Source organism: Watersipora subatra, chromosome 6 (genome assembly GCF_963576615.1).
Source record: "Watersipora subatra chromosome 6, tzWatSuba1.1, whole genome shotgun sequence".
NCBI lineage: Eukaryota > Metazoa > Bryozoa > Gymnolaemata > Cheilostomatida > Watersiporidae > Watersipora > Watersipora subatra.
In genome coordinates this window covers 7,246,200-7,318,288 of record NC_088713.1, presented here as the reverse complement: position 1 = coordinate 7,318,288, position 72,089 = coordinate 7,246,200, and the positions used below count along the sequence as shown (strand labels likewise).

At 35.7% G+C, this 72,089-nt stretch overlaps 2 protein-coding genes across 3 annotated transcripts; one reads left to right on the top strand and one right to left on the bottom strand.

Moving 5' to 3' along the window:
• Window positions 1–13,950: 13,950 nt before the first annotated feature.
• Window positions 13,951–19,908, bottom strand: LOC137398730 (uncharacterized). 2 transcript variants are annotated; one of them, XM_068084920.1, is made up of 12 exons: window positions 19,833–19,908; window positions 19,410–19,524; window positions 19,146–19,229; window positions 17,397–17,483; window positions 16,557–16,905; window positions 16,167–16,258; window positions 15,893–16,007; window positions 15,304–15,381; window positions 15,041–15,205; window positions 14,805–14,921; window positions 14,519–14,610; window positions 13,951–14,304 (listed from the first exon to the last, which is right to left on the bottom strand). In XM_068084920.1, the coding sequence occupies exons 5-10, from the start codon at window positions 16,567–16,569 to the stop codon at window positions 14,863–14,865; spliced, it is 522 nt and encodes a 173-aa protein (XP_067941021.1). In that variant the 5' UTR covers window positions 16,570–16,905; window positions 17,397–17,483; window positions 19,146–19,229; window positions 19,410–19,524; window positions 19,833–19,908; the 3' UTR covers window positions 13,951–14,304; window positions 14,519–14,610; window positions 14,805–14,862. The 2 variants fall into 2 exon arrangements, with proteins under 2 accessions (XP_067941021.1, XP_067941022.1); XM_068084921.1 differs by having other exon boundaries at window positions 14,805–14,904.
• A 16,501-nt stretch (window positions 19,909–36,409) lies between these two features.
• LOC137398000 (uncharacterized) lies at window positions 36,410–37,240 on the top strand. The gene has a single exon (XM_068084100.1). It carries the CDS (start codon window positions 36,410–36,412, stop codon window positions 37,238–37,240), a length of 831 nt encoding a protein of 276 aa, XP_067940201.1.
• Window positions 37,241–72,089: the final 34,849 nt, after the last annotated feature.

Below are 72,089 nucleotides of genomic sequence, written 5' to 3'. Positions count from 1 at the left end.
GCCATTTTTAGGTGCCACAACTACCCTTTCTTTCAGCCACTGGTGCTGAAAATAGTTTTTGTGAATATTTGGGTACACCTTTTGTAGTAAATTGTCTTCTGTGTCTACAATAAATTCGCAATTATCAGGAAGAAAGATTAGCCCATTGTTAACTGGTAGCTTTCCTTCACCGATATTTAAAAGTTCTGCAAAAAACTCCCCCAATGCGTCATCCCCTCCCAGATGCACTCTCATATTTGTCGTTAGTTTACAAACTTCTACACAGTGCCACATATAAGAATCCTTTAAGCAAGCTTTGAGTTCATCAGCTGGAGTTCCTTAAGGTAAGACCGGGTAGGGTTTGACGAAAATCGTCAGCAAGAAGTACACATACTCCACCCATAACTTTGTCACTGTTATAAAGGTTTTTAAGTGTGCCATCCAAAGCTTCCAATGTTGCTTTATGCGCCATTGTGCATTCATCCCAAACAAGTAATTTTGTGTTCGGTAACAATTGAGCCAATCCAGCACCTTTACGGATGTTGCAAATAGGAGTCTCCAGGTGTCCTATATCTAATGGCAGTTTAAACATAGAATGAGACGTTCTTTCACCTTCTAGCAATGTAGCGGCTATACCTGAACATGCGCCTACCAGCGTGACTTTTCGGTTAGATTTGATTTTACCAAGCAAAAGATTGAGTGAGAAAGTTCTACCAGCTGCACCGGGAGGGTCCAAGAAAACGATCGCTTCACACTCATCATCCACAGCTTTTAATTTTTTTAATAATCTCAATTCTGATCAAATTTAAGGTTTGGTTGTGTGCTGACAACAAATCTATCTAAGTTTGTCATATCATAGTTGGTTTCTCGTAGCAATTCTGTCTGTGGAAGCAGGTCTAAATCTTTGCATGGTGATGTGAATCCGAGTTGCTCTGGTTCTTTTACCGGAAGTGTTAATGACTTTGACTTCTAACAAAATCAAAGCTTTGTTGAAAATTTCGGCTGCAAAATCTAAAGAGATCTGTGGTTGAAGTTGATTCAATTGTCTGCGTACATCATCACTCATGCTTTCTCTATGGTCTAGCCATAATTGTTCAGGGTCAGACAAATTGCAGCTAATAATAAAAACAGCAAACAGATTAAGCAACCGAGAAGGTGAATCTAAAACTGAAGCCTACCGAAGAGTGTTGTCCCGCTATCTGTCATCTTTTAGTAATCCTCATTTGAGACATGCCTCCTTAAATGTTGAGCAAACGATTCCATCAACAGTTCAAAGTTGTTGAAACGAAGTAGGTCCCGTAACTTTGTGTTTGTAAAATGCGCAAATGAAAACATTTAATGTTAGTTTGATGAACGGTATGTACTCTTCCCAGCGCATCTGATGCACGTATATGTGAGGCCAGTTTTCAACCACTTTTCCTTGTTTTCTAGATTGCCACTTTTTCTGTGCTGTCCATGTGTAGTAAGTAGGCATTTGATGATATAGTAAAGTTTGAGCAATTTCATCGTTTTTGCATGCTTTAAAAATTCTGTTAAAGTAGACCTTGGTGGTTCCTGTGAACGTTGTTCGATGTTCTCCTCATTGAAGTATACTCGCTGGATGTATCTGCTAAACTGGCGAACCTAAAATCTTCCAAACAGCTCATTGCTAGAAATATATCTACCAGTTTGAAAAGTAGTAACGTTATCCCTGTTATTTTCTAAGCTTCTGACTTTGCAAATACATTTGCAAATACATTCCCAAACCTTTGTGAATATATTTGCAAATGTATTTTATGGATTTAACTGAAAGACAATATTCCACATTGAGATGGGTGTTGAAAATCTTCGATAGAAGAGGGCAGTATAGCACAATCCATCCGTTGTCAATTTATATTTCTGTACCACCGCGTTGAATTATTGAAAAATGTCCTCCCATCCCTGGAATTCGGGTTCTATACTGTGAATATCCATCATCAGCAGTCAGGCTGTCATGAAATAGTGCTCGTGGGTATTGTTTGGTGCATTTTCAGTCTTTCATGCAGGGAGAAAGATGATTGAGGTTGCCACATGGTCCATGTATCATTTGCTTGATAACGATGATGTACAAAGTTGGGTCCTCCTTTTTATCTGGAATTTCAGCAGATATTATTGAGTCGACTTGAAATGAGCGTTTTTTTTCTACTAGCCATAGAAGAAGATGACAATGAGGCAGATCTCGTTTTAGGTGTTCAACTGAATAAAGGAAACATTGAGCATCACCAAAAAAATTTCCTTTTGTTAGCAAGTTGAGCGGTAGTTTCACTGTTAGCCCAAACGCTCTAGCTACAATGTTATGTATGTCATGAACTGCTTGTGTATCTAGAAGAGATTGTTTGATATTCAATCATTTTGGATTGCACGTTAATGTCGTAAATAGATCTGACCTTCCATGTTGTCTGACATAGGTCATAGCATCTTGGACATACTCATGCATGTATCGAGGGCTTTCAATAAAGGAAGAAAGAAGAATGACTAATTGGCCGATGTTCTGTGCATCATCGTTTAGCATAGCGTCTCTTAGGTGAATGCAACTGTCAGTTCTAAGTCTTCTTCGGTTATGTCTAATATAGGCCAATCTTTCACTTTCAATTTTTGCGTACATGTCTGTCAGAAACTGATGGAGCAGGTATTTGCATCTGAGTAAGTGGTTTAATCCTGCATTTTGTATCATTTTCCAAAAAGCATGAAAATCTATGGCAGATACTGTCTTCCTTTGTGCTTCATCACCTGCGTTTGGGTCCACATGCCTAATTGTAGGATTATATTCATCTTGTCCTTGTCAAATATTCTAAATAATGCTATATATTTTTCACGTGTTGAATTTAAGGTCGATAAATCATATGCATGAAATTAGTTTAAATACACATTTTATACAACGATTTGACGGATTTTGCCATGGCTGAAACCAGATGCAATAAAACTGTAAGAAAACTGCATTGATATAACCAGCTTTTACTAGAATTTTGGCTAACAAGATGTAAAGTATTACAAAAAACGTAGAGTTGAATGGCCAATATTTTTCCTAAAAGCAATTCAGAAGACAAATCTTAAAAACCATTCAAACAAAGAAGTTCCACGAATTTGGAAATAGTTTTTGGCCATCTTGGAAACTTCATGTACACAAGTGGTTTACAATCTTATCAACATGCATATATATTTATATATATAAATGTATATATTAACCCTTTTGCAGATGAGTTTTTGAGCCTATTTCAGATCGTCTTTGGTGAATTAATTTTTCAAAAATATGAAAATTTTGAAATTTTATTGAAATGATATTTTTTTGCTACACTATGGTTGCATGATAGGTTTTTATCATATAACAAGGCATTGTACAAACAGTTTTACACCCTTTGTGACTATTTGAGCTATTTAAACCACCCTTACACATGTAAACTTTTAAGAAAATTTAAAAATTTGATTGTTGTCGTGATAATGTTATATTGTTGAATAAAACATATTCTGTATTTATGTTACAAATAAAGCATTTTACAAGTAGAACCACACTTTGTAATGCATATTAGCCACTGTTTAGACTTAGTCCATAGCACATATCCATAGTCCATACAGTCTATTTGTGGTCTATAGTCCATATTGTCTAATTGTGATAAGTGATAACAGAAGCAACATCATCACTAGACTCATCACTTTTATCAAAGTCCATTAGATTGACATCAGAAAAAAATTGAGTCATTGTCTGAGTCATCAACTATAGAATCTGCCAAAACAAACTGGGCCTTTCGAGTTGATCTAGCAGGTCGTTGGGAAGATGAAGCCATGATTATAAAATGTTTTTTGGTGTTCTCAAAAAATTAATGCTTGGATCCCACTAAGTAAAAAAGGCACAAAGAAAAGGAATCGACAGCGATCGTAAAGCATAAAAATCATTTCGGAGAAAAAGGCTTAGTATCTTACTGAGTAAAAAAACATATCGATATTGATAACGATCGTCCAAAACGAGTTGAAATGAAAAGATACATGTCTAAAATGTAGTTATTCAAGTCCTCACATGTGTTTTTTTACTTTAATAGTAATTAATTTGATAGAAAAATAAACACAGACCAGTAGTAAGTCTTAATATGTAGTGCGTATGATATCGACATTAATGTCGCACCACCCACTAGGATCGATATCGCAAAACGAAATTAATGTCGCACCACCTGCAAAAGGGTTAAAATATATACATATATATATATACATGATATATATACATATATATATAAAAATATTTATAAGCTGACGTAGGTCTCAGCGACACTTCTGAGACCTACGTCAGACTTTGTGAAATCGACTTTAAAACAAAATACCGTAACCATAAAAGCAGTATAAATAACGGCTCAAAAAGAAATGCTACAGAAATGAGCAAACACATATGGGCACTAAAAGACCGAGACCTTAACTTCAAACTTGACTGGAGTATTCTTAAACACGATACATTTTAGAGTAACTTAGGTAAAAAGTGCAATTTATGTATTTCTGAAAAAATATTACATTATTAAAAAACCTGACATGTCAACACTTAATAAAGAACAGAAATTGCCTCATCCTGTCCTCGCTTTAAGAGTTATCTTCTTTACAATTTTAGTAACAAGTTAATCAGAGCACGAAAAAATCCACCAATCATGTGAAAGAGTGGGATGTTTGAAAAGTCACCATCTTGTGCCAGTTGAAGTCAACAGCCTGATGATTGCACTAGCAAGAAACTGTCAGTAGTTGAAAAAAAGATAACTAACTGTTCAATTTTCTAATTTACATGTAGATATATATATTTATACATGTATGATCAGTGTATATTGCATGAAATACTACTCTACTGGTAGTAAAAATATTACGGAATCGTTAGTATGACCTCACGATATACTACCTATGCAGTGATTATCCAAGTGCGAATACTACTGATAACGTAGTAAGCCTCAATCTATCAGAACGCATATACAACAATGATCTCTCAGGTATTAGTGCAGTTAGTCACTACGTAAACATTGGAGTACAGTGTTATAGACTTGTGTATGGGCTGTATTAAAATAGGAAAGAAATTAAATTGGTCATGGATTTGAGTCTAATACGAAGGTAGTTTTGGGGTCACGTTTCATGCTCATACTTATCATCTTAGAGTTGCAAGGTTCTAACAAATTACAAAAATGAAAACTAAAAAACTTACTGTGAACTACACTACAACAGAAAGTGTGTATTCCGAGACAAGATATGATTGATAAATTGTTAAGTAAATAATCAATGTAGGTACAAGTTTGATAAGAACAGTAGGCAATTGCTAGATTTTAATGAATAAAACGTAGGAATTTAAACAGTACATCCCTCGCCTGTACGACTATACTAGTCGATAGAGTTGTGGGCGCGGGTCGGCGTATGTGGTCGTGGTGAAAGGCTACGTGTATACGACTGATATCGTCGACAATACAACCTGCTTATAATACTGCTGTGCATTCTTCACCTGCACGACTATATTAGTCGATAGAGTGGTGGGCGTGTCCATCTAAGCTGACCCGTAAATTTTTTGTTAGGTGCTCTTTTGTACTCGGACACCACACTTTTTCCGGAGATATAATTTACTAGTCTTTCGTTGGACAATTCTTTAGCGCTAATAACTTGAACATAACGCTACGCTAGATAACTAGACTACTAAGCACCATAGATTTTGGCTTATTGAGACGCTAAAAGAACTTGTGCAGTTTGGTCGTGTCATGAGAAGCAGAATGAGAAAATGTCCGAACTGTGCTGTACCATTTGTTATATTTGTTACATTTAAAATATTTTTTTATTGTATTAACCTTTATAGTATTGACAGTGTTGTCCGAAGATTTATCCATACAATTAGCCTCAAATAACGAAGTAGTTTTAATTTTTTGTTTGTGAATTTCCAACATAAAAACGAACATTTTTGTGTAAGTTTTGTTAAGTACCGCGCAAGCCAGAAAACAGGTAATTACTTATGTTGATGACATCATAGCCAATTAAGATTCAGCTTTTCGTCATGACACAAATAATTAAAATAGCATCATTGACTCTGATGATGGTGAACGTAATAGTTTTGTGAAAGTAAGGAACATTTTAGAGGATCGTTTTAGCTTCGAAGCGATTGTAGCTTCACATAGATTTAGCAATGCACAAATCGTGGATACATTGAATTTTTTTGCATAGTACTATTGATTAACATGTTAGCAAAATAAAATATATAACAAAAGTGTTCTAGATAAGTTTGAAGTTGAAGAAATAATTGTATACATATCATGAAGCAAAATCGGCAATTTTCGGTAAAAGGCTGACAGTAGGCCGATAGCTAAATTTGTACATGGGCAGCAGTTAAAGGGCAGCTCACAGCAAACACAATTTACAGAGTTTAAGGCCGTGAAAACTATCTAGCAACCTCATTAGTCTTACACACAGCCAAGGTTTCAAACCCTGTTGATTAAAAACCATCCAAACACAATTCAGTTGTAATGCATTTCTGAAATTACACACCTTCTAAAGACCCAGCATAGGTACCCATAAGTATAGCAAAATAAAGAGAATTGATTGGGTGCAGGCTTAAATAACCCTATCCATAAACTGATTTGGCTAGGTGGCTGTACCATTGAATAACGATTCAGGACATACATGTATGTGTTTAATATCTTTGCTGAAGGTCATGCGTAGTTGAAAATTCATAATCACTACCTACTACGGCTGTACTGGTAATCTAAAATTCTGAACTTAGCCATACCTTAACTTTACAACGAGAGTGATCCGAGTGACTCAAGTGTTGATTTCTTTGCTTAGACGGTACGTCAATTGGTACATATTTAACATTACAACTTTTCGACTTCATCTTGAGGCTGGAGACCAGGTTTCTAGGCTGGGCATGTACTATATGAAGCGGCGCTCAGTTTATTCAAAGAAAACAAAAGTTATTATCATGAATCACCAGTGAATCACGCACAGAAATCTAATACAGTGAAACTCGGCTAGCTCGACCTTCACGGGACCGAGAGAAAGTGTTCGAGTTATCAGAGCGTTCAAGTTATGAGAACACTGTCACAAGTGCATGTGTTATTGTATTTATCAGTACATATACAAACTATATATAAATCAAAAGCAGTGATTGCTTGTTTCAAGTTAAGGGACCTCCCATGTAATGTTTTAACAATTTTTATCAGAAAGTATAAATATTTTCCTTTTATTACTTGAGATTCGTTTGTTTATTTTAGGTGATGTGACTGCCAGGACGTTTTCAGATTAAAATAGGCAAAACCTGATCACGTTTGAAACTCTTAGAAAAAAAAGACATATTTTTCTTTTGAGCATTTTACCAAAAACCAGTTTTGCCGATTTTTCTTTAGGTATATCTGAAGGTTACCTCGCTTCTCCTTGCTCGCGGAGGGCTATTCCCAAGCGGATGTTTGGTAAAATTTGATTTTTGAAAACCTTTAGAAAAGTCGTTAACAAAAATATTTTGCCGGTAGTGGTAATAATGGCGCCTAAGAACTACTAAAAGTTGTTGTTTATCTCTATGGCTTGGAATAAAGTGATATTGTAAAGCGATAACAACCGTCTCGGTAGCTGTTGGGCAAAAAAGCTGTTTGAGTTAACGAAGTTAAGGTCGAGTTATCTTAAGCAATTTATCTTTGCGTGGGAACGGACCAAACAAATCCGTTCGAGTTAACCATGTGTTCGAACTATCCAAGGGCGAGTTATCCGAGTTTCACTGTATATGGCTTATAAGCAATAAAGTCTCTACAATATGTCTTCATTTTATTGTTTGTTTTATGAACTTATCTAACAGCTCATTTTATATGCGGGAAACGGTCAGACTGTTGGGGCGTCTCCTTGTTATGACTTATTTTACTGGTATCACGCTACCACCACCTCATATTTTATTGTCTAATGTTCTTTTGTCTGTGTTTTAGCTTGCAGCATTATGGAAAGAAGTTGTAGCGTTTGCGGTAGCACAGGAAATGTATCTAAAAATAAATGTAATGCATGTGGTAAGTTTGTCTATTTTTTTTAAACAGTGAGCTCGCTGTCCTTTTAATTCTGCAATATTTATAATAATTTCTTATGATTCACAGGCAAAGCACCCAGTCACATCAAAATAAAAGTAAGCTGTTCTTGAATTTTCCTTTTTGCATTTATTTTTAGTTGTCAAGATGAAGTGCCAGTGTGGGGCCATTAATGCCATCAATGCCACAAAGTGTAGTGCATGTCGTAAGTCTGAAACAATCATCATTTAAAAGCTTCTGTGTTAATAATATTAGTCGTGATTGCTTTGCATGGTCTTTTAGCATTGAACTCTTTTCTTGTTTTGCCTAAATCTCACTGTTCTCAATAACAGCTTTAGATCATCAGAACTCCACTCCATGTGGAAATGCGATGTTGGTTTAGCATGCTTTGTAGTGCCAGGTTATCCATCAAAGTCAAAATGTCAAAGTTTTACTCTGTATTCGATAGTTTTATCTGTACGCATTTATTGTTTTCACGTCTATCATCTTCCGTGATTTGAAGGCACAGACAAGGATGTCTACAATTAAGAAAAGGCGGGAGGAGGGCTGGGCTGGGCTGGGAAGAAGACCACAAAAGACTATGTGGATGCACTGGAGCGTGCTGTGAGTGTAGTAAAATATATTTTGCTTTACGTCAAGTTATAAGACCGACATGCCAAATTGTGTAAATAGAAAGTTTTAAATACGCTAAGGCTCAATTTTAAGACAACTTACTTTTGTGGCTGCAATTCAGGTTTTGTTTTCATTGAAAATGTCAGAAAATATGCAGATATCAAAGTATAGTTAGATTCAGATACAAACTTGGTTAATGTGAAAAATCAGTTGTAATATTGGTTTTGAAGACTTGTGATGGCGGTGACTACAACACTGATTGATTGGTCCCCTGAAGCTTAACATGCCAGTAATAGTTGCACAAGCCCAACTGAGTATATGACAGCTTTCCTTAGTAGATGAAATGAATAAGACAACAACCCGCGCAAAAGAGTTATTTTAGGAATACCTAGCATCCAAATAACTGAGAAACTAGTGCAAATTCTCCAAGCTCAACAAATCTGAACCAGCTCACGTCTAGTGCAATGGTATATTGTCAGCTAGCAGAAGAATTGCTTTTCATGTTGTTGTTGTAATTCATGGTATGAACGAATGTATCGTACACTCTTATAATATTGTTTATGTTCATTTTTACAGGCTACCCACGCCCACGGTGCAGGTTTATTTGTTTTATGCCTGGTATTCAAACCTTCAGGCAAAGGTACCTTGTCTACTATTATCGAGGAAGGATGCCACCAGACTGAAATTGTGTCAGTCATCAAAGAAGCATTTAATGATAGGACAAGATGTAGTAAGTTCCCTTGGTCTTTTCAATGTACAGCAGAACATAATTTAATTGCCTGTTTTATATTACATCCTACTCCCCTATCTGATTGTTTTGTTGCAGAAGACTATGTGCAAAGGACCTATGAACCTTATAACCCCACATCTGCTTCCACATCAGCTACTACATTAACTTACACATTTGCTACTTCTACATCTGCTCCTATATCATCTTCTACATCTGCTCCCACATTAACTTCTACATCTGCTCCCATATTACCTTCTACATCTGCTCCCATATTAGCTTCTACATCTGCTCCCACATTATATTCTACATCTGCTCCCATATTACCTGCATCTGCTCCCACATTAACTTCTACATCTGCTCCCACATTACCTTCTACATCTGCTCCCATATTATCTTCATCATCTGCTCCCACATTACCTTCAACATCTGCTCCCACATTCCCTTCTACATCTGCTCCCATATTACCTTCTACATCTGCTCCCACATTAACATCTACATCTGCTCCCACATTAACTTCTATATCTGCTCCCATATTAGCTTCTACATCTGCTCCCACATTATCTTCTACCTCTGCTCCCAGATCAGCTACTACTACTACTTCTTCCTCAACCACACCAACACCTACAAAGACTGTAAGTATAGTATTCATAATATTTTGTCCCAAAAGAAACTAAAATTTTAAATAATGTGAGATCATTAGAGAAACAACGCATATGATTTGCTTCCCATTGTTTGGTCATCTTTCTTCATACAAATTAAGACATACAAGATAGACAAACAGTTCAGAAAAACTAATACAGACCCAGCAATGAAATGTTCAATATCGTTTGTTGTAGAAAGGGTGTGCTGACAAAGCATGGCACACACAGGCACACATAGTAAGTAAAGCCATAGCTCATTCCTCACTGTCTAATTTTGTTGAACCTCAGTCAAGCAATTTCATTGTTGATATGTTTGTCTACGCCACGAGATATTTACTTTGCAATTGACCTTTGCTTAAATGTAAAGTACATGTAATTTCTGAATGCCATTGACCTTAGTACTGTTATTTTCTAGAGCAAGCAGAGAAAAAGTCTGAATAAGCAGCGCTCCAGTAAGTAGAAAATGCTGTTTAATTTTTCATTGTCGTTGTGTTGAATCTCTTATGATTTGTCCAGTAATGCGCTATGACCATGATGAAGTTGACTATTTTACTATTTGATTTTCTCTTAGGAAGGATGGCTGCTATGCAGGTAAATTTTTTCTCCTGTGTGGTGCATAGGCAGCAAAAACTCTTGTTATTCTCTTCTTTCCTTCCCTCGCCATTCTTCTTGCAAGGAGAGGTGGGAGGGGAAGGAAAGAAAAGAATAAAAAGAGCTTTTGCTGCCCATGGGTGGTGTCTTTTTTTGCCTATAGTGGATTTCACAAAACAACCCTGCAATACTATTGGTTATAACAACCTGGTGTCGTGATTTTGTTACCATTTTGTTTAACATGTCATAATCTGACATGTTTGTACATTAATTGACAGCCAAATAACCACAACACAGCTTGCGTTTGCCTCACTCACTAGCAGCTTTGTCATAATCATGACATGCCAACAGCTCACAGGGTGGCAGTCAATGATCAAATAATTTGCTTTCTTCAGGTAACCATGGTTGATTTCAGGTGTGATTCAAGATAGGCTTTTCGCTGTACAAATTACTTGTTGCGCTAACATGCTATGGTATGCACTGGTTGCTAGCAGCTCAATCATTGCGTCTTTTTTCATTAAAGATATGGTTTTTCTTTGTTGTATAGGAAATACTACTCCAGCAGAATATATAGACCCAAACAATTCTGACTCAGATGCAGAAGAGATATTGAGTGAAAAGTTGGTAAGTTGATGAACAATCAAAGGCACTTTTCCAGTGTTTTAGAGTACACATTGAAGTATACCAAGGTCCAAATCATGGTAATTTGTTGTCTTCTCATGCCAATAAACATCCTTTGGCAAAAAAATGCCTAAAAGGAGTAAATTGGTTAATTAACTGGGTATGATCATTACAAATACCTGAAATGGTGTATTCGGTAATCTATGTTCTTAAATGACCTTCAATATCTTATGGCACTGTTTTTTTTAGATAGGTGCAAATTTGATCAATTTTTTGTGTCAGCAATGGGTGATGTTACTGTCGAGAAAAGACAACTTGAGACATATTTGGAATGCAAATTGATATTTTGGGTTCAAAAAGTTTCAACCTCTGGTCATGCGTGGACTACATTCACTACCACGTGTTACAGAATGTTTGACATAGGTTTTCTGCCTCTCCCATCCTCTCTCTTTCACTTTTCGATTCTCATAATTTTTTTCTGAATCTTTTTTCAGGACAAGAATGGTAGAACATTGTACCTGGTGAAGCGGAAACATTATTCATCACAGTAAGTTGCGTCAGCCGAATGTCTATTAGGGGCCAGTATTCACGGGCTGATTCATGACTAGAATCCATGCTTTTACTCATGACTCAGCTTCAGCCAGTCAATACGAAGGATATAACAATTTAGCAGAGTGTACACAAATCAGGATCATCAACAATAGAAGAATTGATGCTGTATTGAGTTGCCATTTATTCATTTGGTCATTGCTGCAACAAAGCACAATGACCTTATGTTAAGAGCGAAACCATGTAGCATCTTAAAACCCACAAGCTGATCAGATTAATAATCATCTCAACTTTATTTCGTTGCAGAAGTAACACCTGGGAGCCCTGTGGAAATCTTAAACAAACTTTGGCACTGCTAAACTATAAGGTGAGTTTAGCCAGCTACACAAGCAAAAAGTGCTTTGCAGAAAGTCTTATTGTTTACCTAATCATTGATAAAGATCGCCACAATCATGGAGTTAAATGCGCTATAGGTCATTTATGGCTATAGGTCGCCTGATTTTTGTCACGCAATGCATTCATATCATACATACATATATGCATTCATATCATACAAGTTAGTTGCAAGGACATTAGCCGAAAAAAGTATCGCCTCTCCAGCTGAATCATCATATAGCCATGTGTTTTACTGGGTAACTAATGCACATCTTGTTTTGTCACTTCAGACAGCATTTCTTTACAGTTTTTCCTTCTTTTGCAGGAACATGTCCAGTCAACATGAACAGCAACTCCTATCTGCCACCAGCAACCATCCACATACACAGACTTTCTTTACTTTTTTTACCACAAAGTTGTATAGTATAAAAATATGTAATATAATAGTAATATAATATAACAAATAATAATCAACAGAAAATCACACTTTGTTGCAATAATCAATTCATCAGATCAAACTACCCAGCTTGCATTATTCTATTTGAGGATGGGTAACAATGGGAAGAAGAAATAGAATAGAACGGAATCTTGCTCACTCTTGAGTGGAGTTCCCTACACAGCTTTGCTGTGATCCTTGAATCTTATAATTATGTTCAATAAAAGTGATCACAGAGACCCCCTACACATAACCACAACATTCTAACACAATTCTAACCTGTTGTCCAAACAGGTTGATTTATGCAACTTGCTATCCTGCTTAGTCCATACAAATCATCATAAAGTTTTTGAAGCCTTAGGATGTGCACTGATGTGGTCCAGAACAGTTTTGTAAATCACTGCCTTTTTTGGAAAGGCAGTGATGGCTGAAGGTGTCATGGCTGTCTCACTGGTGCGGACACTTATAGGTATGGATAGACAACTCCAAAGTAGATAGATAATAATTATTTATCTATTAATAACGAATTTCTACAATTCTTGTCCCACATGTCTAAAAACTTGGTATTTATACTGCTGAGCCATGTTAATACTGAATATTACTTCAATATTGCTACAATTGCCTTAGTTCTTATGTAGACAGTAAAATATATTTATGATTTATCTCCACCTTGTGTTGCCTGTCATAGTTGAATATTTTAATAATTCGACTCAGCAGATACAGGAGGCTTATTGAAATGTATTTTAGTCATTTTCACCTGTATCCTGAGATATCGAAATGGTTAAAACTAGGTGCCGGACTTGCTTCTCCATACAAATCACAATACTTGTGGAAACCTATTATTTTATTTACTCATGTTGCCCTGAACAGTTTTGTGAGAATGAATTTTTACTATTTTTAGGCCACGTGTATAAAAACTTGGTATTTATACTGCTGAGCCATGTTAACACTGAATATTACTTCAATATTGCTACAATTGCCTTAGTTCTTATGTAAACAGTAAAAGATATTTAGGATTTATCTCCACCTTGTGTTGCCTGTCATAGTAGAATATTTTATATAATGGATACAGGAGGCTCATTGCAATGCATTTTTTGTCATTCTCACCTATATCCAAAAGTATCAAATCAGTTAAAACTAGGTTCCTGACTAGCTTGTTATGACATTCTCACCTATTGTCGCATGGCCTAGACTCGCCTGAGAGAGGTTGTCCAATTTATTCTGGCTGACCACATAACATATACTGAAGGTTGTACAAAAGATTTCTTTTATTGTTGAAAAATAAATTAATATACTTTGTTATAATATTGTTTTGTGAGGATCAGCATGGAAAGTAATACAGAAAGTAGATCAGCATACATGAAGACCTCAATGGAAGAACGATCAATGTCACATTTTTTCAAAATTCTAGATTTATGTTCTCTTAATAGTTCTGGCCACAAAGTTGTGCCACCCCAAACTATGTCTACCGCCTCTTTGTTGATCACATTTCCAGGTAACATCCTTATTAACCAATAGCTAAAAAGTTTCTATGATATAAGTTGTAATTCTTTCTAAAAAAAGTTTGTAAACTTTAAAATGGCTATATCTCAATTTTGAGCAATTGTGACATTGATCATTCTTCCGTTGAGGTCTTCAAATGTAAATCATGGCATTTTATTCCCCACAAAGACTTCCGTCAGAGTCATCGTCGTCCTCGTCATCATCAGATACATCTAAGTCCTGGCATAGTGACACGGCTAGCTGCATATCCTAACAATAAAATAATTCAATGAATGAAATAGACAGGTTGAGTTTTCTCGATCCAGCCAGGTAAATCATCATTCATGGCATCAAATAATACTGGACGTTTCTTGAATCTACCATTTTCTGCAATATGAAATGTTGTTGCTGACTGGCAAACAGTGATTGGCAAAAGCTTGATCACTATTGCGATACTGTTCTTCCTCAATTTAATAGTACGTACCTCAACTTCCTCAGAGAAGAAAACAGAGGATTTTTCGACCATGTTTTGAAAAAATATGGCCTCTTCTCCCTTGCATGTATCAAGTTGCTGGACTGAAAATGAAGAGAACCAAATTAGCCAGAAATCTGAACTCAGAATTCAACTAAATACTTAAAAAGTATCTTATGTTTAAACGTGATGTTGTAGACAATTTGTTATAGAATGGACCTGCTAAAAACCACTAAGACATCACTATTGATACTATATCATGCATATTAAGCATCTACAAACACGATAAGAAACTCACCTATTGTTCTTATCATCGTATGCATTTCCTGCTCTAGAATAGGGATTTCTTCTAGAGTTCACTGCCACAATTGATAGCTCTCCACTGCCTTAAGAACATCCTGTGAGAAGGTTATATCTGAAACATTAAAATGTGACATCAGCATGGCCTGTTAATATAGGGTTTTCATGTGTAAAAATTGAACAAGGAATGTCTAGATTTGTTGCGGGTACTTGATATTTCATGAAAAAACTTACCTCCACGGACAACTGCCGATGGGAATAACCCTGACTTCAAACAGCTTTGCAGCTCATCTGTTGTTGTTTCTGGATGGAGGTTGCTGTACTCTAAAGACTTTTTCTTATAGCTGCAATGGTTTGCACGCAGGCACGATCTTAATTTCTGTGCAAATTTTCCACTCTCTGTTAATATAAACAGCAATTACATTTTCGATAACACAATACATAGAAAACATTTCAACTTTGATAGTTTTTTCAGAGAGATCACCTGACAAACCTACCTGATTTCTTAAGAACATCTTCTTTCCGCAGGATATTGACTCTTAGGTCTTCTAAGACACCTTGTATGTCATCTGGTTCTGAAAAATAACACAATGTATCAATCACAACATTCTAATCATATATCTATATGCATATTTCTCAAAGTATGCATGTGTGTCATTCCGGCTATAGCAATTATTATAACTGCCATTATTAAAATAGCTACAGCTGGAAAATGCTGACGCAACATCATGGCATACCGTCATTAGAAGCCTAGCGCTTATTAGAAGGCTTTATTGAATTTTCCAGTGGCAGTGTGCCAGGCTAATAGCAAAGTGGCAGGCAACTCTCATCACTCCTCATTGTTTATAAGCTGATTTTTAATACCCGGGCAACGCCAGGGGCACAGCTAGTTGTTACTATAAACTAATATGAGCATCTTTTACTATAAAACGTAAATCTCGACATTTCATCTTTGCATCAGGGCCTCATTATACTCATATTATTATGATCATTATCATGAAATACAAATCATGCACTGCTAATTGACACAGAAAAGCAATCATTTATTCTCTAAGCATGCGGAAATAGTATAAGTAAAAAACTCACTTGGTGGCGGCTTGGCAACAAGGATTGCTCTGGCCTCAAGTTCAGCTAAAGTTAACCCAAATGAGTGGCAGTGTGCATCCACTTGTGCCTCTAGAATGGGTAGTTGTTTCTTGGTCTAAAACGAGACGTACTCGGCACTATAATTCTTCACTTGTTGTATAACTGCAATGAAGCCAATTATTTATTGAGAAAACTTGGCTTTTTGTCAATAGTTAAAACAAATTGAACCTAGGGAACAGTACGATTTCATCCTCTGATTGCTGTTTCTACATACTTTGGAAAGAGATGTAAATATCTGTTTGGGCAGATTGACAAACTTTCGAAGATTCCAAAAAGCTGCCCCTTGCTCCAAGCGTCTCCGTCTACCTTGAAACAAGAGAGTAAATTGGGAAGTCATACCATTGACAAGTTGGCACTTGTGAGATTATATAACTTTCATTGTCATGACTTAGATAGGCGCCAAAGTCACCAATGTATATTGTCATTAACCAAGTTATAAAACATATCACAGTGGTACACTACATTTAACATTGTCAAATGCAAAGCTAATAACTTACCAGATAGGTCTTAACTATCGGGTAAGTTATTAGCTTACCCGATAGTTAAGGCCTAAAAAATACCTCCCTTGACAATATATAAAATAGTGCTCACTGAATAAACTCACCATCTGATGTCATGTGTCTTGTTAATTTTCCCAATCGAAACACGTAGCTATTAACAAGTTCTGCAGTCTCCCCAGATCAGATGTAATACCTCGCCATCTAAGGATGAGATAAAACTGACGGAATCTAACAGACTTTTGAGGCTTAGAGATGGTGAGAAGTGCTGCAAGAGTGAAGCATTTGATTCCGTCAGTTTTTATTGAAGCACTCAGAAGAAAACTAAAGTTGAAGTAAGCTCTTCCCTCAACGTCAACAGGCCAAAATCCATACTGGACCAGCTGTTGAGGCTCCCGCCAACAAGACCACGAACATGCTTCACAGACCATAACGTCTATTTTTGACTGATCATCCCTGAAAAATTAGTTCATTTTTACAAACACAAAAAAACATTAGCCTATACTAGTACATCTAACCTAGAGTAGCCTATGTTAGTACAGGTAACCTAGGGTAGCCTATACTAATATAGGTAGCCTAGAATAGCCTATGTTAGTACAGGTAATCTAGAGTAACCTATGTTAGTACAAGTAACCTAGGGTAGCCTATACTAGTACATCTAACCTAGAGTAGCCTATGTTAGTACAAGTAACCTAGGGTAGCCTATACTAATATAGGTAACCTAGTGTAGCCTATGTTAGTACAGATAACCTAGAGTAGCCTATGTTAGTACAGATAACCTAGGGCAGCCTATGTTAGTACAAGTAAGCCAGGGTAGCCTATGTTAGTACAGATAACCTAGAGTAGCCTATGTTAGTACAGCTAGCCTAGGGTACTAACATTGTACTAACTAGCTAATTTTCCTTAAAACTCAAACATTTTGATATAAAATTTACCACAATGATTACCTGACAGATACTTGTCCACCTCACTTTCAAACTGCCCTTTGACTTTGGTCAACATGTCCCTGTGTCTCTTTCTGGTCTTGGAAGAGTCTGGAACAATAACAATATCTATAGCTTAAGTGGAGAGTAAAAACAGTTTTTCAACGCAGCCATTGGAGTTGTCTGTAGATCCAGCAGAAGCTTTGACCGGGGAAGCCAAGGTTATTTTTCAGCTCCTCATGATAATAATCGTTAGTAATCGTTGTTCCAGGCTTTAAAGTAGATGTTTGGGCCGGAAATATTTTTTTGTAGATTCACTGCTGCACATGACGGAGGTCTAGTCCTTTGAGAAAGTGGAGTTATTGGCTAACTTTTTGAACTAAACATGGCTTGAGACCTACCCTCACAGTCAAGGGTAGGCAGCTCAACATACCGTAAAACCTCTAATAGAACGGCATGGCGCTCTATTTTCCAACTATTTTTTTAAAGTGGCAGTCAATTGGAGGCGGCGTTCAAATATAGGCTGGCAGTGTATTTTCGAATGGCTCGTCAAAATTCTCGGAAGGCAAATTTAGCACTAGTATGGGCGAAACAAATGTCGCCTATATTTTGCTCTCTTTTTCCAGTGTAGCTATATTAAACCTTTTGGATGCAATAAATCTGCTAACTTGCCTCTAATTTGTCAAAGATCGCTTAATAAATGTACTTCGAGAACATACAAAACTAACTTTTTATATGCAATAGAAGTGGAGTTACGAGCATCGATCTATCGTAAGCCGTGTTAAGATAGCTGCAAGGACGCTATCAATTAAATAACATGCTATAGACCTGCATATTAATAAATTATTCAATAAAAATCTATCAAACGATACAAATATTTATGAACAAGTGACATAAACGAATTATACTTATATTACATGCAGAAACAAAAATTAACGTTTTTAACACAAAAATATTTCCATCGTTTGCTCGGATAGCTGCGTTCTGATTGTTGCTTTTGATGGAACGAACATATTTTAGTTGTCCAATACCTTCTACAATATCTTCTGACCTCAACTCTTCTTTTGCACTGCTGAACTAGTCGATACTAACATCCCAACAACTTTTTATCATATTTTTAACGCGCTGCATTAAGCACGAACACAACGCGTAAAATTTGCTTAGTAAACGTAATCTTAGATCGAAATAGCTCGACCGCATCAAACAAGGAACAACTATTAGCTTGAGACTGTAATTATTTATATAGCGTTGCATTGAAAGTTCATCTACTATTGTAAATTTAAGCCGTTTTTATATGTAGGCTTCTTCGAAGTAGAAAAAACTCGTTACACAGATAACTACTTCTAGCCTGAGATCGTTATTGATTATTTCTATGGTGTCGTGTTCAAAGTTTTAACGAAAAAATTCACGAAAAGCTTTGAAATTGAATAACGAGAGAATTAATTATTATTGATACAAACGATTCATTATTAATACCTTTTTGTGGACACTTTTCTACTGATCAGTTAATATTATGGCTCGTGAAGATCAAATGAGGTCAAAGTGGCGGTCAAATGGAGGTGGCGTTCAATTGGAGAGTGGCGGTCTATTTTTCAATCTTTTTCTCAGGGTGACGGTCAATTGGAGATGGCGTTCAAATATAGGTGGCGTTCAAATAGAGGCAGCGTTGAATTAGATGTTTTACGGCAACTTATGAAAAATGTTGAATATCAGTTTGCATGTGTACCACTGATTTCGATGGATTAAAACTTCTGTCAAAAAGTACATTATTACCTGGGTCACTCAATATACTTGATGCTAATCTTTTCTAGCGACAGGCAAGCTCCTCCATCTTCCGCTCCTGTGGTGTTATATCGCCTAGAAAAGAATACCAAAAATAAACTAATTTACATTTCCACTGATACGAAAACTACAAAAAAGCAAAATAATTATTTTTGCTGTACTGGGACTGGACACTAGATTTTTTGGTTTTCTGTAATGTGAACCCTGAACGAATGCAACCAATTGAACCGTATTGCAAATGCCAACATAGCCAACCTTCTCCAATCTTGGAATATTCCTCTCCTAGCTGTTAAATCTGAGCCTCACTCTTCTTCAAGTCTCCACACATCACCACAAACTGCTCCTCCATTTCCTTAATTTCTCTCTTCATCTACAAAATACAAGTATTGGTTGAACCTTCCCATTGGTTAGCCTGATTGAGTTATGAGTCCAGATGCAAGCTTCTGCCGATCATGCCTGGCATCAAGGTAATTAGTTCTGTTTCCCCCGGATGAAGATATGGTTCACAGCAATTATTTCAATCAGTAACAAATTCAGATACGGAACTTCTTCCACTTATCATTTTCTAGACATGAAATAGAAGTGTTAGTAACCAATACTCTTCTTTAGAAGCAAAGCTCATACCACAAAATTCTGTTTACCAAATCACTAAGTCTCAAATGAAATACACCTTGTTACCTTGCTCAACTGTGCTGCAATCCACACTGGAAGTTCCAAAAGCCTGCGGCTATTCCAGAACTTAGCACTCCGAGTTATCCTCTCCCTACGCACTATTGCAGACAATGAAAAGATAGGTATCCAAACATACACCACAGCATCATAACAACAGAAATGGGTCTCAGTTTGCATGTATTGAGAGGTCAAGCAGTTCATTGTCTAATTACTTTGTCTATTGAGAGAAGTTGCTGGCCTCCATCCCCCCATTCCAGTCTCACCCGCAGTCAATGTTATACATCAGTGTAGGTCAAAATTGGTAATCACGAAAGTCCCAGACACCTGACCAGACACAATTCATAGACACATGAGAATCTGCTATCGAAATGGCATGATGCTTACTCTCACATCGGTAAGATTCAGGTCAACTATCATCCACAATTAACCATAATCTTATGCCAAAACAACACCCACCTCACTTTGAGTCAGCCAAAATGGCATTTCTCAAATGTGTGACAGAGAAAAGGTGAACACCTCTGGTGCTTAGGGCAGTAATTGTCAGTTTGACATTTGAGTTGCCTGAATTTGTCACTTATATTATGGGTCGAGTTAGACAATATGAAGTCCCTTGCCTGATAATATAGCTTGTCTGGGAATGTTGAGTGGGTGAATGGTTGGTGAAACCCATGTCGGACAATGGTCAGTGCTAGCAATGCCAAGTGTTTAAATAACTTATGCGGAATTCATCAAATGGTCAGTCATGGGATGCTACAAAACACACCTGCAGAATGAGAGTTTCGAGTGACAGGACCTAAACGTGAAAGGTAACTGTTAGCTTGTTCAGAGGTTTCTCCAGTTGAGCGACCAGCTCCCTTTACCACCTTACCACTCCATTTCATCTGAAAATACAATTGTTATAAAAATGTGATTCACTAACTGACATCGCTAAGGCCTGAGCCAACCACTGTGGGGGGATGGGAGAGAGTCTGGTGGCATTGTAACATTTGTTGAAGTGAAAGTGGTTTTCCGCTTTGCCTGTGCCAAAATCTTACATCAGTAGTTTATTTATGACTAAGCAAGAAAATAACTGTTTTCATGCAGGTTTTTGGAAGCACTGTACAAATGTCTGAATATTTTTTCTAAGTTATCTACTAAATTTAGAAATCAGGATTTCCTACTTGAGGTTAAACTTAAAATTATGCCAACAAGGGCTTTGGCAAAACTTGATGAATTATTGCTATATTATACCGTATAACAACAATAATCACCTGACATGACCACTTGTGTGATTTAGCATGCATTACGGATAACATTGGAGTTTGCTTTTTGGCTGTTTCCCCATCAAACTTCTGGAGCCAGGGGTAATACCTACATGCAACATCATAGGCAAAAAACTGTGCTGTTGGAAACTGTTTCTAGAGAACAAAGTAAAAACAATGAATTGCACCATGAACCATAAGATATTTCATGTTTAAAGCAAAAGGTTAGGAAAATGACAGTTCCTTCAATTTGCTTGGATTTCACAACAAAAATGTGTTTTTTTATGATCATGGCATGTTAAACTTTTGATTTGCAGCGTTAGGGGAGAGTTCTTTTTACATATAGATGAAATACAAACTGATACCTGAAGTATCTATGGATACTGGAATATCTCTCCTCTCTTCATGTCCAGTCCTTTCAAGATAAACATGTGTCGACATGTTGCTAGCATGAGACCGGTCTCATCTTTAGAAGAATGGGCCTTTGCCCCGACTTGAGCATTTATCAACTTTGTGTCCCCACATGAATCGTCAACAACCTTTCAAGAAAAACGTGATTGATGTGCTTATTTACAGTAGGAGGCCTGGAAGGAACACACCGATTATTAAAAATTGTGGTATCTGAAAATGATTGTATCAAAATTAGAAATAACTGTGTGCTCTTTCACAATCTATTACCAATTTTAGATCAAATCCCAATGTCTTGTGTTGTACCTTCATATGAAAGATACAATCAACTCAAATTTCAATATGCAATTTGCATCTTCAGTGGTGCTAAGAAATTGCAGGCAAGCTCATTCATCCGTAGCCTTGCTGAAACATCCGGCAATGGCGTCCAGTAATATAATACATTGTTAAAGTTCAATTGAAACACGCCATACCAGTAGAGCTTTAACTTATCTTGGGAGGGAGATTCAAAACTCAACAAGTTATTGCTGTAAATATTGGGTATGCTGCTAGCAGTTTATGCATAACATCTATACCAATGCAACACCACAGGTCTTCTGCTATTTAATCCAACTAACAGCTAAATATTTGTGCAACCAAATAGTCTAACACATCTAAGATGTGATTTGACTGTTGCAATTGGGATGAACTATCTTTTATGGTACTCATGAAACAGAAAGTTAGTGCTAAGTGTGAACCAAATGGAGCCATCAAATTTTAATTCACCTCTTGAACAGCTGTGCCTGATTTACTGCCTCTGAGTTTATCAACCTCTTTGTCAACATCAGTAGAGTCTAATATGAGCTCAGACTTATAATCAATCTCAGTCACCCTAAAAATTATAAATAACACTGCTTATAGGTGCTACTTGAAAGACAATCACAAGCGCCATACATCAATATTCTTTGGAAATTCGAGCAGTATAGGAGTACTTACCCTCCTGCTTTATTATAGCGGTATAGCTTAGAGTTACCATCAACGTTAATGGTGTGTGGATTTGTGCTACAGGCTGGACACTGTAGAAGATTATGTTCCTCACTCATTGCTAGTTCCTCCAACCTCTTCCACTCCCTCATGACACAATCGATAACTTCAGGCCTTACGTTGTACATCTGTAAATAAATATGAAGTGCAAAATACATTGTGATCATCACCAATGTTAATATTAGTTTGAAGCTCGAAGACTACCCCAAATAGCTCAGAAATTGCCAGAAGTGTAATAATAGCATAGTTTAGGTAGTATTTAGGTGAGTTATACATCTTTTGCTTTGCATCATTTATTAAAAATCAGAAGCTGTGAGATAAACTCCTCATCTGATATTTTGGAAAAAACTGTACACGTTATTGAGGGTTCATATTAGCTTGTGTGCCAAATGTGAAAATGCTTCCCTTCCCAATTGAAAGCGTTTTGGGGTACACCCTTTGCAAATACTGGCATCATGCACTTGGTTAGAGATTTGTAACTGATAAGTAAACGGACATTCATTTTCAAAACTATACACACTTAGAGAATGAAGGGGTGAGGTTGTTTGTGATCATGAGTTTAATTAGCGTGTGAAGTTTACTACACACCTACACACAAGAAAGATCCATGAACCAGCAAATTACTCACATACCTGAAAACTCTTCTTCATGTTGAAGTTAACTGCGCTGGCTATAGTTGCATAACTCACTAAAGCATTGAAGTTAGTCATAGCAGACAACAAATTCAATACTTCAAATGAGAAAACAAATTTATCTGGAGATAAAGGAAACAATTCGAGGTGCATTAACTGTATTGGGTCTTCCCTGATTCCGCATGTCAGACAAACATAACAGGACCGATGCCTGAAACCTAAAATCAGAATGTATTGCTTATTTTTAGAAGGAAGACTTTGATATTATTTGGTTGGTCACAATTATACACATGAACTGTCATTCAATTGATAAAAAAGAGAGATGAAAGGAACAAAAACTGTGTGGTAAAACATGACACGACTAAACCAACATCATACTTTGAGCCTTGTGACTCTCGGAGCATCAAAAACTCTGGTATGTGGATTGACTGAGCCGTTAACCACAATCAAAAGACACCTGGCAATATACTATGTATCCACAAGAGGCTCTGGCACGGAGGGGAGTCCAACCCTCACCATCATGAATGTTTATGCCTTTCGGCCGGCAAGATAATAGAGCCCTGATGGTCCATACTTCAAACCACACACTTTACAAGGATGTTTGTTAACACATTCGATTATGCAGTTTGGGTTTTGTCACGCCGCAGCCAACTGCAACAAGCCATTGTCCTGCATCACCAGTATAAACTCAACTAACCCTGATTAATTATGTATATCTCTTGTTCATATGATTCACTCTCTGCCCCTAGACAATCCCGGCACTCGGTGCTTGAATAATATGCTGATCTTTGACCTAAGATCTTAAGAGAAGCAATTATTAAGTAAATTAAAGCACAATAAATACAATGTCAATCGTTGGCGAACTATCCTAATGGCTTGAGCTCTTGATCTTAAGCCGCCAAATGTTGTGTTAAGAAGTCATAGGAGCGACAATTTCAAGCATCCAAATCAATGTTCTGGCAAGTTCTGACAAATAACAAAAAAGCTACCTAAATCATGTACTGCAGTTAATATAGCCATTCCGTCTTAAAACAAACTGAACAATCTATCTCTGACCAAGCCCTATTCCTCCTCACTGATTTCTATAAATGTCCTTCTTGTCCTTCTTGGCTCAGATTCTATATTCTCTGAAAAGGAAAACAATTTCACATTGAACTCAAAAAAGTCAAAATACCGTTGAGGTACATATCATATTATCACGAAAACTCATTTGGCTATGGTGGTAGCTAAGGTGCTTTAGTAGCCGGGCAAGGCTCAGGCAATAATCATGCTGCTGATGAATTCAGGAAAATACAACATTGGCTGTTTGATACAAGAAACAGGATTTCAATCATAAAGAGTTTCACTTGCTGATTGCTGTGTAGCTTCAATGTGAGTGAGGGTATATCATTGCCATCAGTCAACTACAGTTCTTTACTATCCTGGTAAGCAAACATATCTCATAACTTGTTGTTAACTGGTCTTGCAGTTTAATAACTCTGTTTATAAAGAGCTTAGCTAGTTAATCACCACCTATATTATAATAATGCACATCTAGGCCTTTGAGGAAGTTGCCATATAATGAATTTTACAAGTAGGTTTTGGATTCTTAGCCAGAGAGGGTGGCTAGGAAAATAAGCCTATCCACCTTAAGTCATTCAGTAAATTTCATGATCGTATTGAAATTAACAAAAGGTCTTTGCTTTGGGCAATGGTGACTATTTATGCCATGCTGATGGCTTCCAATGGGTTGAGTGAAGACATTGCTGTTCAAGCCATGATTCATGGAAGTCATTTCATTGTAATGAACATGAAAGTTGCAAGCACCTTACTCAGTATGTGCATGACACAATAGTTACTGTTGTGTGCAGTTATATTTTTCTTGCGGGGTTGGGTGTTATAAAGTGAATGCCAGGATATACCTATGCCTACCAATCACACTATTTACATCTGATAGAGTTAACAACATGCATGCCTTTAACCATGCTACTAATACTAACCAGACACAAAGCTGACGTATTGTGAGTAGTCTACACGTACTTCCGAAGATACTTGTCTGCCTGCTGGTCTGTGAAAGTATTCTAAAATATGGTCACAGAGTGGTATGATTGCACCAGTGCATGGTTAGTTACATAGAATTGCCTCATATACTGCACAATTTATAAGGAAAGCGGAGCAACTCATTCAATACCCTGAGTCAAGAGTCACATTTAGTTATGAATATCAGAGCATAGCAATGAGACATTATAAATTGTGAATGCGGCGATGCTGCATTTTTTATTGTTACCGAGTTGCACTAAAAAGGTTTCCAATCCCCCAACTTTTCCGATGTCTGAATTGCTTGAATGAAAACAATGATAACTGAGTATGACTTAATTATTGAGTTTACCACAAGGATCTTGCTTGTTGCTCAAGGAGTGCGAAGAGCTAAGAGCTTCCTGGGTGGCATTAATATCGATACACGTGTTCTTTTGGCTCGTGGCACTCTTTATATTGACACCATCCATATGTGCTGAAACATGAAACAAGTGGGTAAAAAGAGAAAACATTGCGGTAAGTGAAAAGCCGAACATCGCCATTGAAAATCTTGCACTTCACCTAAAGCATCTTAGAACTCTATCCGGCTGATTTACACTTTTATGAACTAAAACAGCACTAACCATTTTTAGTTTTTTTGCCTAGTTCTTGCTGTACTGTCGCCAGATAATCAGAATATCCTGTATTATCTTTGCTGCGCTTTGAATCTTGCTCAGCGATGCATGTTTTCAAATAGCCCTGATAGTCTTCAGCTCGACGTTTAGTCGCCTGCTCTTTAAGACAGGCATCAAGATACTGATCATAGTTAGCCAAGCTAAAACAATCAAAATACACATGATAAATACACAAATCGTGCCTTCACCCCCATTGACTACCCAACACAGGCCAGCTGTATGATGACCCTTTGGCTCATTTTGGAGTTGGAAAGTGGGCACCATCAACTCCACACGTTTTAAGTCTGAGGCTTAGACTACACAAATATACATGTATGAACTTCAAATAAATAAATTTTCTGGTTGAAGGATATCAACTACATATAGTGTAGAACATGTAAGCACTCCTTTAGAAACTAACACATTAAGAGTAGGGGATTGCGTGAGTGAATGCATAGAGTAACATGTAGTGAAATAGTTATTACTATTATTTCATATTGATTATCTACGATTATTTTTCTAAATATTTTTTATATTTTTAATTTACAGTATTCATTTAATATTTAATTTGAGGATTATCTATATATAATCACTGTCCCGAACTTGGGAAAGTTATATAATTCATTCATTCATACTTACTTATACTCTACTGCATGTTACTAACATTCATACTTACTTATACTCTATTGCATGTTACTAACTTTATTTATAAATAACCTTTGTTTGTTTAACTTTTTTTTCTCTATCACACACCGAACAAGTAAAATGAGTTAGTTATGTTAATATCCCTAACTAACTACTACTAAACTTTAGGGGAAGACGGGGCGAGTTGGGTCAAGGGGCAAGTTGGGTCAGGCCATTTTCTGAAAAACTGTAATGCTGTGAAACTAAATAATTAGGTCAAGAGGTGAAGGTCAAACTGAGATCACTTCCTGGTATTACAATCAACACTTTCAAAAAGAGGTGAGTGAAATATTAGCAAATATCAATATTTTGGCCTTATTTGACAACCTGTTCACTAAAGCAGTACAGCCAAATTTTGTCATAAATGCTGGGATACAATGCTGATGTTTTGTGTTGTGGATGCTTGAGTAGTTTCCTAAAACTTGAAGGATTATAAACTTGCTAAATTAATTTCTTCAGACAAAGAAAAAATGTTTTACAAAATGGCGGCCAATGGGGCAAATTGGGTCTAAATTTTGGGGCTAGTTGGGTCAGTGACCCAACTTGCCCCAATTGACCAAACATGGTATAAAATATGAATTTATCATTGCAGATCATAGTACGGAGCAGAAACAGATGTACAAAAAGAGGATCTACAGTGTCTCAGTTAGAGAAGGCAGCTAATGAAGTCACCACACTGAAATGCTCAGTGAGAAAAGCTAGCAAAACATTTGGAATACCCAGAACATCACTACAGCGCTACATTAATCAATCTTTCAGTCAACCTACTACAGTTACAGTTGGATATCAAGGTGTTGCTCAAGCACATATGGTCTTTACCAATGCACAAGAGAAATAAATGGCTAACCACATCAAAGCTTTTGATGACCGATTCTATCGACTTACTGCTGAGCAGTGCAAGAAGCTCGCCTAGAGTTATGCAAAATCTAACAACATCACAAATATCCCTTCATCTTGGAATAGAAACGAAGCAACAGGTGAAGAAGTTATTACAAAATACAATTAGTATATGTTAGAATAGAACATGGTTAGTTGAACTGAACACGACCACTATTGTATTTAGGCCTATATTATTATATTATTGTGTTAAGTGTTGTATACCATTAAATTATTCTTAGGTGCTGACTGGTTTGAGAAGTTTAAACTCTGGAATCGACTCACGGTGAGAAAGCCAGAAGCAACGTCACTGGCTAGGCAAACCACGTTCAAAAAAGTCGTGGTATCCAAGTTCTACAGGAAACTAAAAGACGTTTATACAAGGTTCAAGTCATTATTGTATTTATTTCTATTGCGGTTGCTAATGTTATAGCAGATTATTTGTCACCAAGCTATTAGTAGCAACACTGGACAAATATTGTTTCAATCTGTTTTAGGTATGAATTTTCTCCCCAGGACATCTACAACATGGATGAGAGTGGATTTACTACGGTTCAAAGCCCGGGTAAAGTTATCAGCAGGAAAGGGAAAAAGCAGGTTGGGGAAACCACTTCGCTGGAATGAGGCGAACTGACCACTTTAGCATGCAAAATCAATGCTTTGGGTAACGCTCTGCCTCCTTTGTACATATTCAAACGGGTGAGATGGAATGAAGCGTTTGTTAATAGGACTCATGTAGGCTCAACTGGTACAGCCTCAAAGTCTGCATGGATGACAATCAAAATATTTGTACAATTATACTTACCATTTTTCATCAAGCATGTCCGATGCACCCACGAAAAACCAGTTCTGCTGATACTCGATAATCACTGCTCACACATTTCTCTCGAATCTGTAACTTTTTGTAAGGAATCAGGAGTTGTTCTGCTCACCTTGCCACCCCACACATTACACCGATTACAGCCTCTGGATAGAACGGTTTTCGGTCCAATGAAAACATATTTTAACAGGGCAATAGATAACTTTATGAGAACGTATCCGACCAGAGGCATAAGAATACAAGACATTGGTGCACTAACTGAGCGAGCATTCGGGCAAAGAATGACTGTTGCCAACATAACATTAGGCTTTCGTTCTACTGGTATATTTCCGCTAAACACAGATGCATTTTCCGACGCCGACTATGTTCCAGCCGATGTAACGGATAGACCACAAACAGTGGTCAATGAGCAAGTTGATCCGACTTTAGCTGAGCCAAGTACATCACAGACTCTAATCGAGAAACCAAGCATCCCTAGTACATCTCGAGCTCTAATTGATGAACCGAGCACGCTTAGCACTTCAAATTTTCTGTCACTGGTGGAGGTTACCTCTAAGCAGCCTGTTGCCCCTCAGGGTATTTCTAGTTCACCGGTGGTGGCGGCGGCTACCTCTAAGGAGCCTGGAACCCCTCAGGGTATTTCCAGTTCACCGGTGGTTGGTATCTCTAAGCAGCCAGTTACCCCTCAGGATATTCTTCCCCTGCCAAAAGCTGCTCCACGAAAAGATGGAGCTCCCAGAAGAAAGCGAGTAAAGACAGCGATTCTGACAGATACATCAGAGAAGAAGAGGAAAGAGCAAGAACAAACGAACAGGTTAAATAAGACCAAGAAACAACCTAAGCGTAGGCCTAAACGAAAGGAACCAGAATCCAGTAGTGAAGATGATGAGCAGAGTGGAGTAGCTGTACTAGATACAGACAGCGATTCACCATCTGATGAGGAAACACAAGAACCAGATGTACCAGATGTAGTAGTAAAAGGGGCATTTGTGGTGGTAAAATACCAGGGGAAACGTTCAACCATAGGCTATGTCGGAATGGTTGTTGGCAAGGATGATGGTGATTGGAAAGTAGACTTTTACAAGAAAACTCCACAGGGCACATTCTCTAAACCATTACAGCCAGACATATCACCGGTGGAGACTGAGCAAATTGTCAGAGTGTTGGGGGCCCTCTTTCAACCGGAACAACTGTTCGAACATTAGGTTGTGTCATTTTTGGCAATAAGCTGGATGGAATGGGCTTTGAGTTGCGTTAGATACCTTTATGTTATATTAAGTACTAATAATAGCCCCGAGTAGATTTACTTAACTTCTTTTGTTCATGTAAATACTTTGCTAGTAGTAGTTAGTGCCCATATTCATGCCCATGTCTGAACTCAAATCTTACCTACATTGGACATTTTGAACCTCTGTCACAAGTGTATTTTTTAAACCATTATGCTGTTAGTTAGACCTAATAAACTTTAAAAAAACTTAATTCGCTTCATTGATATGTTAGATACCATGCCAATAACATGGTGACCCAACTTGCCCCATTCGATTTTGCTCGGTGACCCAACTTACCCCATATGTGGGGTAAGTTGGGCCAGGAGAAAGTTTTTCCGGTACCATTTGTGACTGATTAACTATTGGCATTGCATCAACATGAAATTGGGCTATTGCATATAACATGTTAATCTATCTCTACAACAAAACGTTTGAATCTCTGATAATTATTTTGGCCACAAGATTCAAACAACCAATTTTTGACCCAACTTGCCCCGTCTTCCCCTACATTAAACTTATTGTTTTTATCAATTAATAAAAAACGAATTATGTCAATAACATACAGTAAAAATTTGTATGAAAAATTAATTACTGATTAATTACTAAAATGAAAATAAACCATTACGATACATCACTTCATTCAACACAAGCCTGCCTGCCCAAGGCCGTCCCTTGATTGATTTGTTACATTTACGAATACTTTTAATAAATTAAAACAAAAATTTAAATCTTTCAGTAGAATTTATTTTATGAGCAACTTCACGGTTGAATCTCTACCTTTGAATGTTGTAGTTTCGATGTCCAGCTCAAATGTGATGTGCAAAAGTTACAAATAATTAATCATTGATTACACTTCACAACCTCACCAGTCCAGCGTGAATTCAATTACTATAAAAAGATTGAATGCAACTCGCTAGAATAGAACAAAACAGCATGAACAGCAAAATACCATAGAAACAAAGTTGGCACAGAGATGAAAAAGAGAAGATAGCTCTCATTAACAATTACGTAGCTGGTTTCAGCGACGATTCGATATTACGTATGAAGTAGTATTCAGTTCTCATTTCTACGGCCACGGTAGTATCAGCGATTGAATATTACCGTATTGGTAGTACAGTAATACTTCAACTTACGAGTGCTCCAATGTATGAGAAACTTGAGATACGAGCCAGTTTTTAAGCAAGGTTTAGCACTAACATACGAGCCATGTTTGAGATACGAGCACGTGAGTCAGGTGCCAAGTATGCCGGAGGTGTTTTATGAGAACAGCATCACCATACCCGCCAACTCTCACGCATTGGGCGTGAGACTCACGCAATCACCCCAAAGAAAAAATGAAAATGCGTGAGATGTTTGCCCCAATTTCCACCATTTTATATATACTATCATTGATACATCAATTGCCCCAAAACCAAATCTCACGCATTGCCCCACTCTTGGGTTGGCAGGTCTGAGCATCACTCTGTATTTTTCAACTGCTCAGGTTATACTTTTGTACCGTGTTTTTGTGCGATTTTCAGTGCAGAATTATGTGAATTAAAAGTACTCTGCGTTTGATATGTGCAAAATTAGTATACCTGATTAGAACATAGAAACAAAGGACTACAAATTATACATAGTAGGCTATAGCTAATGCAGTTGCCCTTCCGAAACAAAAGCCACGATTCATGACTGGCATATCCTATGAACTAAGTATTACCATCTAATTATACATACTTCAACGGAACCAATGCTGATGTAAGAATGAATAAGTTAACCTTGAAAGAAACACAGCATTGGATCCCTTATGGCTCAAATAAGGGTAAAGACAGCCTACCAGTTTCTAGATACTGCCTCTGAGTGGTTGATTTTAGAATAAGAAATCTGCAGCTCCCAATCTCAGTGAGCTCCACAGACTTGAAGTTGGACAACACTCAGAGGTAGACGTACCGACGAGCCCTGCAACAAGTCGCAAGCCTAAGTACTTTGGTGAGTCAATGTGCTCTCTAGTTGTCTTTGATTTATAGCCTGTAAATACTTATCATAACTAAAAAAACCGGATAACTAGATAGAGCATTTTGGTGGAGGTGCCCGGTAACTTTCCTGTGCACCAGCAGCCAAGCTTGTGTAAAAACATTTTTGCACATACAATATATTTGAGATCTCTGGTGGAATAGCCCCCATCCAACCAAAAGATTAATTGCCCTTGTGGTCAGTTGCCTTGTTGCTGTTGTCGCGTGTAGTACCGCTCAAATAGGGCAGGGAGCACGCTTGATAACACTTTTAGGCAAGCAGAAATCCTAGGCCTGAGAAATTTTTTTTAAACAATTTAAAAGATTGTTGAATCAGACTGCAATTGAGTAATTCTGACAAGCTAATATACGCCTGACAGGGAACCGGCAACCTGACTGCGCTGTGTCATTAGCAATTATCTAATCAATAAATTTTTGATAGATAACTAAAGGGTAGATTAAAAATACATTTAATCCCCACACTAAGCTCTGAAAGGACTTGATAAATTGTCAAGAGAGCGAAGCGAATTTGTCTGTTTGAGCAATTACCATTGGCTTGAGTGCAGTTCATATTATTTAAACAATTTCCATTTATCTTAGTGAACCCGCATTCGCCAAGAGTGTATTTACATAGCAAGTGGCAGTTAATATATTCAACCAAAAGTAAAATAATCAATTAATTCAATTTTCACAACTGACTGTCTTGCAATTTGCTCACAGAATATAACCATCAAATGTTTTCATCTGACTGGTACAAAAACTTAGTAGGTGGTAGAACTCGTGGTGGTGCCACATATAAAGCTGTATCAGCTGAATCAGTAACAGTGATGGCGTCAGAAGCCACTAGTACCAAATCAACCCCTCTCGTCACCACTGCCTCTACAGTCTCATACACTCCTAATCCTTTATCTATACCTCTTCATTCATCCACACCTTACCAAAGGCCAAGGGACTTGCTGGATGAAATACGTGCGAGCCAAGCCCAGCAAGCACCTTCAGCCACACCCCTCTACCATCCAACATGTCTGTACATGACATGCAGCTTACCAATCTGACCACCTCTACTATCACCCAGCCACCATCACTACAACCAAATCGGCAAATACAAAGGGCAGCATCTTTTGATACATCTCCCATACCACCCATAAATATGGCTTCTGGAGGCATGTGTAATGCACGATTATCTAATCAAAATTTCCCGCAGTCAGTGGTAGATAGCCAACCAGTAAATGGAGCAATCCCACCGACTAGCTCAACTCAAGCTAACACAAACATTTCCAGAGAACATCAAGCATTAGCAGTATGGAATTCTATACCTAATGACTTGAAGGCCTATATATTAACCATGAATGGAGCTCCTGTGCATAGCACACCACTCGTCCCTACAGCACCACCGCCTCGGCCGAACTTCACGGGTGCTTACCCTCGTCCGAACAACCCTAGGCATGGCTATGGCCACCCAGGCAAAACCTTTGGCGCACCAGGAATGCCTTCTTCATGCTTTTCTCGACCCCCATACGAGAATCAGCAAGAACGGATGGCTCAAAGACCAGGAGCTCAAAGCCAGCTCAAGGAAATTAACCGAGCGTCAAGCGACGAGTTGCCCCTAACCGCATCTGTCAATAATAGAAACCAAAAGGCAGGCAGTACCATCATTCTACCCAATTTTGATGTGAAGGAGAAATTCGCCTATGAACCGACAGAGAGCTGGGAAGAATTCATCGAGCGTTGGGAGATAGGAATGATGACCTTTGGTCTGGATGAACTGCAGCTAGCCCAGTGCTTACCAAAGTCATTAAAAGGGTCAGCGTAGCAAACTTACATTGGTTTGGTGAAGGCCGGAAGCCCCGCCATTCGTGACTATGCAAAGCTCAGAAATGAACTGAGCAGCGCCTTTTTGAGGCATAAGCCGATGAAAGGACGAAGTCTATTTACTCTATCACAAGGGAAAAAGAGCGTGGGCACATTCTATGATGAGGTGGTAACCGCAGGCAAATCAGCTTATACTGATATGCCAGCTGACTACAAAAATCGCATCATACGAGATGCATTCATCAATGGTCTTAAAGACAAGTATCAGGACAAGATTTTGGCCAGTGGAGATGTGTCTCTTGAAAAGGCTTTGGACATAGCGAAAAGAGTGGAGTATACCGATACAATCGGCAAAGGTCAGAAGCTAGTGGCAGCATCCCAAGGACATGTAAATTGTGTTCAGGATAACCCTGACCAACTACAAGCCCTTACTCAGCAAATGAGTGCTTTAACTGAATTGGTAAGAGCCCAAACTGCAAGGCCACCCAAAAGCCATGGATCTTCCAAGCATAGTTTTCCATCAAATGGTTTGGGGAAAGGCAGCAACTCGAAATAGGTTCCGAAAGCTCAGAATCAGCCAAAATTTCAGCATAAGAATACAACCTCGGCGAATAACCCTCGTGAAACTCGAAACTTTGCTAATAGCCAGCCGAAGTCTAGACTCTTTTGTACACATTGCCGTATATCTGGTCATGATATCGCCAAATGCTACAAGGTCAAGCGAGGTGTGAACGCGGTGGACCTTGACACAAATCATGAATTAACAGCTGAAATGAGTGATGATCAGTTTGCGGAGATGTTGTAGAAGAAAAGAAAGGAAGAAAAGGAACACGTAAATGTGGTGATGGACGAAAAACCAAAACGACGCCGTAATCGGAAAGGGAAAGGGAGTGGCATAACTCCAACCACTTACGCGTCGTTAGCATTGATGACACTGCTCTGTCAGTTTGTAGGCGGAGAAGCTGCGCATCCTAGAGGCCCATTGATATGTGGATCAAGAAAAGAGGACAGTCCTCACATTTTTCGAGTTAATACAAACTACCACTGCGATAGTAGGGTGCAGAATGCCACACTGAAACCTGCCCCCCTACGCATGATAGTCTACCAAAGAAATTTAGTGAAATGGAACCGCCTTGCCTATCAATGCAGCAAATTTCGACAAACTATTACCACAGAAGTTAGTTTCTTCACTGATATAAAAACCAAAACAACAAGCTCTGAACCACCCTCGATAACGAAAGAAGAATGTTTGACCATAGTCAGCAACCATGAATGCAAAGATAGAACTCTTTATGGAGGACAAGGTGTTTACCTAACCAAGAACCCTATTGATGCAGAATACAAATACTGTTGCAAGAAACACGATTTCAGTGCTGATCAATGCAGAACAATCGAAACAACTGTTTATAAAAGTCATGGCGCTCAGTACTTTGAGTCACCTGCAGGAGACGTATCTCACTGCAATTATGACCATGGTAGTTGCCTACTGGCTGATGGCACCATGCTCGTTTGGGAAAAGAACGAAAATGTCACCTGTGAATTCGAGCCAGACTTTTCAGTCAATGGCACATACTTTGATGGACATTTTGTGAGTGATGATTTCGGTCTTGCCTTTACTTTCAGTAAACATGGACTGCATCATCACGAGGACTGTCAAGGAAGAGTCACATCCATGACGGACCAAGGACTCCTTGTGCGGTTCTTGACACCTTTACCAAATATCACCCTAGATGATCATGTTATAAATGAGTATACAGCATGGGGAGATGATACGGCGTTACTCAACGCAATGATACAGGATGTAGCAACTGATCTTGCAACATCAGAACGGAAACAATTTTGGGACAACTACGCATACACTTGCCAGAATATTGCAGCTACTCTGAAAATAGTAAGTCTGCTGATGTCTCAACATCCCACAATTAGCGCCCGATACATGCTGAAAAATCCAAACATAACCACCAAAGCCGGCCCAAGTTTTGTGCAAGTCTACCCTTGCACCCAGCTGTCTGCAGGCATGTACAACTTTGTGGCAATGCCCAAGGATAACTGCACCGAGTACCTTCCAATGAATGTCACTATTGGTGGCAAGACACAGAGGATTCTTGGACCCAGTAATGAATGTCGTTCATTCCAAAAGCATGCAAGTAAAATGCGAGTTACAAGAAGAGGCATTAGTACAGCTAAATGACACAATATATAAGTACAAACTGGATGGAACCCTGGAAGTAGCAAAAGTAACTCACAACCTTACTCTGCCAAATATCCATTTAGGTGCCAATGCAGTAGAGATTCATGAAAGTATTTTCAGTCTCGCCCATCGACTCAATTGGCAATAATTCAGTGACCATAGCGCTCTGAATGATATGCTTGCCACATTCAGCTGACAGCATCAAGTTCTACACGCTATGGGAGTGGCCACCTCTCCCCATAGATCATTTGAGGAAAATGTAGTTGAGTCCAAGGAAGAGGTCCTAGGCAGGTCCTTCATGGCTTTCTTATTTGGAGGACATGTCGCCTCAGGCTTCGAACTTTGGACCTTAGCAGTAAACGTGATTGTTAGTGTTATTTCTATAGCACTCCTAGGATATGGCTGTCTCCTTAAATGTTGTATTCCACGGTTTGGACCCAGTAGAGAGTCAGTAAATGCTATTAGAGCGCAAAACAATGATGAGGAAGAACTAGAAGTAATTGTTGACCAGACTCCAGCTTTCCAAGATGCAAACGATCTAGTTCTGGCCACAAATGAGCAGGAAACCATGTTACTCCCGTGTAGCGCCACGACCTCCTGGGAACTACCATCTGCTCCAACAGAATCAGAAGTGTATGCCCAGGAACCTTTGACCATGATACCGGAAGTAACATTTCCAACTTATTTTACAGAAGAATTTTGACTAGAGGCTGACCCATCCAACCTCCCACAAGTTTTCGGAGTCAATAGCGGTAAACGATGCAAGAATGCATTGGTGAAAGTGAGCATAGCCAGTCGCAATTATATGGCTTTAGCAGACGCAGGAGCCACTATTACCCTAATGCGATTGAACATTGCTCAAGAACTAAATCTACCACTGCATCAACATAAACTTTGTGCAACTGGAGTAACCAATGACGCATTAACTATTGTTGGTCGTACCGCAGCACTTTTGAAACTTGGAAGACATGAGTATCAGCAATGTTTCTGTCGCTGATAAAATTTCTCACGAAATAATCTTGGGTACCGATTTCTTGGCCAAGTTGGGTGAGGTCGCCTATAACTTTGACAAATGCACGATACGAGTCAATGGAGAGACGCTACCTATGGACAACAAAGCTGTCAAGGCTTGCACAGTGTCGAGGACAGATCATATGGTCTGTGCAGTAAAAGCTGTACACAACACCGAACTGCCTCCATTTTCTGAGACACTAGTAGAAGCCCAGGTTAAATCATCAAATATTGACAGACGTGACTGCATAATAGAAAGAGATTCAAAAGCTGGATCTCGACGTGTAATTATGGGAAAGTCGGTGTGTAAAGTTGATAGAGAAAACATCCGCATTCCAGTGATGAATGCCGGACCTTCATCCTATACACTGCAAAAAGGTACGTTCGTAGACAATGTAGAAACTTCAAAGCAAGACTTGCCTCTACTCAATCTGAAATCAGTTCCTGCGAAAACCAAGGAGTCTACTAACCCAGGAGACACCCTGAAGCAAGAGGACACAGATCTGACAGATAGTGAAATGGGTCGACTAAGAAAACTAATAAACAATTTTAGTGACATAATTGGAGAAAATGTCTCAGAGCTCGGGAGAACTAACATTGTTGAGCATGTTATTGAAACTGTACCAGGAGCAACAACTGTACGGAGCAGACCCTACATCATACCGGTACATCTAAAAGCCGAAGTGAAATCGCAGATTGATAAAATGCTAGAACATGGCCTGATAAGGATGAGCACAGGTAATTGGAGCTCTCCAATAGTATTAGTTAAGAAAAAGGATGGCAGCTAGAGGTTCTGCGTCGATTACCGCAAATTGAATGCTGTAACTGTCAAGCACTCTATGGCCTTGTCTAACATAGAAAATGCAATGGAAGTGATGCATGGGAAGAAGTATTTCAGCAGCATCGACTTAGGCTCCGGATTCTATCAGGTAGCCCTCCACAAGGATTCTCAAGAGAAGAGTAGCTTTATAACACCATGGGGATCCTACACATGGACAGTCATGCCTAGGCCTATGGGTGCATCCGGAAGCCCTAGCACATTCACATGGTTAGCATTAGCCATAACTGCTGATCTGATTAGTGCTGGAAACTCTTGCGTTTATATAGATGATTGGCTACTCACTTCAAAAGATTTTGATCACCACATCAAACTACTGACCACAGTATTCACACGTTTGCGATATGCAGGCATACAATATCGCTTCAGCAAGAGTTACTTTTGCCAAAAGGAGATAACGTATCTCGGTCATGTGATTTCACAAAGTGGTATAACTGTGTCACCACATAACACTGTGAAAATACGGGAATTTCCCATGCCGAAAGATAAAACAGGAGTTCGGAGACTCTTAGGATTGTTCGGATTCTACCGGTCCTACATCCAGAACTTCAGTAAACTAGCGGCACCATTGATAGCCCTCACCAAGGAGTGCAGTCCCTTCATTTGGACAGAAGAATGTGAGAAAGCTGCCAATACGCTAAAGGACAGAATATGTTCAGCACCAGTTCTAGCATTCCCAAATTTTAAACAAGAATTTGTACTGACTACGGATGCATCAGCAACTGCGGTGGGAGCAGTGCTTTCACAGAAGGGAGAGGATGGGAAAATGCCCTCAATCTCCTTCTACTCGAAAGCCCTCTCAGCTGCAGAACAAAAATGGGATGCTTGTGAACAGGAGCTCTACGCCATTTTATGTGCAATAAAGCACTACAAAGCATTTCTCATGAACGCGCACTTCAAGGTGCTAACAGACGATATAGCCTGCACATTCATTGTAAAGAAAGGCGACTTATCACCAAGACTAGCTAGGTGGGCAGTGCAGCTAGCTGACTACTCATTTGACATCAGCCACAAGCCTGGAAAAAAGAATGTGGTTGCAGACGCTCTATCCAGAGCAGAAGTTGCTTTAGTCGAGTCGGATGACGAGATTACTGAAAATGATAGGGCAACATCAGCTGCCCAAGCAAAAGATTACTATCTCTCACCAATCCTCTTGTATCTCCAGAAAAGAAAATTCCCAATAGATGCCGGAAAACGAGATATTAACGTCATTAAAGAGAAAAGCAAGCATTTCAAAGTAGTGAAAACAGTGTTATACCGTGTTTAAGATGACAAGCTGTTACTGGCAATACCATCCTCTCAAAGAAGGAGTTGCTACATGCGGCACACGAGTCCATAATGTCCATGCATCCTGGACTGACAAAAACAATGTTAACCTTGGCTGATCGTTATTGGTTTCCGAAAATGTGAAAAGAAGTTGGCCGTCACATTGCCCAATGTGGATCAAGCCAACAGAAGAAAAACTCGAAAGTACCAATGAGAGTACCACTGAAAAATCAGATGGCACAACACCCTTTTCCTGTACTTTCGGTTGATTTTCAAGGACCATATGTTGAAAGCGAGTCAGGTAACAAACACATTCTGGTATGGGTAGACCATTTCACTAAATGGTGTGAAATGGAAGCCACCAAGGACCAATCCGCCGCAACGGTAGCTCGATCGTACATAAACATAATTTTCTGTCGATTTGGAGCTAGCAAGATTCTAATCAGCGATCGAGCAAAGAACTTTTTGAGTGATGTAATCTCAAATATCACAAAGTTGTTAAAAGTCGATCATCGATTGACCACCCCTTATCACCCACAAACAAATGGTCAGGTTGAAGTTTACAATCGGAGTATCGTAAACTTGCTATCACATGTCGTAGCTGAGAATCACAAAAACTGGGATGAGTTCATTCCATTTTGCCAACTGGCTCACAATTCTTCCCGACATACAATAATAAACGCCTCTCCAAGCCTACTCCTGATGTGTCGAGAAATGCGATTACCATACGACCTAACTAAAACTGAACTACCTGAGAGAATTGAACCAGGAACATTTGCTGCTCAACTACATGAGAAAATGTCCCAGGTTTGGCAACGAGCTAGGGAAGCTATAGAGAAAGGAAAGCTCATGCAGAAGCATCAGTATGATAAGAAGGCGAAGCCTTCAAGCTTGCAAGTGGGTGATGCAGTTCTATATTACACACCCAGAGGATACAAAAATCGTAACTCTAAGCTAATTAAGCGATGGACAGGAATATACATAATCAAGAGTATATCCGACACTAATGCCAACATCCAGCATTTTGATGACCCGGATGAGCCACCCTTTCGAGTACATTTAAACACGCTCAAGCTATATCTTGGACCACTAGTACGAGGAAGTAGTCATGAGATGAGTCTAGATCTTGGTTACTCACCTGATAGTGACACCGATATAGATTCGGAAAGAAACGTTAGCAGTGGTTCCGAGTCGGATGATGATACTAGCGCATCAACAATAGACATTAGCCGAAGTGATGAACTAAGCGACAGCTCTACGGCAAATAGCAAACCTACAATTAAAAAGAAAGAGTTAGTAGTTCAACAATCAAACAACAAACAACCTGCAAACACAAGAAGTCAGCTGCAACATTCGACAAAACTCGCAAACAAATTGGCGACAGATCAAGAGTCTGTAGCAAAGTCTGAAACAGGCAGCAACCCTACCACCACTAACGAGCAAAGAGCAAACAGATATGGTCTGCGGAGGAAGCCAAAGCAAAAACGAGAGAAAGGCCTTCTCTACTCTAGCCAATAGACTAACCTTGGCAACTGTCATTTTATAATCGCATATAACCGCATTATCGTTAGCCAAAGACGTTATTAAGAACCAAATAGACTGGATGTGTAAACACGATTACTTTTATTGAAATATTTATATATACAATTAGGCATCAACTTGTGCTAATTCAATTTGGATGGGTGCACGCTGGCATCTTCTATGTAAGTAGCAAATAAAAATTTTACCCACAAGTAGGACCATGGCACCGACTGCCACTATCGGCCCAACCACTGACCAATCTACAATGATAACAAATACAATAGAGAATACCATATATATATATCAAGCTACTCTTGTGTGTTAATGTAAATTGATCCGAAATTCTTTTACACATGACTAGCAGAATTGAAAAAAGTGAATAAATAAATTTGTAAATCATAAATTGCTTAGCACAATTACCGATAGCTAGTGGCAATTCAGCAGTAGATGTAAACACAAACGGAGCTGCAGTAGGAGGCTTTGGTGTTGTAAGACGCTTCAGTGTTGTGGCACACTCTGTGACACCCCTCCATCCTTTACAAGTGTTTCTAATCTGATAATTAAGTAGGAAGGAAATAGTCACGCGCCACTCACTTCTGTATTGCAATGGATAGTATATCTGTACCCTGTTTTCTATGCATACAAACATACATTTTTATTTTGCTATTTTTATTTTAACTAGAACCATAGCCACGCTTACGCTGCTTAAATTGATAACCAAATTTCTGGGAAAGTGGTGAGGCGTTGCTATTACCTTCCTGGTAGTTAAGGACCATTTGTACACTCTTGCACTCATGGATAGCGAGTGCACTATTCATTCAGTTATATGTAATGTAAAAGGCATTTATGTGAGCACAGGTGTGCCTTGAGTAATCTAAAGCTAATACAATCTGGTAAATGTAATTTTTGAAGAAAATTCCGAGAAAAAAAAAACTTTCTCGGTCTCAAAGCCATATTTTTGGCCAAGCGCAAAAAAAGTACATAACGGCTTTGTGAAAAGATGCAATGACGGCCTGATCAAGAAATGTGATGTTTCTTCACAATTATGTTTTTATTTTAATACTTACAAAAGGTGTAGAAGTAGCAGTAGCATAATTGATTATGAATGTAACTAGAAGAAACTGGTTTTGTAGTGACATGGTAGTGTTTTGGATAGCAGTGTGTAGTGTACTTGTAATGCTGAGTATGACCATGCGTATGTTGTTTACGCATGCGTAAATAGCCTAAGTGAACCATACGATTACTGTTTTTTTAATCTCCGTAGTTTCGGTTTCCACCCTCTGATTTGGTGGGACATTATTTTATAATTATTACTTTATTATGATCATGTCATTTTTGTTTTTCATATTAGGGACTAATATGCTTTAAACTGCGGGTGTATGATATGTGCAAAATTAGTATACCTGATTAGCACATAAAAACAAAGGACTACAAATTATACATAGTAGGCTATAGCTAACGCAGTTGCCCTTCCGAAACAAAAGCCACGATTCATGACTGGCATATCCTATGAACTAAGTATTACCATCTAATTATACATACTTCAACGGAACCAATGCTGATGTAAGAATGAATAATTTAACCTTGAAAGACACACAGCATTGGATCCCTTATGGCTCAAATAAGGGTAAAGACAGCCTACCAGTTTCTAGATACTGCCTCTGAGTGGTTGATTTTAGAATAAATCTGCAGCTCCCAATCTCAGTGAGCTCCACAGACTTGAAGTTGGACAACACTCAGAGGTAGACGTACCGACGAGCCCTGCAACAAGTCGCAAGCCTAAGTACTTTGGTGAGTCAATGTGCTCTCTAGTTGTCTTTGATTTATAGCCTGTAAATACTTATCATAACTAAAAAACGGGATAACTAGATAGAGCACGTTGACCGAAAGTTTGCCAGTAAAATGAAAGATAATGCAAAGAAAAAGCGAATGATAACAGTTGATATTAAACAGAAAATTATTGAAAAATATGCAAAATGTGTATGCGTGATTGAACTAGCTCAACAATATGACAGAAATACATCCACAATTATCAAACCGAAGGATTATATTCAGGGCATTTAGTTCGCAAAAGGACTGGCCATAGTTTCTAAACGGCGCAGCGATCTTCACGACCGCTGATGGAGAGACTGCTCAGGCATTGGATAAACAATTGGCCGGTGATGGCGTAACTAAAACGATGCTATATGAAAAGGCCGGTGCTATCTAGCAAACTATAAAAATAGACATTCGGACGAGTTGGCTAGTGGTCGTGCATTAACCTTTTGTGACGACACCGGCGTTCGTCCTAATTGCAACATGTTGAAAGGGCGACAAAGGCAAACGTCTTTAGATAGGATTATCTTAAAACGGCCGGCAAGTCGTGAAAGCGAAACAAAGGAAAAATTCGCTAACCAGCGAGAAACTTCAAACTACGAACGCCGAAGAAAGTTTAAAAACGTTAAGTTAAAAATGAAAGTTTGCTTTTAGGTTTGCTTCTACGTTTGCCTTTTAAAACAATGATAAAAATAAAATATATCAAAGTCAACTGTTGTAATGAATGATAACTTATATCTCCCTCTCTGGCAAATGCTAGCGTTAGCTACTATTGTATGTAATAAATATTTTGAGCAATAAATATTGCTCAAAAAAAAAAAAATGTATTATTTAATTTTACATTTTAATTAATCACATTTCCTTGCATTATTTTTTAATTGTTGCTTTTTGAAAGCATTTGGTAAATTAGGACAAGAACCAACATGTTCTTTCTGTTGAAATATTTTGTTTTGAGTGTTTTATTTGCATTTTTAGAGTATGGAAACCAATCAATATATATTTAATCGTTCTATATATAAACAAATTGCACCAACATGCGAGTAAATTAACATACGAGCTCAGTCTCGGAACGCATTAAGCTCGTAAGTCGAAGTATGACTTTATTCAAAACTACGATACAGGTAGTAAACGCTGCCGTATGGGCTGGTATAATATATAATCTCATTGGTAAAGGAATTTTGGTTTCTTGCCTAAGTTCTGAGCTGCACTGATGAGGCTTCAATAGCTGAAACAGTACTGTCTGTAGCATGAGTACATGCTCTCTCACTTCGGTTAGGTTGAGCACTCTGTTAGAGGTGTGGCACTATTAGCCTTTGTGCAAAGCTCATCACTTTTGTGATTTGAGAACTCTGGTGTCAGCACATTGACTTTCTTAAAGTCTGTGGGGCAACTTAGTTGTTTCATGGCATTGCATTGTTTCATGGCATGGCATGCATTCAACTCTCATTGGTAATGGGATTTGTGTTCCTTGCCTAAGCTCTGAGCCACACTGATGAGGCTTCAATAGCCGAAACAGTACTGTCTGTAGCATGAGTATATATATATATATATATATATATATATATATATATATATATATATATATATATATATATATATATATATATATATATATATATGTATATATATATATATATATATTTATATATGAGCTTATACATAAGTGCTTGTCAACACAGAAAAAATTACGTAATTCTGACGTGATATATCCCATCACGCACATGTTTACTGTGTATATATAAATATATACATATAAATGTATATACATTCTATATACATTTACAACGTATATATTTTACCCATCAGCTAATATATGTGCCCATGAACCAACCCTATATTTAAAAATATCAACTTGGGAGCTTCATCTCTATGTCGTTTAGATAATTTTAGGATGAATTTTTACTTGTTTTTTCTTTGAATACAGCATACAAAATACTGAAGGTTTGTTGCTTTGTTGAAGTAACTTGTTGCTTGTATATGGTTTGTAATTTAAATTTTGTCGTGTGTTTTGAAAACTTTCTTAATTCCTGAAATAATATAATCCCACACTTGAATAATTACTAGATCATAAACAAACATTGCATCAGGATGATGCAATGAATCCTTTCTATCAACAGTTTTTAGGCTGAACTACTAAAATACCCTAGAACCTCTAATTGAGCGCCGTGGCACTCTATTTTTCAACCGTCTCTCTATAATATTGGCAGTCAACTAGAAGCAGCATTCAATTAGAGGCTGGCTGTGAACCTTTCAAATGGCTCATCAGAATTTTTGGAAGATAAATTTAGCCCTGTTACGGACAAAAAAGATGTTGCCTATAATTTGCTCTTCTTTTTCAGGGGGAGCAATATTAAACTTTAAACCATTAAACCTGCTAACTTACCTCTAACTGGTCAAAGACTTCTTAATAAATTTGCATTGAGAAACTGAGAAATACTTCTACCAGTTGATATTTTACTTCTTGCATTTAACCTGTGATGATATTTTAACCTGTGTCCTGCTTTGCAGTTTGTTGGAGCTTTCAATTTTTACTTCATTCTAAACTTCAAGACTCAATTTTGTCTTCAATTGTCTACTAGTTTCATATTGTACAGACATTAGCTTGTATTTTATACTATTTGAAATAGTTTTTTTAAAAGTTGAAGTTTACAGCCTGATGATTTCGCAAACAAGAAACTGACAGTGTCTGAAAAAAGATAAATAGACTATCTATTCCTTTACCAATTTTTATACATATATTGATATACAAAAGAAATTATATATACAGTATATATATTTGTATATAAATATATATATATAAATATATATATACATGTATATAATAAATATTATATATATATATATATATATATATATATATATATATATATATATATATATATATATATATATATATATATATATATATATATATATATATATATATATATATATATATATATACTCATGCTACAGACAGTACCGTTTCAGCTATTGAAGCCTCATCAGTGCAGCTCAGAGCTTAGGCAAGGGAAACAAATCCCATGACCAATAAGAGTTGACTTTCTGCCATGAAACAACTAGATTGCCTCACAGACTTTAAGAAAGTCAATGTGCTGACACCAGAGTGCTCAAATCACAAAAGTGATGAGCTTTGCACATAGGCTAATAGTGCCGCACCTCTCACAGAGTGCTCAACCATACTGAAGTGAGGGAGCATATACGTAAATGTATATATATATATAACATAAATATATATATATATAACACAAATATATATATAACATATATATATATTTATACATACTTGTATATATATATTTTTATATACATAAAAGTTTTTGGGTAAAGTTTATTCAATTTATCACTACAACCATTGGTTTCATACAGCCAGCGAGCTAGCTGCAATCGTCAGATCTGACGATTGCAGCTAGCTCATCATACCTGACGATCGCAGCTAGCTCGCTTTCTGCATGGAACCAATGGTTGTAGTGATAAATTGAATAAACTTTACCCAAATACTTTTAGGTATTTTAGCTCTATTTTATATTGAGCACTCTTAGTTTACATATATGAAACAAAGTATATATGCGTATATATGTATATATACATTGTATATATACATTGTATATATATATATGTATATATATATATATATATATATATCTAGCCATTTGAGAATAATAACTTTGAATTAGCTTCTTGTCAGCATTTTGCAAACTCTGTGTGATTGTTTACTAGGCATATTGCAATCGATCAGCTGCAGTGGAGCGTCGGCACTAATGTTTCTGCGAAGCCCATGATGTTTAAAAAACTTAGCCATTTTTTTGAGCGTCGATTATATAAAATTGTCTCTTTTGTTTTTAACATTAAAACTCCAAAAAGATTCTGGAGTATGTCTTTTGCTCTATACTTTCCGTTTTTCTAAATTTCATATTTTAAAAAATGTCTTATAACTGTGAAAAGTTATTAAAGCTTATTTTAGGAAGGTTCTGCTCACTGCTAAAAGCAAGCTCCTTGGAACATGTTGTGATTAAATGGAATCCCATGGAGCCATAGTTAAAAATACTGTTTTTCATGAGTTTCATGGTTTTTGAGGGCTGCTTTGACATTGCCAATGTAGGGCCTACAATAAAATAACAATGACCATAAAACATAAACTTTGACATTGCCAATGTAGGGCCTACAATAAAATAACAATGACCATAAAACATAAAGTTTAAAACTAACATAAATTAAAAAGCATAAAATACAAATATTTAAATGTAAGCTCAAGCCATGCATTTTTTGTTTATGTGACAAATTCAATATTTTTGTTGTAGCTCGGGGATGCACTCATGGATGCTCTCTTGTACCCTGTACAGGCTCTTTGTATAGTTAGATAGCCGTTCCATTTTCACGTCTCTCTCTTTAATATTTATGCAATATTTGATGTAATGTGTTGAATCTGAATAAGTACGTAAATAAATGTATAAATTATGGTGAGATACAGTTATTTGTGGCTTTCCTGTCCAATTAGCATTTAAAATTTTTTGGGTGGTCTATGTGTCAGGTCTAAGATGGTCATTAAACCCATTTTCTGTGTGTAATGTGGCAATCATAGGTCATGGTAGTTTATGGTTTCCTTGGCAAAATAGGTCCTCCTGCTTTTTTCCAGAACTAATATCTGACTCTACTGTTTTTTTTTACAAGGTCATGTGTTCCAATTAACTAAAAGCAATAGCAGATGTTTATAGAGCTTTTGAAACAGCAGTTTTTCAAAGGAGGCTATTGAAGTGTTGTAAAAACAAAGAGTCACATGACTTGTAAACCGAGCATCGATGAAAAAAAAATCCATTTCGGTTCATGACAACGGCTATAGTCATTCCGTGAATCATGCTTGTTAGATGCACACTGCAACAATGAAGATTTGGCAAGTAGTGTTTTTGGGTCTATGGGATCTCACCTCAACCGTGACAGACAGCATTCTTGGTATGTGAAAAATTCTTTATTTCACATTTGTCATAGAAGAATGCATTTGTTACTAGTATGATTTGCAATTGAGATCAAAACTGATAATATGCAGGACCAGAGTAAATTTATGTCAGCTTTTTACCTGTCACTCTTCTGCCAACCTATAAATACGAAGTATGCATCACATTCCGGTTTTTTAAAATTTAATAGGAAAAGTGTGTATATTTTGCTGACAAAAGCTTTACTTTAGCCTGTTAATTTCAAGCATCAGATTTTTTGTTCTCTGTTTTAGAATACCGGTTACTTTTATACTTTTCAACCCAATACCAATGCTACTAAAATGTTAACAACAAGTGACATATATATGTTTTTGATATAAAAAGGAAAATATAATCAAATTGTTCTAATCCATTAAGACATACAGCTGTTTCATAAACCTTTGGCTAGCGAAGTGAACTTGACAAATATTACACCACTGCGAGCTGTCCCAAAAGTTATTAATGATTATTACATAAATTATTATTATTAATTACATAATTATTACATAATTATGAATGATTTTTACAGTAAAGATTAGGTTTTTAAAAAAATGAGAATTAGCATGTAATTAATGTAAACCAGAGTTTTACAGTGGAACAGTTGTGACATGTGGTGCTGCTAATGCAGGTGTCAACAGTAAAATAGTAACAACTCACTGCAGCTGTATAAACATTGTTTGTTAAAATAACTAGCTAAAGTGCTAACTGTTGAATTCAGTTTTTTGGCTGCGAATAACCTGTCATTTATTGTTAGTGCTACCTATGACTGCTTGTTTTCTTTTTTCTGTGATTCTATTTGGTGTAGTATTTATTACTATGAAAACTGACAACTATTAAAAATAACTACAGCAGTTATTTAATTTTATAGAGGCTAAACTTAGTTTTATAATTTTAGCTTTTGTTTACCACAAAAGCTTTTGTTTGTTTTGTTTTGTTTTAAGTGCTAACTGTTGAATTCCTTTTTTTATGACTGCAAATAATCTGTCATTTGATTAATCTGATTAGAATTGGTGGTCAACATAATCACTTGCGACAGGTAGTATCGGACCGACCGGGTATACCTTTAAATACAGTTGCTCGTAATACATTACAATATATGGAGTTATTGTTGTTACCGCCTAAGCAATGTTTTAACAGCCGTGCGCAGGCGCTTTAGTTCCATTTCCTATCTCGAGTTTAGCAATAGTTGGGTCGAGATGAGACTGATACGAGACACGAGACAGGTCGATACTCGAAATGTCTCATGTCTCGTTCCACCTCTAATGTATAACTTCCATTTTACTAAACGGTGAGAACTGAACTTGCAGGCTTTAAATGTAACCTGTTTAAAAGGTTTCCACTTCATGTATTTATTATACGGTGGTGTGATAATTACTATTTCACCTTTAGGCTATTACTACTGCTATTATCTCAAGGTTTTGGTATATTGTTTAATATTTTACTGTTCTTCCTTGGTTTAATTAGCAAAACCTGTTGACCACTTTACAATTATTAATAACCGTAAGCTAGAATTGCCAGTTTTGTCTGTAATCAAATGTATTTCAAAAACGTAAGTCGCTAGAATAAGTTATAACCTGTACGTTATTTACGTACATCTCATGAGTTGACTTGGGTAATTTTTTGAAATTCACGGATAAAAATAAATTACAAGCAATGGCACTCGTTATTGACAGCCTTTAAAAGCAACTGCGTGTTTTCACCATTAAATGCTTTTGAAGTTATGAAATAAACCATTAATCGGCATAGTTTGCAAAATGCAAATGAATGAAAAAAAAATTTGTGTTGAATTTATTTAAAACAAAGCGCGGCAAGATTTATTCATGAATTCATTTTGTTTAGATCTAGTGAGTTGTTTAGAGTAATTCTTTAATATTCACATGTAAAATAACATACATATTATTTAAGGTGCTCAGACAGATAGTTGCAAACAACAGTTCTTAAGTAGAGGCTACTGCAAAGTATTAAAAACGAAGAAAAATATGATTACGAAAGCCATCACAAATGAAAAAAAGGGTATTTCATGTTTCATGACAACTGATATGATCGTTCTATAAATCATGTTATTTAGACATACACTGTTTGAATGAGAAATTTGGTAGAAAATGTGTGTTTCATAGGGTTTTCATACTATTGAGCTCTTACTTCATCTGTTAAAAATGGCTTTCTAAATAGGTGGTAGACTGTATCAGGTATTTGGCTTCAGTTAATAGATTATCAGATGAAATTCAAACTAGTTACATGTTTTTATATAATACATTGTATACAAATTTATGATATAATGACCCCCACCACTAAATAGACTCTGCGAATTTCTGTTACTTCATGTTATATCTGGAAATGTTGCCAATTATGACATTAGCGATCAAAGTTGGTAATCATGACAAGCACATTGCATTCTAGTAGAGCCTTCAGATTCCGAGACTGCCAACAATAAATTTAGCATTGTTTCGACTGCATTACGATTTAAGAGAAAGTTGATGGTTTGTACTGTTACAGAGACACGTTTGTATGAACTGGTAATGATACTCCTAAAATTTACATACGTTATACACTCAATCGCTCTGGGAAAAAGCCTGTTATCTACTGTTGCAAATGTATTAGGAAAAAGCCTCATAATAGATTTATTTTCTATAGTTAGCCTACTCGCATTGTTAATCAGAATTGAGTTATTGCATCACAAGAATAGTTAACAATGTCAGTGTTCTATCTGGTACAATGATTTCTGCTGATAAGTAAATGCAAAATACGTGTTGCCTTCTACTTTATATAGTTGTACACGAAGAGCCGGTGTATATTGCTTACATATGAAATTGAGCATGCAGCTTCTAAGATTCAGGTTTGTTATTCCTACTTTGGAGAGTTGATATAATCGTTAGAGAGTTGATACAATGAGTTACAGTCAAACATAGTTTGTTATTAGCAGCACTTTAACAATTGTTAGCAAAAACAATATATTTTTGACCTTCAATTCAGATATGCCAGTTGAGGCTTACTTCCTAAAATATAATCATGGTGTCATCTCAATTATAGACACTATTTTAACTACTGTTGCTTTTACTACCGGAATGGTAAGACAAAGTGTAGAATAAGATTTTCCCCTAATCTACTAACTATTGAGACATGCTGTTATGTAAAAAATCCTAAATCCTAAAATCCTAGATATAAATAGACAAACGTTACATTGAAATGAATCGTTTCAAATTAGCAGGATGAAAATGATTTTGGTCTCTCTTACTACAAAGGTTAAACTTTTGTTTAAATGTATTCAAGCTGGTTATAAGCGTTTAGCTATTTTGTTTTTACATTGTTTTTATTGGTGATTTTGACTAATAGCAAGTAGCAGGCGCTTGCCAATTAGTTAGATACTTGTCAATTTTAATGATCAAGCAAGATAATCGCTTTTGTCTCTTGACACATGAAAGTGAAACCTCCAAAAAAAAGCTTGCAAAAGGTTTTCAACATATGAAAATACATGTATATATTTGAAAAAAATGGTTGATTATTTTTTATACCTTGGTAAATCATCATAAGTGATAAGAAACCTGTGTGAGACTTACTGATTGACTTACTGGCTATTTGTAAGGACAAAATGTCTTCTACATTCAACCTTCTGTTCATCTAAGGACACTTTTTCCGGATATAGTTAATTAAAACTTTGTGGCATGGGTTCTGCCTTTCACTCTATTAATAGCTTTCCTACAAATCAGCCAGTTTTGGTTCAACGACTTCATCTTTGGCTTTTGATACGGTGCAAATATAAACATTAGAAAAAGACTGTAGCAGCTTCCCAGGAAACTGCCATGATCAACAATTGAACGAGGTACTTTGTCATCAGGTTAGCCAATTCTGGACCAAACAAACAAGGTTAAAATATGATAAATGTCTATAATTAGCCTGTTTAATGTGTTCTTCTAATTATTAAAAAAGCTTGCATCTATTTAAATAGTTACTGCACTTATTTCTATAGAAGTTAAACTAAGTATGCACCTTTAGCTTTGATTTAAAACCACATTTTTGAGTACAGATGGACTCTGTAATTGTCATAAAAACTGTAGCACGGTGATTCAGACGGATTTTCTACAAGTAATTTTAACTTATGGATATGCATTAGTTATTATGGCAGTTTGTTAAAGAAACAATGTCTGATTGTTTTTATTGATTAACATGACTGCTCTGAACTATCAATGCATGTTTTATTCATGGAAAAAGATAAAATAAAAATCAATCTTTTCACAGCATCATGGGAGGCTCTGCTAAAAATAAACTTTGAAAGTTCCTTAGCAAGCAATGCTCATCAATTTCTTATTAATCAATATTGATTAAAATATGTCATTCATTCTGTTTGCTGGCAAATATCATGTTAAATTAAAAGCACGCAATCCATAAAATCGAGTTAACAGCTAAATAAAAAGTGTTTGAAGATATCGTTTAACAATCTCATCTACACCAGCTTTGGATTATGCAACATATTTTTTCATGAAATATGGTATGTCAACCTGCTAGTCAGTTTCCGACAGTCTGAATGAAAAACCCACTCACAGCTTTAGCAGTGACTATTGTGTGTGGTTTTATTTCAACAGCATCACTTGTTTCTTCTGGAGTTGTCTTCTTACGAAGTTATTAGATCTTCATTTGGTAATTTTCCCACCTTTTGGTTCAATAACTCTTTGATTTCTTTGTTTTATATAACTGTAAAAGATCGTGAAACAAAACAATTTTTTTCTCAATCATTGTCAATGTCTCCACCGCTATTACATTAAAAAAGTATTACATAACTCTTAGTGCGTTTTTTCAAATTCCGTTTAAACATTTATATATTATTCCACCTAATGCCGTAACAATGTTCTCAATGAACTATTTAAAAAAAGGCAAAGATGAATCGTTGTGGGCTTTTTAGCCTTTGTTTTAACAGCTTAGCAAACAAGGTGGTTTTATAATTTGTTTTGAATGTAACATTTTAACCTTGATCCAACTACTATGAACATCTTGCTCCGAAACATGCACTTGTTGGGCTTAGCAAACTAACTAACACTGATACATGCTGCAAGGGTTTTTGAGAGCTGCCAGGGCTGACTGTGAGTTCAACTACCACACTCAATGCTGTATGACTGCACTGCACCGTCAGGTATAACATATCAACTCGCTACTCTACTAGATACTTGTATGTATTAAATCAAATTGACCGCAGCTGTCGTAAAATTGCTCAAGCATTCTAAGTTGTAAACTGACAACAAACTCTACTCATGAACATTGCTTTGACTACAACATATTCCAGATCTGAGCTATCAAAACTTTGACTTTGGAACTTTAGAAATGATAACCAATGAAAAAAATATGGCTGATGCAAATAGCAACATAAACTATGCCACAATTAAAAGAAAAGCCACAAATATTTTTGTTCCTCTCTTATATAAAAGCATCACAGATTTTTCAAACGAAAGATAGAAAGTAAATTAACATGATTACAGCGTGTTTAAAACCGCTGAACTATTTTCATTTGCATCATTCTAAAATAACAACCTAAACACAATCGTGTATAGTAGGAATCTGAAAAAAAAACACCAAACTTACCACCATTCAGATTATTGCCAAAAACTTTTATAGAGCACAGCCTCAACAAAGCAGCCCATTATAGGAGTTTAAACAAAATACCAAACCTACAATCAAGATCATGCCACAAAAAAACAAAGAGAAAAATTCCCAGAGAACTTCAGCTACTAATCACATATACCAACAAACCTTGGGTGCATAAAATGGAGCAAAATGATGAAAAGGAAGCTTACGGTAGCATTGCTCACCTTCCTTAGTAAAATAATGACTCAGCGCGTGTAATAAGTCACCCCTATACAACTCATTTCTATGTTCTGTCAGTAATGTGTGCTCTTGTTTTCAAGACCTTGGAGAGGGCTGTCGGAAAGGTGGGTTAGAAGAAAACGTTTGTATCTCCCCTTCAAACCCTTCAATAACTAAAACAAGGTTTGCGAGAACAGACATAGAGTGTCTACTTGGTTGTGAAAACTTAAATAGCTGTGTCTCTGTCTTCAGGGATACTGAAGGTATGTGGAATACATTGACGTAGTCAATAAAATGCTGTACTAACAACTTAAGTTTTCATTGCTCGCTCAACGTAATAAGTCAAACAAGTTTAGCAAATCTGAAAATGAACTTTTTTTAAACAGAAAAAACAGAACTAGATTTTTAAACAGTTTTTATAGATTTTGGGATCTACCTTATGTCTGTTCTGATCAAATTTATTGTAGTTGTTTGTCATACTACTAATTGGCTTTTTTGAAACTGTTTAACATTGAAAAACATTTTTTTTGAAATCGACTACTTACTTTTCAAAAACTTTTTTGTAAACTCAATAAAAATTTTACAATGCCTTATTGAATGGAGTGCAAACTAGAACCTTTCTATGTCACAGCTAACAAGAAAATAGTGTTTTGTTTATGTAGTATGAATTATTAATATGTTATTATTGCGGAAAAAGTTGTATGTAGCTTTATGAATATATCTGATAGTTTCTTCATAGCTCATCTCATTAGAGTGTATTTTTGACAGGCACCTGCTATGAGCTGTCCTCAACTGATGTTGATCAGGTTGAGAGAGAAAATGGTATTCCAACTGGCAGCCATTTCAAACTTATCCAGACTGGAGATGTGAGGTTTTACGTACAAAATCAAATACAATCATATCAAAAATGTTTACCTATAAAAAACTCAGCGGAGTTGGTAAATTTACAAAATATTTGTCTAGTTAAAACTGCTATTCCCAATTTCTGAATATAGCGTCACCATTTTCTGACTCATTGCATGATTTTAAAGTTAATATACGTGTAAATTTTTGATAAACATAAGACTGAAAAGTTCAAAATACTTTCAACCAACTTATGGCTAGATTAACTTTAAACGCTCAGTAATGAAAAAAGATGTATTAAATGCAAATTAACTCTAAGAATTTTTTACCCGTTTCTGATTAGTGTTTGTGTTCTAAAATAGGTTCAAATCAATTTCATTTTTCAGACCTATTATTGTTAAAATCTTACAAGAATTTTTGTCTCCAACTTAGTATTCTAACTTAATAAACAAGTTCTATTTTAGTATAACCTAGCGATCGTTTCAGTGTTACAGCTGAATAATTAGCCCTTTATTGACTTTTCTAGGCTGACAGCTGTGGTAGCAAGCTGTACAATTGCTCACAAGATGAGGTTTGCTTTCAAGGCTGTCACAAAATGATGCTGAATGATTCTATCTGTGTTGGTATGAACTTCACTTATAGATAATTGCTTAGATATCTAAAAAGTTATTGATGTTTAATTCATTGTTTTTTAATTGTTAAATGAAAGTCCGATTATCATATTAGTAAAAATGTTTTAGTGCAGTTATTAAAGTTTTGGTGAAGTGATCTGACGTCCTGCATAGAGAGAATCTGCATGTGAATGTTCTTGCTGAGATCAGACACGTATAATTTAAACAACAAATAAATAGACAGTGTAGGAAATCATACCTAGCCTGAGTATGATAATTATCTTTAATCACTGTATAGTAAAAGTTTTCAGCCACCCATTTCTGTTACCCCTGGCAGTTTCACACAACATGGTTGTACAATAATAGTACTGTATGATGCTGTAATAAGTTTTTAATGATTTTTAGCTGATGCAAGAAAAAGCTGTCAACTTGGCCAGGAGTATGGGAATGCACGGTACTACTGGGTAGATAAAACAGCGGATAATGAAAAGTCTGGTACAGTAATGGTAAGTTTTGTGAATCATAAGGATTTGTTAAAAACAAGAATAATACCGTGAAGAATGCAAAAAATATTTTATTTTTACAGGATTAGTAGAAAAGAACCAACAAAGTTAATACAAACATACACTATTAAAAAGTTGATCTAATCTGATCATAATTCTCTAATATTTTACTATGCACGCGTAATTGTCACAACTATGACAAAAAGCGTTGAGGAGAACAAACGCAAATTGTATAAGTCATCGCATTGCAGCTTTGTTGTTTAGAAGGTGTATCTATTTCATGAGTTTAAAGTGGCCTAAAATGTATCAACAGTACGAATATCACAAATAAAAATAACATAATTGGGCACATGCTTTAGCCTGATGCATCCCATTACAACCTTCATAAATATTGTTTGACCACACAAATTTTCCCTAGCTTCAAAGTAATGCTGTTTACTCCATTTTCTCACAAATAGTTTTCGGTACAATCTCAAAGCGTTTGCTGTTTTTTGTCCATTTAACATTAACATCTAACAACCAAATTTTGAATCTGGAACAGATTGTTTAATATTTGTTGAAATTGAGTTTTGTTATTAAAGATTATATGTTTTTTTATCAACATTTTTTTATTGCAACATAAGACTCTTGTGCATTTTCTGTGTATTTTTACTTGCGCCATAATGTGCCTCTGAGTAAAGGTAGAGCATACATTTTCTAATGATTATATTTGTTTTCTTATTAAAAGAACATTGAGAACAACTTTTGAAAACAACATAATAAAGCTATTCGCTCTATAATAATTATTGAAACTACTGGAGTGACAAAATTACAAAGAAAACAGTTTCCTTGGTTACTTTACATGTTTCAATGTTTTCTACCACAGTTTTGATGGACTGGACTTTTAGTCTTTTTAAAATAAATATTCGAGTCTTTGAAAGTTAAGCTGCTTAAATTGAAGTTTCATTTGAAATACTTTAATCTCAGGTTTAAAAAGTCATAGAAAGCTTGCTTGCTATTAGCTCGCTCCTAGCTTGTTGTTATATAAGCAGATTCTGAAACTATTATAGCTAACAATGTTTTGTCTGAACTTCCATTTTTATACCTTAGTTTTATAAAGCGTGAAAGTGAAAAATAAGTACATTTTGGCTAAAATTATTTCAAAATTAGATTAAACACTAATATGCATTTATAACATAAAACTAATGATTTGAAACTCACATTTATTAGAGTAAATAGTGAATCCATGCTAGACTGAATATAGCAACAATAAAATTTTAACCATTAAAAAGACACACTTTTTGTGAATTACAGCCAAAAACTTTGAACACACGTGTACACATATAATATTATTCATCTCCACTAGTATATTGAAGTTTGTCACCCTAGCAAGCTACTTACCTCTCCATACTATCCAATAAACCATTTTTATTTAGTAACCTTTTGGTTCTGGCAATACCACAGCTATCATTTAACTTATAAACAACAGATGAAATGGAAAAAACGTCCAAGGGTTCACTCTATTGTAAAGTTTCTTTTAAATAAATAGTATAACAGAGGAGACAACTAGCAAAAAATGTACTAGTCCCTACATTGCTAAGTGTTATTAAGTCTATTTCTCTAGACTTTGCGTAAAAGTGAAAGAAATATAAATCTTATAATAAATTTATAATAAATAAATAATATCTTTCTATAAACTTTCATTGCTAGACAAAAAGTATTTAAAAAGAACTAGAAACAACAAATTTGAGACAGCAAATTTGTTGAAAAAAATAGAAAAAAATAATAAGATAAAAGAGGAGACAGCTAACAACAAATGTACTACTCTCTACAATGCTAAGTGTTATTAAGGCTATTTCTCTAGACTTCATGTGAAAGTAAAAGAAAAGACTTCTTTCTATAAACTCTTATTGCAAGAAAAGAAGTATTTTAAAAAGAACTGAAGACAGAAAGTTTGGACAGATGTGAGTTTTTCCATCCATAAATACAAGCGGCAAAATTTAAATGGAATAAAAAGACAATACAGAACTGTTATGCTTGGCTTAGTTTGCAAAAAATGATGAAACTTTGTAAACTTTTTAGACAGTGACCTACCCCAAACAGAGAGCTTCTAGTGGGCTGAGAGTCATATTACATTTGAGTGTGGGAGGTCATCGTAATACTCCTGGTGGCTGCCATCACTGGTTTTTAACCTTTGACGGTTCGAAATGTTCAAATCCTCACAATATTGAGCAGCTAGACTACAGTGCAAAGTTAGGAGATTACCAAAGGGCTATGGATCGTGAGTCTGATCAACTCAAGTTAGACAATCTGCGTTTTCATGTTTTATCACGTAAAAACAAACTGTTGCGATACAAAATATATAATGAGGGTTTGATCCCTATATATATAACAGATGCACAATGAGGTTTGATTTTTAGATGGTAGTAACATTTTTGTTATTAATAAGAAAATTAATAAATAAGTTTGGTAACGAGTGAATATTTAGTATGTAATATGTAAAACATACTAAAAGTATTATATTGGCTTCACAAATTTTTAATCTCTATACGTGTATAAAATGCCACAAAGGTAAAACGATTACAGTTGATGGAACCTGTTACGGGTTGGACAAAGGAAATCGAGTTATCAACCTGGTTATTGATGCGTGTGATGGGTATGGGTTAACCGATGCCTTGACCGGACATGCCTCTCCTCGCAGCATGCTTATCATGGAAGTTGTGCCACAAAAAACTACTGGTATGGTACTTGGTTCCACACTATAATTCATGGCACAGTGGTGCTTGAAGTAAATGTGAATATCTGTCAGTTGTACAGCAGTTTGCTGTATTTTAAATATTAAAGTAATGTTATGTTTTAATTCATGAAAAATATATGTTATCAGTTTCAGTGTCGCCCAAATAAAACTAATCAAACCGATAGCCTAGAACGTAACTCTCTACAATATACATTGACTGAACTAACTGTGAGTTTCTCAGATAATAAAACATTGTTGTGTGGTGTTGGGCTTTTTATAATATTTATTATACTAAAAACGGTATCCCTCTGTTTAACGACGCAGTTTGATTTCAAGAAAATATTGTTCCATACAGAAATCAAACTCTTAGTGCTATTATGTGGTTATGATTAATTTTAGCTGAGCAACAAAATATTAGCAAAAACGTGTTTTGATATTTTTGTAGTTATACGCAAAATCAAACTATCCGTAATTACCTCAACATGACAAATTTTGCATAATTATACACAAGTTTTATGTTTAGTATCTAGAAAGGCATCTCCAAAAACCTGCCCTCACTCAGCTGTCTTCAACTACCAGTACCATTCTTGGAATGAGGAAATAGGCGTGACTTTTGACACCACCATGACTTCAAAACTAGTCAAGGAAAGTATTACCTTAATCCACAGACTTTGTTATTAGTTTATTAACAATAATTTCATTTGAAGCAGAAATAGAAATAATTTTAAAACTATGCCATCAAAATATAAAAAGCAACAATCAGGCAATCAATAGTTTGAAATTTAGCATCTCAAACTAATTTTTCTGTTTAAAGAACGAATAATACATAAGGTTAACGGAGCTCACAATAAAGTTTTCTGAAGATTTTTTTAAAGCTGTCTGCAGTTTTTTCAAATCATGATAACTAGTATTAGTCAGAGATCTGCAATTTTTACTCAAGAATAACAAAACAAATCACAGAAAATATTAAAACTGAAGATTGATGTAAAGAAATACATTAAAACAGGAAGTCTAAGTATTCAAGTATCAAAAAAGATTGCTTGTTGCAACAACACATGCTGGAAAATGATGTAGAATTGCAGTAGCGAAAATTCTTTTTTTCTGTCAAAGATAAATTGTTAATGACTTAATTTGTAGTAAAATTATAAAAATATATAAATTAAAAATTATCCCACGACCAAACAAGAGTGAAACGATTTATTGGGAAAGTTATGATAAATGCACATTTGCACACAACTCCCGATAAATTATCCGTTAACGGCCTTCACCAAACCCTTGCAACGAAATTCTATCAACAAATTTAACTATTTTTCAGTAAAGTCGTTTAAGTATAATAATGATACAAACGCATATAAACCTGTTTAAATATGTTACCACGCCTTTGAACGGTTACTGCAAATTCCTAAAACTAACCCATCTGATCGGATTATACATAAATAGAAAGGTTTATTAGGACGATAATCGTCACAAAACGCTTGAAAAGCTTCGTTTAATAAAAGTTAAGACCAGAAATTGAAACGCCGAGCGACAGAGAATAGAACGATAAAGTCTTGCCACAAATTGCCACAAAACGCTTGAGCAGCTTGGTTATTAATAGTTTCGACCGACCTACGAAACGCCAATTAAGCGATGCGGCAGATAGTAGAACTGTTTACTGTGTACTGTTTGAGGCGTAGACCGATTTACAGGTACGAAAATGTGGTACACAGTTTATCAGCTTACGTTTTTGGCCAATTACCGAAGGTTTTTAAAATTATCTTGAACATCAGCCAGATTTCTTCACACCTTATCTACAAGGTAGGGCGTTATTACAACGCCCTTTTATGACAAGAATATTTCTTTATTTCACTCCAATTTGCATAAAACTTCTAGACGTGTAAATGCCAACGCTTGCTCTCTGTTACATATCGCTGTCAAAACCATTCTACATTCAACACAACCAACTTTCAAACTGTATATTACTTATCAGTTTGCCGTTTAACTTTTAATATTGCATTTCAGAGATATAATAAACATGTTTCTTTATTGTTGGCATTGTTGTTGTTAGTTAAATTATGTACAGTAGGTTAGGTCTACAGCTTGAATTAATATTTATTTTATTATTGTAAAACATAAGTTTGAGATAGTTAAATATTTATTTTATTAATATTTATTTCTGTTATATATTGCTGTCAAAACTGTTCTACATTCAACACGACCAACTTTCAAACTGTATATTACAATATACAGTCAAACATGGATAACTCAAACTTCACGGGACCGAGCAAAAGTGTTCGAATTATCAGAGCATTCAAGTTATCAGAGCACTGTCACAAGTCCATGTATTTACTTATTTATTAGTAGATACATGTACATATGCAAACTATAATATAAATCAAAAGCACAAATGGCTTGTTTCAAATTAAATGCTTCTAATGTAAAGTTTAAAACGTTTTTATCAAAAAGTATAGAGATTTTTCTATCACTTGAGATTGGTTTGTTGTTTGAGGTGATGTTATTGCCAGGACGTTTTTTTAGATTGACATTGGCAAAACTTGATCGTTGTTGAAATGCTCAAAAGAAAAGACATCTTTTTCTTTTGAGCGTTTTACCCACGATCAATTTTGCCGACTTTTCTTGAAGTTTATGCAACTTCAAGAAAAAGTTACCAAATAAAAATCCCTTACTTTACCTGGGATTCGTTAAGAGCAACACTCCGAGGCAGTTCAATTAAAAGTTTTACGAGGTTTAACGATACATTGTATATCACTCACGCTTTTTGAATGGATACTTATTGAATGTACACACGTATTCTGTGTTTAGGTCAAACGATGAATAGTTTTTTTTTAGCTAAGACAACGTATACGTTTAATAAAAACAATTTAAAACGTTTTAAACATTCAACATTCCGACGTTGATTCAACACGGAATCAACGTCGGAAAACTATTCGTCACGGGCTAGCCGGGTCACGCACTCAAGGATTTTTGCCACGCACATACAAAACAACATGCTGTTTTTGTTTTGTATGTGCGTGGCAAAAATCCTTGCGCGCGTGACCCGGCAAGCCCGTTCTATTAATCGTATAGCAGTATAAATCAAATTTGACCAAACCTTTAGAAAAGTCGTTGACAAAATTATTTTGCCGATGGTGGTAATAACAACGCTTATGAATTACGAAAATATGAGGTTTACCTCTATGGCTTTGAATAAAGTGTTTTTCTAAAGCGATAACAACCGTTTCGGTAGCCGTTGGGCAAAAAAACAGTTCGAATTAACAGTGTTGAGTTCGAGTTATCTATAGCAATTTATCATTACGTGGGAACGGACCAAAGAAACTGTTCGAATTAACCATGTTTTCGAGCTATCCGTGGCCGAGTTATCCATGTTTGACTGTATTTTACTTTCAATGTTGCATTTCAGAGATATAATAAACATATTTCCTTATTGCTGTTGTTAGTTTAATTACTTACAGTAGTTTAGGTCTACAGCTTGAATTAATATTTATTTTAACCGGCAACCAACTTTCAAATTGTATATTACACGGCAGCTTGCCATTTACTTTTAATATTGCATTTCAATGTAATAAGAGATATAATAACATATTTCATTATTGCTGTTGTTATTTAAATTGCGTACAGTAGTTTAGGTCTACAGCTTGAATTAATATTTATTTTATTATTGTAAAACATAAGTTTGAGATAGTTAAATATTTATTTTATTAATATTTATTTCTGTTACATATCGCTGTCAAAACCGTTCTACATTCAACACGACCAACTTTCAAACTGATATTACAATATATTTTACTTTTAATGTTGCATTTCAGAGATATAATAAACATATTTCATTATTGCTGTTGTTAGTTTAATTACTTACAGTAGTTTAGGTCTACAGCTTGAATTAATATTTATTTTAACCAACAACCAACTTTCAAATTGTATATTACACGGCAGCTTGCCATTTACTTTTAATATTGCATTTCAATGTAATAAGAGATATAATAACATATTTCATTATTGCTGTTGTTATTTAAATTGCGTACAGTAGTTTAGGTCTACAGCTTGAATTAATATTTATTTTATTATTGTAAAGCATAAGTTTGAGATAGTTAATTATTTATTTTATTAATATTTATTTCTGTTACATTTCTGTTATTTCTGTTGCGCCTTTTTAGAGTCGTGCTCCCTCAAATTTATTTTATATCTTCTCAAACAAGTCTCATTTACATTATACTCTGTCAATTCCTACTGAGAATTACTTTTTCAACCACCAACAGTACCCTTTTTTTCCATTATTACTTTGGTCGTGGGCTGTATGACAGTGGAATTTCTAGTATAAAAATAGTTGAGAATTATAAAATTACAATTTTATTCCTTTCGCTACAAAACGCATTCATGCGTTTTCTAGGGTCGAGTGCCACAGACACATAGTTGCAACTTTCCTAGCATTTGCGTGGTAACTTCATTTTATTAGTCGTTGGCAACATAACCCATGGTTTTTAAGACTTTCAAGATATTGACAATGTTGTCCGAAGATATCTTTATAAAATTAGCCTAAAATAACAAAGCAATTTTAAGCTTTTGTTTGAGAACTACTAACCTAAAAGCGAACAATTTTTGTGCGAGTTCATTAAGTACCGCGCACGAGTCAGAAAACAGATAATTAGTTGTTGATGACATTATAGCCAATTAAGATTTAGATTTTCGTGATTATACAGATAATTAAAGTAGCAGCAGGGACTCTAATAGTGGTGAAAGTAGTAGGTTTGTAAGACTAAGGAACATTGTGAAGGATGGTCTTAGCTTTGTAGCGATTGCTTCACATAGCTTTACCATCGCACAAATATAGATACATTAAGTTTTTTGCTTAACAGTGTTAGATACAGTGTTAGCAAAATTAAATGTTATGAAAGCATTTTTTGATAGAGTTTGAATATGAAAAAATGTTGTATACATATCACGAAGCAATATCGGCAATTTTCGGTGAAATAGTAAAATGGCTGGCACTAGGCCGATAGCTAAATTTGTACATGGATGGCAGTGAAAGGGCTAAGAGCAAAACCTTTTAAAAGTGTTCATGAATGGCTTAAAGTAGAAAATATGAAATTTGTAAATCGATTGTCCTATGATTTAAAACAAAGCACTCGCTAACAATTTATATAGCGGAATTAAAACTTAATTCAAAAATTTGTAAATTGTTATGATGACTCAAAAAACATTATGAAAAGCAAATAGAGTTACATGTAGGTATAAAAATACCAATTATTTAAACTAAAAATAAAACTACAGCAGCATTAAAAAGTGAAGATCCATATTTTGCATCAAATATGCCTTGTCATTTAATACAAGTTTTTTAAATTTTTCTTGTTTAAAATATGGTTGAAGTAGTTGCAGAGACTTGCTTCTAAATCAAGCAACTCCCAATTTATGAAAAAGTATTTTGTAATGAAATTATTAAAAGTTTTGATGAAATACAAAAAAGTAAATAAACCTGCTCACCCTTTGTTTTGAGATCTGCACCGTCTGAAAGCAGTTTACGGACAGCATCGGCACATGAGTGACTTTTTAAAAGGATGGTAAGGATAGGAAATGTTGTTCTGGACATGTAGAAATAAATCTGAACATTTTTGTGCATTTTGGAAATTTTATATAAATTAGGGAGTACTGAAATCGGGTAAAGATTCTACGAGATACCAATATCTATTTTTTTAAGCTGAATGCTTGTTCACAGAAAATTTCTTACTAATTGAGTCTAATAATTTATAGTTTAACTAACTTCTCTACTTGGCGATAAAATAAAATAACAAACAGTTTATTTTTTTTCCTGATTAATTGGTGGTTTAAATGAAGAAAAAGCCAAATAACTGAAGCACTGATATACAAACAACTTAATACATTTGCCTCAAACAGCTACCATGAAATCAGAAAGGCATCAAAAGCTTCATAAATATATGTCACAATGAGACGTATTGTTTAACAACTTTGATATCGTTGTCTTTTATTCTATAGGCAGTTACATACACAAAGTTGGCCGATGATACAAGCCTTAGGATAAAATACAATGCACTTCTCGGTGTGAAGGTTACAAACAATGGATACAGTTACTGCGGCCGATGGTAATTACGAATATATAATAACGTTCGGTTGTGTATAAAGAAAACTTTGTTGCAACCTATCTAGGGAAATGTTAATTGTACGATTTAGCATGTATTTGAAAAACTTTGTTTTAATGAAAATTGTAGTTGAATTGACTGTAATTTTCTGCTAACTAAAATAGCTAACACTGTCATGGTATTGCTTGTTATAGATTATGTGCCGGAATAGAATACTGTATGTGCAACTGACTTATACAGAAATGGTTTCGAGGCGTTAATAACTTTGTTATTCTCTATGATAGAGCCACTATCTTACTTTAGTGATCCTATTGTAAGATCGTATCACAATATCTCGCAATACATTATTTCCTTAAATGGAATTACTATGCTGGATGCCATCTCAGCACCCTCAATGACATGCCGGTTTTCTGGAAAAAGCATAAACAACTGAAGCAGTTTTAGTTACTGAAAAATTTGAAACTAAAAAACATGGTATCACAGCAAGCGGCCTCTGAAATGTTTTATTTAATTACAAATTATGTAAAGAGAGTGATTCAATTGAAGATGTTACAATTGTGAGTTCCATGCTTCATTTTAGAACACTAACTAACATTACTTCTTTAATATGGAATCGTATAGAAAGAAACAGGATCTCTTATAAATGATTCTTTATTATCGTCGTAAAAGGGTTTTTCACCAAAGCCAAATGTCTACTTGCTGTGAATTCCCTTCCCCTTGAAGAAAAAAGATTATTTTTACAAGCGACTTTCTTCAGTTTCGTCTAGAAACACTTGGCATACTTTGGATGTTTTGGTCAAAGTAGGAAAGCTTTTTAAACTTTAATAGTTTATGCTTGTCAGATAATTCCTTTTTTCAATATTTTACCTGCATAGGAAAAAATGAGAGATTTTATGAGAAGATCTTTGGTTGTTGCGGTAAAAAAACTTCTTTTTACCAATGTTAAAAACTTCTTTGCTGCAAGTGCCCTTTGCCTTGGAATAAAGTGATTATTTGTGCCAGTATATTTTAATGTTTAGTTTAGACTCTGCATACGTTAATTGCTTTTTTGAAATTTGAAACCTTCTTAAACTTTGATATGTTTGCTATGTAGCTAACCTCTAAGTTTCATAACTTTTGGTGTTCACACTTCATTTTCTCTGGCATAAATCATTTAGTCATTTCTCTCCTACCTACAATGGAGAAAGCTTTTTTACTCATAAAGTTGACAGTCATTCTTTAATCTGACTATAAGCAAGTATGTATTATAATTTTTTTTCAAGTAGATTTTGAAGGTAGATCTGGCTTACAGAATTTTTTAAACTTTACGGTTACTTTCTGCCAACCTAAGTTTAAATTCATTGAAGTACAGATCTATTGTGACATATTATTAAAATTTGACATGCAGTATCATTTATTGTCATCATTTGTTATAAAAGTGGCACTAAATTTAGAAAGCTCATGCAATCCTTGCTAATGTGTTATTCATGAGCTGTAAAATAACAGCCAAAATTTGCTTGCTTGATTACTGACTGAATCTCTCATATTCTTTATCAAGGTATATAGCCATAAACGGAACTGAGTGTACACCCAAAGCTGATGTTATAATCAGTCATGATGATTCTAATGCACACCTATACTGGTCACACGGTGTTAGAGTTTACACACGTGAGTATAGTAAATCGAATAACTGTATTGTTGATAAGACCGTATAGACAGTATAGAGTTTGCTATAAAATTAACAGGTGAACTGCAACTTCTCAGTTACCATAACTATAAACTCAGTTATAACAGCTATAACAGTTACACTATAACTCAGTTTTTCCTTCTTTTCTGTAATAATTCATGATTTTACCAATATTTCTTTGACGACTACCCCGATAACATTGCTTTTTATAGTATCAATGTCCACACCAACATATATCAGCAAATTTGAAAACTTATGTAGTGCTTCACAGATGCTGAACTAAAAGATGATAAAAAGCAGAATAAACAGTAACTGGAAATGTCACCACTGACTTCATCTCAGCCCCATTTGTTCAGCTTTATGTGTTACTTGGTAATGAACTTTACTAGTGAAAATTCTTTTTATAGCACATTCAAAATTTTATTTAAATGATTATGCAGTATTATCATTATATCTGTAACACTAGAGTTTTAATAACCAGTCTACCGTTACCTATATTTTGTACTGTTTCCGGTTACAAAACCACCGAGTATAAAGCTCAATCACAATGAAAACAATGTCTCAATAAACTTGAGTAAAATTTCAGTACACAGTAGCTTCGCAAAAGATTTGATGAGACACTTGGTAAGCTGAGATTAATCAAGACCGGCCTACAGTAATTTGCTAAATTTGACAAAGTAGTGAATGCTGTCTACATTACCAAGTTGTGCCAACTTTTATGGGTTCATCTAGTTTCAGTGAAACTGCACAATTACTCTACATTACTGATATCACAATTACGTTTAATGCGCATAATATTCAATAAACCACCATTAACCTATTCTCAGTCACTGTCTTTTTAGCTGTCTGTGTTGCCTATTGGTTAAGTTTATTGGTATAAAATTATCTTGATAGCTCATCCAAAGTTTTATTCAAGTAATCACAAAACCAACAACAATTCATAATATAACACCAGATTTTTGAAAACCAATCTACCTTTACCATTATTTTATACTGCTTCAGGTCAAACACAATAAAATAGAGCATACCATCTTTATAGACCAGTCATTTGATAGACTTATGCAAAACCTCATCATTCAGCAGTTTTACAGTTAGTGTTAATTAACCCTTTGGCTGGGTTAAAGCATCACAAAACACCCAAAAGTAGTGTAAGTTATTTTTGAAAATCCAATAAAATCGGTATTCTATGAACATGCATAGCTCAAACTGAAATTTATTTCTTTTAACAAAATCTTTTGTACATTAACATTCGTTTACATATGTACTACTACAAAAACGCTACAACTATGTAGAATCTTTTGTGTATGAAATGCTTGGAATCATTCCTTTTGGTTGAGTCCAATGCTACAGCGTAGCTGTGCGAGCTACCATAACGATCACTTTTCTCTGTATATTGAAAAGTTATAAAAGTTTACATCACTTCTATCATCTGAATTATTTTTATAGTGATCAGAAAAAAAATCACTAACGATTGCAAGATCAAATAAATTTTTATTTTGCATTCTTGAAAGTGGAACCAATGTTGGCTGGTTTTACCAACATCCATTTTTTCCAAGTAGTCACGACTTCTTCAGCTCTTAGCGCAAGGCAACACCTCTCAGATTATCATTTTATATTGCAATTTGTTGACTAACATCTTGTTGATGATATTTATAACTTACTAGCATTCATATCCTTTGTTTGATGTTATTAGTCGACAGCTTTGTAAACATCTACCGAAAGCGACATAAATGTTGTTTCTCTAGGCAACCGATAAACGACATTTTTGTTGTTTCCCCAGCCAAAGGGGTAAAAGCCATTTGTTAAACCTGGATCAAGTCACACCCGCCGTTTGAGTTTGCCAATTAGTGTAGGTCTCGCTCCTTGACTTGCTGCAGCGGTACGGCACATGTAGGCCTCATCATGCCTTAATCTACTAAGAACTAAGCTTTCATTTATTTTGTTTAACTTAATCAATATTATAACTATATTATTGATTTTGCTCAATGTTATATTGCTACTAGTTGATGAAATAGAATACACACACATTTGACCTCATCTTTTAATGTGTTGGAACTAGGCTTTCATTTTTTATTTAATCCATTTTACCTATATTGTTTTTTTTGCTCGAAGCTACATATATTAATATTTTTAATAAATCAATGAAATAAAACACACGCACACACACTCGCTCGCGCGCACACACACACACAATCTGTATAAAAATAATCATATCCTGATTGGCTTGACAAAACTCTCTATATTTACAAAAAGTTATTAGAAACTACATTATGTGACACGCTCCAGTTTGTGGTAGGTATTATGCTAATTTTGAACTTTTCATAAACAGCAGATGACATGAGGTATTAATTTACACAATAAAATCATCTGAACCTCGTTTCAGTTGAGGGGATTTGTGACAATCATCTGAAGGCAGGTGTCCACAGCATTGAGATCTACATGGGAAAGTGCTACTGGAACCAAACTGAACCAACTAGCTTTGTAGTCAACTCTCATAACTCTCCTTCAAGACTTCACATCGAGGAAGTAAGAAAGGAGAAGAAAGTTGATGGAGGTAAACAGTGTGAATCTACGAAAACGTTTGACTTTCTGGCTGCTAGTGGTTCAATGTAGTTCCATGTACAAATAGTACTATTATTTAAGTTCTTTAGAAGTACAAGAAATTAAACTTCGTGTAAACATTACTATTATTACTAATAAATATTACTATTAAATACACTAAATATTTTAAATTTACCAAAAGATTAAAAAAATTTGACCATACAAATTTTTGTTATTGAACCTTGTGAACTAAGTATAACAAAATAGCACAACTAGTCTTTGTTTTTAGAAAAGTAATAATATTTTGAGTGAGCTTGCTTCACCTAATATAACAGGAAATAGCAATAAAATAGGTCTTGCCAGAGCAATCTAGTTATTTGCAAATCTTAAACGATGAATGATTTTGTATTTATTTTGCTTTCTATGAAAGGTATTTGTTCTTTTTTGGTTTAGTATACAGCCGTGAACATTCCGTATATAGAAGTCTCACAGGCTACCTTACCAGATACCACTACTACAATTTCGATGATGATACTGATGATGGATCTCTACTCACCGTATTATATCAAAAACAGTTTGACGAGACAACCCTAAGGCTAACAGCGAGTGGGACTCATTCAGCAGACCAAATTTCTACCATAAAATCATGCAACAAGTGGTAGGAGCACAAATAATTATGAGTTCATTTTCCATCATCTTTAAATGAAATAAATTTTGTCATTAAAAACATAAAACACATGAGAAATCCAAGTTTTGATTGGTTTGCTTGAATTTTGCTAAACTTTTTCTTTTGAAGAAATTAACTTCAAAAACTAACTTTATGCTTAAAAACCTCTAAAAAAATTATTGCATTTTAAGGTACAAATAATGTAAAAAATGTTTTTACTTTTCATTACTAAATTATTACTAGCATTACTAAATTTGTTTGAACCAGTTTGTTTTCTATTTCAATGCAAAAAGGTTTAGGATCAATTTTCGTTTTATTTGTTAGTCAAGTATCCAGCGGTTTGATCATGTTAGGTATTGGCTTTCAATTGAGCCAGCAGTAAGTCAACTTTGTATACATACTAGCTATAGTAGGTATTTTATAGTTTGTTGAACTTAACTACAGAGCTTGGCACTCCAAAGTCATTTAGAAGTTTAGCAAATCTGATGACCTAATTTTTTTGCTACTTTTTTTGGATGAAAGTGTGCTGAGACTAGCCGATATTTTGGAAAATCTTTGCAGGTACTTTTTGATCGACAACTCACCATGCCTAAATCCTGGAGAAATATTAGGTACCAATTATTGGGATAAGATTTCTCGCACATATCAACCAATGCAAGGTATGTTATTAATTTAGAACTCTGAAATCCTGTCACCAACTTTCTGTGCTAAGTTGAACATTTTAAGTTGCAGCTACCCAAGACAAGTGGTGTTGTAACTCAATTGCGCCAAGTGTCACAATAATACTGGTGTGAATAGATGTTTTAGAAAATAGAAAACAAATGACCATTATTCAAAGTTCTTTGAAAAGTTGATAAGTTCCAAGACATTTTTGCGGATTTAAAACCCTTTTATGTAATTTTCAACTCTATTATTTGAACAGCTAATAATATTAGTAGCATTTGTATTAACCCTTATCACTTTTCAGTTTGATTTTAATCTGAAACAACATTGTCATTGATAAATGTGTTATCCTGGTGTATGAGCCTTCACTCGATAAATATTTTCTACTAGATATATTTATCCAAGCGATAATGGTTTTGTTAGAGATCATCAAACATGATCAAGTTATCATTTTACTACAAAATTAGTATGCTATTTGTTTGCTGTTTTTTGCTTACGTCATTGACACATTAATTTTGTACACAATAAACTGATGTATATTATATATTATTATATTACATGATGACTTGTACATTAACATGTTTTGCTTAACCTTTTTAGAATGCACTTTTGCAAACAGCTACAAATTATAGTTTATTTGTTTACAACTGGATATTTGTTGTATCATTCTAGTTTTTTTGTTTGTTTTAGTTTTCAGTTTACTTTTCTAGGCTTTGATCTGTAGAAAAGTACACTTTCTTCAGTTTTTAAAACTAATTTACAATCTTTCCAATGTATAAAATTATTTCTACATCTATTAGTATCACAAGTTGTATTTTAAATAGAGTTTGTAGTGTACTTGTACTGTGTGCTTTCTTTCTTACCTTATTTTGTACTTTTATGTACAGATGTTTTTAAATAAGCTGATACAACGAATACTGCTTGTGAATTTTTGTTTCAGAATACTTTTGATAAGTACTAATACAGCCTGTGGATTTCTACCTAACCAAATTACCTTTTACCTATATTTATGTGAATTGATATGACACATTTACCCAATAGTGCCTCAATAGTCTCTAATTACTATTCTTAAACGTAGTAATTAAACTTTTAAACTTATAATTTACTAACAATCTGTCAATGAACTGTCTTAAAGCCTTTTAAAATTAGTAATAGGTTAGAATTGTAAAGTATTAGTCTTTCAGCATAAATATGTTACCTGAATTACAAATTTATTGCCAAAGCTTTGTGAATCCATATATCAAAGTGGTTTTGACGAAGCCCTTTTGAGACAAATGTCTACATGCTGGTAATATAGGTTCCTTATCTAACTTTAAGACCATTCGAAAGAAAAGACCTGGTTTTTCAATGTAGAATTTGAATGAGTTATTTATTGCACTTTGGTCTCTTGTGGTACCAACTTAAATTATTGGAAATTTTTTAGAAATGACTAGAATTTAAAGTAAATCGCGTTAGTTGGTTATGCCTGAGGTAATGGAGAGGAACATTTAATGTTCTGCTTGAAAAATATTACTTTTTAAAACTATGTATTACTTTGCCTGTCATTGCTAGAGTTAAGAATTCAAGCAATAAAAATGATTTTATGCTAAAATTGCTTATAAACAATCTACAGAACTATTTAATGTCATTAAAACATCTCTTTAAAATCGTGAATGTTGATATGCAATTAGTCAAAAATTATACTAATAAATCATCTATTAATCTTTAGATTGTGTTATATAGTAAATGGCTTGCTAGACGTAAAAAGTCAAATATAAATTATAGTTTGAGTTTTAAAATAAGGAATTAAAACTTTCCTTATTAGGACAAAAATTGTGGTAGCCCATCCTCAAGCGCATAGCTGAGTAGAAAAAGAAAAGAGAAAAACTCAGGACTGACACCAGGATCAAACAAAGCATCAACTCGACGGATAACACAGTCATTGCTAAAGCCACTGGCTGGTCGAAAGCTCTGTAACTGATCCGCCTATGGCAAAAGAGCGTGGCCTTGCCAGCAAGAAACAGCAAAAGTATTGGTGACTATTATTTGCACAAAGTCTTCCAATCGATCAAGTTTTAGCAAAAAACACTCTGACCAGCCAGTCGGGAATAACCTGTCAAGGTTCACTCTAGCCCAAAAGATTTCTAAGAAGTGAAGAAGGAGAGATAATATGAAAGAGCTTTATTCCATGACTCTCCGGTCATAGCCATTCAAAACTACATGTATTATGAGGTCTTAGATAAACTGGAGCTCGGGTACCTGAAAAATAGCTTGGTCAAGAAAAATTGACCTTGGCTCGAGCGAGTTGGCACTGCTAAAAGTGCACTCAAAATCAGACATGAAGGGCTCCGGCTGATAAATAGCCAAAACCTGCTTTAAAAGTGGCAAAGCTAACTTGCCTTAAACTCCTTTTTTCAGGCTCAACCCACATACCAAAAATCGGTTTTGGCGAATTTTAAAGAGTTCGGACAACCGGAGTTTTGACTCTCACAGCAAGAGTGGTGACAAACTGATTAGTGCACAGGCGCTGAACCAGTCTTATTTGAGAAGCCATTGCTTCTCCGGGAAGCTATATGGGTGATCCATCCAGTTCCTGATCAATACCGGACTTGCCGTAAAAATGCTGAGTAAGCAAGTGTTTGACAAGCTCAATCAAAGTGTGAAGTACTTAATTAAGTAGAGTGAGAGACACGGTCTTATTGCAGAAGGAACCCGGCTGTCTTTCTATGCAGTTATAATCATATTTATACGGCTCTTGGATATAAAGACCAAGGTCGTCTTTGTGATGAGCCGTATCCGTGAAAATGACATCTTGAGAATGCCCTTTTTGGTTACCTACCAGTGCACAATAGAGTTTCAACAGCCCCTTGTTTTATCGATAGGTGACAAATGACCTGCACAAATACAGTAGGTATGGACAACTATTACTCAGTAAAGTGCAGGTTGTGAGATACATGGTGGTAATTGCAGGTTTCATGTTAAGTTACTACTCAGAATTACTGCCTGGTAGGACCAATAGAAGGTGATTCACAAAATCTCCTGCAGTCTACAAGCTTAAACGAGCCTGAGCCAAAGGAACGCATATCCACGTGGTGCCTGAGGCACACTGACCAATGTTTGCATATTCATACATGGCTTACACCTGTATGTACA

Excerpts from the sequence above, each read along its gene's own strand:
- LOC137398730 (XM_068084920.1), bottom strand. Across the intron at positions 15,206-15,303 it reads AGATGTTCTTAAGAAATCAG|AGAGTGGAAAATTTGCACAG; the intron begins GTAGGTTTGTCA and ends TTATATTAACAG. Across the intron at positions 14,922-15,040 it reads ATCGGCAGTTGTCCGTGGAG|ATATAACCTTCTCACAGGAT; the intron begins GTAAGTTTTTTC and ends TTAATGTTTCAG.
- LOC137398000 (XM_068084100.1), top strand. The coding sequence starts at position 36,410 with ATGAGTATCAGCAATGTTTCTGTCGCTGATAAAATTTCTCACGAAATA.